At 34.2% G+C, this 72,089-nt stretch overlaps 6 protein-coding genes and 1 non-coding gene across 11 annotated transcripts; 2 read left to right on the plus strand and 5 right to left on the minus strand.

The window, feature by feature from the left end:
* Positions 1-949: 949 nt before the first annotated feature.
* On the minus strand, positions 950-2,561 carry LOC142533552 (ras-related protein RABA1f-like). The gene is made up of 2 exons (XM_075640368.1): positions 2,206-2,561; positions 950-1,532 (listed from the first exon to the last, which is right to left on the minus strand). The coding sequence occupies exons 1-2, from the start codon at positions 2,424-2,426 to the stop codon at positions 1,100-1,102; spliced, it is 654 nt and encodes a 217-aa protein (XP_075496483.1). The 5' UTR covers positions 2,427-2,561; the 3' UTR covers positions 950-1,099.
* Positions 2,562-16,753: 14,192 nt separating this feature from the next.
* On the minus strand, positions 16,754-19,649 carry LOC142537977 (WUSCHEL-related homeobox 9-like). Of its 5 annotated transcripts, none has more exons than XM_075643432.1 (5): positions 19,322-19,649; positions 18,825-18,972; positions 17,937-18,707; positions 17,159-17,391; positions 16,754-17,056 (listed from the first exon to the last, which is right to left on the minus strand). In XM_075643432.1, the coding sequence occupies exons 2-5, from the start codon at positions 18,943-18,945 to the stop codon at positions 17,051-17,053; spliced, it is 1,131 nt and encodes a 376-aa protein (XP_075499547.1). In that variant the 5' UTR covers positions 18,946-18,972; positions 19,322-19,649; the 3' UTR covers positions 16,754-17,050. The 5 variants fall into 5 exon arrangements, with proteins under 5 accessions (XP_075499547.1, XP_075499545.1, XP_075499544.1 ...); XM_075643430.1 differs by having other exon boundaries at positions 18,825-19,096; XM_075643429.1 differs by having other exon boundaries at positions 18,825-19,130.
* Positions 19,650-24,432: 4,783 nt separating this feature from the next.
* On the minus strand, positions 24,433-26,965 carry LOC142537979 (uncharacterized). The gene is made up of 5 exons (XM_075643434.1): positions 26,859-26,965; positions 26,623-26,752; positions 26,240-26,533; positions 25,160-25,261; positions 24,433-25,079 (listed from the first exon to the last, which is right to left on the minus strand). Exons 1-5 carry the CDS (start codon positions 26,933-26,935, stop codon positions 24,513-24,515), a joined length of 1,170 nt encoding a protein of 389 aa, XP_075499549.1. The 5' UTR covers positions 26,936-26,965; the 3' UTR covers positions 24,433-24,512.
* A 22,749-nt stretch (positions 26,966-49,714) lies between these two features.
* Positions 49,715-52,897, plus strand: LOC142537980 (GDSL esterase/lipase At5g45960-like). The gene is made up of 5 exons (XM_075643435.1): positions 49,715-50,051; positions 50,435-50,565; positions 50,709-50,942; positions 52,225-52,492; positions 52,586-52,897. Exons 1-5 carry the CDS (start codon positions 49,763-49,765, stop codon positions 52,774-52,776), a joined length of 1,113 nt encoding a protein of 370 aa, XP_075499550.1. The 5' UTR covers positions 49,715-49,762; the 3' UTR covers positions 52,777-52,897.
* Positions 52,898-53,168: 271 nt separating this feature from the next.
* TRNAE-CUC (transfer RNA glutamic acid (anticodon CUC)) lies at positions 53,169-53,241 on the plus strand. Its single transcript has one exon. It is a non-coding gene; the product is annotated as a tRNA-Glu (tRNA).
* Positions 53,242-53,565: 324 nt separating this feature from the next.
* On the minus strand, positions 53,566-54,979 carry LOC142533565 (nudix hydrolase 11-like). Its single transcript, XM_075640391.1, has 4 exons — positions 54,497-54,979; positions 54,277-54,418; positions 54,035-54,154; positions 53,566-53,950 (listed from the first exon to the last, which is right to left on the minus strand). The coding sequence occupies exons 1-4, from the start codon at positions 54,727-54,729 to the stop codon at positions 53,690-53,692; spliced, it is 756 nt and encodes a 251-aa protein (XP_075496506.1). The 5' UTR covers positions 54,730-54,979; the 3' UTR covers positions 53,566-53,689.
* Positions 54,980-55,107: 128 nt separating this feature from the next.
* On the minus strand, positions 55,108-57,442 carry LOC142533560 (nudix hydrolase 15, mitochondrial-like). Its single transcript, XM_075640378.1, has 4 exons — positions 56,786-57,442; positions 56,021-56,163; positions 55,592-55,711; positions 55,108-55,526 (listed from the first exon to the last, which is right to left on the minus strand). The coding sequence occupies exons 1-4, from the start codon at positions 57,237-57,239 to the stop codon at positions 55,302-55,304; spliced, it is 942 nt and encodes a 313-aa protein (XP_075496493.1). The 5' UTR covers positions 57,240-57,442; the 3' UTR covers positions 55,108-55,301.
* Positions 57,443-72,089: the final 14,647 nt, after the last annotated feature.

The raw sequence follows: 72,089 nt of genomic DNA on the forward strand, positions 1-72,089 counted from the left end.
CAAGTAAAATATAAAAGTTTAACACACGAGTTGACACAAGATAAAATAATAAATATATTGGACAAACATTAACATTTTATGCATACAAAATTTTTAAAACTTTAATTAATGAGCCGTGTAGTTTTATTGTTTGGTCTCTACATAATTTGATTAAATCATCAATGAACACAATCATCATATTTAATCATGGTTTCAATGGGTCAATGTCCAATTTTTTTTAAATGTCCAATTCACATACTATTTAGGTGCAGACCTCAACAACATGGGATTTTTTTTTGGGCCCCTGTGATGGTCAGGCCCTGAGGCGATGGCCTCTCTCGCCTCGCAATAGGTACGGCTCTGTCTATATGCATGTAAACAACAAATTTTTGGATCAAACTCATGTTTGAAATTCCATGTGATATACAAAAACGAAAATACACAAAAGTCTCACTTGATTTTTTCATACAATTCATACCTAAAAACTATGGTGTGATGATGTGCGTGCCTTTGCGTATTTAACGCACGATTATTCGTTGACGATTGCGAAGAACGGCGACGATAACCTTGGCTTGATTCTCCTTGAAGTCTTTCGAATTTTCTTCAAAGTGCAGGGTTTGTGTCTAGTGTAAATTGTGGGAAAGTTTTGGGGAGAGAAGAAATCTGAAAGTGGCGTGTAAAGTGTAGGGTTATGGGGTCTAATTTATATTTTAAATTTTTGAAGTAAAATGGTCCAACAATTTTATTTATTTATTTATTAAAATATCAAAATTATTTTTCAAGAATCAAAATCAGCTTTTGACTAGCTTTTGATTAGAATTAAAATGAGCAGATCAAAAACTGGTTTTCTAAAATGAAAAGAAAGTCGTTTTTTTCACACATAAGTTTCGAGTGCTTGGTTTCTGGTCATCACCAAAGGACAGTATATGCATATTGGTTGGTCCTAAAGTTTTGATTTTACGACCGAAAATTTGTGGTTTATTGAATCCAAAGCACTACCAATTTTTAGAAGAATAATTAAAAATATCTTATGAAACGATACAGTGAAACTGCCATTTTGTGCTTTGCTGTAATATTGGTAAAAAGTTGAAGTTACATTCATGCCGTAAAGCTGGCTGCATCAACCAGAGCAGCACCCACTCTTCTTCACAGCTGACACATCATCTTTGGTTCCAAGATTTATAGTTTGGCCCTTGGGCAGAGCAGCGGGATCGTCCCCGATTTCAAGATCCTTCCGGCTTACAACATGATATATCTGTGTCAACACTTCCGTAAAGGCATTTTCTACATTCAAAGCTTCTAGGGCCGAAGTTTCCATAAAAAAGATCCTCTCCCTTTCAGCAAATGACTTAGAATCCTCTAGTGCAACGGCTCGTAGGTGACGCAGGTCTGCTTTGTTTCCAACCAGCATGATCACTATGTTCATATCCGTGTGGCCTCTAAGCTCTTTCAGCCATCTTTCCACATTTTCGAATGTAACATGTCGGGTGACATCGTACACAATTAAAGCCCCGACTGCTCCTCTGTAGTAGGCGCTTGTGATTGCTCGATACCTAAAGTCGAGTTTTATGGAATGTATCAACAAGAAACACAGTTCTATACAAGAGAGCTGTTTTGAGATGAAATGCATAAAAAAACAACTGCGTCCATGACAGGAAATTTCATGATTTTCGTATCGGCCTAAACATTTCCAGTCTTTGGAAACGGTAATTATTATCGTGTTGGGTTGTCAATCAATCACAAGAAAGCCTCATCTTTGATCAGAAAAAAGAGATGTGTTTCAATCTAAACATGGTAATTTCATTTATTTTGGTAACAAGAATGCAGATACATTTAAACATGAGTTTCGCATAATTCAACTCCCCCCTCTTGGTATACAGGGGTGCTGCTAATTTCATGGAAAAAAGATCCAAGAATGGAAGATTTCAATTTTAGAACTTAAGATCAACGAATTCAATCCAATCTATAGTGATGGATCATTTTCTTCTATAGTCAGTGAAATTTGCATTCGCCAAAAGCCAAATACACCAAGGATCACATTCATCATTCTTCTCCAGTAAAAATATAAACATCATTCAAACACCATTCTTTCATGCACATATCATCATACTTGTTTTCTTGCATGAAGCATGAGTGGCATTACAACCAACAACCACGATCGAGAGACTATTTTTTTTGAAGAAAAATGAATCGGAATTCTCCGGGGAAGAAGGATATGTAACGAACCTTTCTTGGCCGGCCGTGTCCCAAATTTGGGCCTTGATGACCTTGTCGTCGACTTGAATGGATCGCGTGGCGAACTCGACGCCGATGGTGGATTTGGAGCTCTGGCTAAATTCGTTCCGGGAGAAGCGAGACAACAGGTTCGTTTTCCCGACGCCGGAATCTCCTATCAACACCACCTTGAACAGGTAATCGTAATCGTCATCCGCTCTGTATGCTCCCATTTCTTGAGGCGTTTCCCTTCCCTATTTTACGATATCGAAAGATTTTCTGGTTATTTCTCGGAGAAAGTACTCCGTGTTGAGGTTATTGTTCTTGGGAATTCATGGCTGTTCGTTTTTCGTTACCTCAGCATTTTCAGGGACAGTGGTTGGTTCACCTCCAGACCCGTATATGAAATCCGGGCCAGGATTTGGTCTGGGCCGATTTAACTGATGATAAAAATGGTCCAGTCCAATTTCTATTTGGCTAGTAACTAACGGCATAGCTTGTGGAAACTAACTTTAAGTTTGCGGATTTTATCTTCGCTTTTTATTATTTTTTCTTGGTCTTCCTTTCTTAGAATGATACCAGTTTCTAACCCCAATGGTCTCACCCCCTAAATTGTTGTAGATGACTTAAGTTCGAGTCTCAATCTCCTGCCATGTACTAAAAAAGATAATCGTAAAGATTTGGAAGTAGATGAGAATGAGCTAAAACAAAAATGGCATTTTTCTAAAATAGATAAATCAGTTCTATGTTTTTTGTTTAATCATTGGATGCCCCCAATTTTATTAAAAATAATAAAAGATGCACATGCATTATATGTGTTATTATTATTTTAATTTGATCAAATAATACTAAATAATTAACATGAAATTATTTTCGATTTAGAAGAGTTATTCGATTTAAAAGAGAAATTTTGTTTAGATTTTTTCTATGTAAAATATGGAGTGACTTGAGAAGATTTTTAGTAAGGCGAGAATGGTAAATATGAAATTAAATATTTTGGTGTCATCTAAGGTAGATACTCTAAGGGTCTCACACTTAATATATACTAGTAAAATATGCACACCCCTATGATTAGCTTTTCCGGAAATTTCCAAACGAACATTCCGAGGCCGAATCCACTTTGTATTTAATCAAAAGAGTAAGCACCCAACTAATCAAAAATACCAAGAACAAAGATATGTTTCTAAAAATAATTTTTATGAAGATAGTTCACCACATCAAAGAATAACTGAAACTATGCACAAAGCTCATTTAAATTTTCATGTTCCTAAAAATATTTTATCCGTCCGGCCCGAGAAAACCTTTGCACACCTCCGTTACCTTTTGGGATTGCATGTGTTATTATTATTTTTAATTTGATCAAATAATATTAAACAATTAATACAAAATTATTTTCAATTTAGAAAAATTGTTCGATTTGAAAGAGAAGTTTTGTTTACATTTTTTTTATTTAAAATATGGAGTGAATTGAGGATGTTTTTAATGTGGTAAGAAGGATAATTATAAAATTAAATATTTTGGTGTCCTCTAAAGTATTTACTTTGAGAGTATCACACTTAATAGTATGGTATAGATGAAATCTTTACAAGCATACAACTTTGTCGTGCAAATTACTTGATTCTTAATATTTATTTCAGTCGGTCACATTTTATCTAATAAATCACGCTCCTTATAAATCTATTAATATTGGGGATTTTTATCATACTTGAAAATTGTTGTGAAAAAGTAAAAATTTATGGTAAAAAGTAAAAATCTCAAACTCTCAAAATTTACCAAACTACACACTTTATAATATTTTTCTCTCTACTCAATTGTGATTTTCTTCACAAATGAGAGATCTATTTATAGGAAATCTTTACAAATAATCCAAAAATAAAATACATCATTACCTACATCATCACACACTAATTTTCAATATTTACAACTCTTATCTTCAACATTCAAATATTCAACATTCAAATATTCAATACACACATTTTAAATATTATTTTCCAATACTCCCCCTTGTGATGATGATCATGCTACGATGATGTCTTCATTACGTGTTTTTGTACTGCCTCGTTAAAAACCTTACTTGGAAAAACCCATTGGGATAAAAACCATAGTAAGGGAAAAAGAGTGCAGTCACGTAAACTCTCCCTGATGTTGACATGAACAATTCTTCACAAATTTCGTAGATTGCGCATCCCAATATTATATATGTGCTTTCTGAATATTGACGTAGGAAGTGCCTTTGTGAAGAGATCTGATGAGTTTTCACTTGATTGAATGTGACGAACATCAATACATCTATTCTTCTCAAGCTCCTTGGTGAATGCGAAGAACTTAGGAGGAATATGTTTAGTTCTGTCGCTTTTTATGTATCCTTCTTTCATTTGAGCAACACATGCATCATTATCTTCATATAGTATCACAGGCTTCTCATCAGATGATAATCCGCATGAAATTTGGATATGTTGGGTCATTGATTTTAACCACACACATTTACGACTTGCTTCATGTAGTGCAATAATCTCGGCATGATTTGATGAAGTTGTTACGAGCGTTTGTTTCTGAGAACGCCAAGATATTGCAGTGCCTCCACGAGTAAATACATATCCAGTTTGGGAACGTGCCTTGTGTGGATCAGATAAGTATCCAGCATCAGCATAACCAATTATACTTGGATTAGCATCTTTTGAATACAAAAGTCCCAAGTCTGTCGTTCCTCGTAGATAACGGAATATATGTTTAATTCCGTTCCAGTGTCTCTTTGTTGGATATGTGCTAAATCTTGCCAACAGATTCACGGCAAAAGATATATCAGGCCTTGTACAATTTGTAAGGTACATAAGGGCACCGATGGCACTTAGATATGGTACTTCTGGACCAAGAATATCTTCATCATCTTCACATGGACGGAATGGATCCTTTTCTATGTTTAATGATCTAACAACCATTGGAGTACTTAAAGGATTTGCTTTATCCATATTAAAACGTTTAAGGATCTTTTCTGTATAATTTGTCTGGTGAACAAACATTCCACATTCTTTTTGTTCAATTTGTAAACCCAGACAATACTTGGTTTTTCCAAGATCCTTCATTTCAAATTCTTCCTTCAAGTATGACACAACTTCTTGAATTTCTTTATTCGTTCCAATGATGTTTAAATCATCAACATATACAGCAATAATTACGCATCCGGATGTTGTTTTCTTAATGAAAACACCAGGGCATATTGAATTATTTACATATCCCTTTTTCATCAAGTGATCACTTAGTCGATTATACCACATTCGACCTGATTGCTTTAACCCATATAATGATCTTTGTAATTTCACAGAATAACATTCCCTGGGTTTTGAACTTTGTGCTTCAGGCATCTTAAATCCTTCACGGATTTTCATATATATATTACTATCAAGTGATCCATATAAGTAAGCTGTAACAACATCCATAAGACGCATTTCTAAATTTTCAGATACCGCCAAGCTAATCAAATACCGAAACGTAATTGCATCCATCACAGGAGAATACGTTTCTTCATAATCAATTCCAGGCCTTTGAGAAAAACCTTGTGCAACAAGTCGAGCTTTATATCTTACTATTTCATTTTTCTCATTTCGCTTTCGAATAAAAACCCGTTTGTATCCAACAGGTTTTACACCTTCAGGTGTAAGGACTATAGGTCCAAAAACATTACGTTTATTTAGCGAATTTAATTCAATCTGGATGGCATCTTTCCATTTTATCCAATCCTGCCGATTTTTACATTCACCAAAAGATTTTGGTTCATGATCTTCGTTATCATTTATGATGTCGATTGCCACATTATAAGAAAATATATCATCAATTTCATCTATATCTTTTCGGTTCCATATTTTTCCAGTATTAATATAATTGATAGAGATTTCATGATTCTCGTCAGTTTGTGGTTCTGACAGAACATTTTCATCATCATGTGTTTCTTCAGGAACACCATTATCTATTTTGTGATCATCATGTGTTTCTTCAGAAACGTCATTCTTTATTTTGTGATCATCGTGTTTCTCTATGAATTTTCTTTTTCGAGGATTTTTATCCTTGGAACCGACTGGCCTTCCACGCTTCAGGCGTTTAATGACATCATGAGTATCTTCCATTTGTTTCTTTGGAATTTCAATTCGAGCAGGGGCATTTGCAGCATGTATATATGATTTAGTTACCCCTTTTGTGTCTGCAAATGCATCTGGTATTTGATTTGCTATTCTTTGCAAGTGTACAATTTGTTGTACATCTTTTTCACATTGTTTTGTTCTTGAATCCAGATGTAACAATGATGATACATACCATGTAATTTCCTTTTCGGTATGTTTCTGTTCTCCCCCTAACATTGGGAAGATTTTCTCATTAAAATGACAATCAGCAAAACGTGCTGTGAACACGTCGCCTGTCTGAGGTTCAAGATATCGAATGATTGATGGACTATCATAACCGATATAAATTCCAACCTTTCTTTGAGGTCCCATTTTCTTTCGTTGCGGTGGTGCAATAGGCACATACACCATACATCCAAAAATTCTCAGATGAGAAATGTCTGGTTCTTTACCAAATGCAAGCTGCAATGGGGAGTATTTATGATATGCACTTGGTCTGATGCGAATTAATGAAGCAGCGTGTAAAATTGCATGTTCCCATATAGAAATAGAGAGCTTTGTTTTCATAATCATTGGTATAGCAATCATTTGCAGACGTTTAATCAATGATTCAGCCAATCCATTCTGTGTATGTACATGAGCAACAGGATGCTCAACAATGATTCCCATAGACATACAATAATCATTGAAAGTTTGGGAAGTAAATTCACCAGCATTATCAAGTCTAATTTTCTTGATTGTATAATCGGGAAATTGATTCCTCAATTTTATTATTTGAGCAAGTAATCTTGCAAATGCAACATTTCGAGTTGATAATAAACATACATGTGACCATCTGCGGGAGGCATCAATCAATACCATAAAGTATCTGAATGGTCCACATGGTGGATAGATTGGTCCACAAATATCACCCTGAATACGTTCAAGAAACATTGGTGATTCAGTTTGGATTTTGACTGGTGATGGTCTTATAATAAGTTTTCCAAGAGAACATGCTTTACATTGAAACTTATTATTCTGAAAGATCTTCTGGTCTTTCAGTGGATGACCATGTGTATTTTCTATAATTCTTCGCATCATTGTTGAACCAGGATGTCCCAATCGATCATGCCAATTGTTTAATATCGAAGAATTATCAACTACCATGTTTGATTCAATGGGACTTATATGTGTATAATGCAATCCAGTAGGGAGCATTGGTAGTTTTTCAATCACATATTTCTTTCCTGATTTATATGTGATAAGACACATATATTTCTCATTTCCTTCATTCATTGTTTGAGTATCATACCTATGGGAATATATATCATTAAAACTCAACAAATTTCTTTTCGATTGTGGTGAATATAAAGCATCATTGATCAAAAATTTTGTACCATTAGGTAACAAAAATTGTGCTTTACCACATCCTTTAATCAAGTCTACAGGACCTGGTATTGTATTCACCGTTGTTTTTGTTGGTTTTAGTTCCAAGAAATATCTTTTATCTCGGAGGATAGTGTGCGTTGTACCACTATCGGGTATGCAAACTTCAGCTTTGCTCATAGCATTTTCCATATTTGAACTTCAAAAAAATATGCAATGAAATAAATTACTTGCAATATATATTTAAATATAACACAAATCATAATTATACAATAAAACATTATTCTATGAATACATGAAAAATAAATTATTGTACATTTATATTCTAACATTATATTGTTCATTTTCAGAGAAATCGTTGAGAAAATCTGCAGCATCAATATTGTTCATTTATATCCCACCAACATATTGATCATTTCCAGAGAAATCATTCATAAAATCACCAGCATCAAAATGAGTTGAATCACTAAAACGGTCACTGCGTTCAGTGAAGTTGGTCTCTTTTTTTTTCCCCTTTAATGATTCTTTATAAAGTTTACAAAGGTGCTCAGGGGCTCGAAAAACTTTGGACCAATGTCCTGGAGTACCACATCTGTAACAAGAACTTTCATATCTTTTTGAGTGCTTCTCATTAACACTTGTATTCTCATGATGCCTTTTCTGTGGATGGTTTGGGACGTTCTTTTGAGATGAGTTATAAAAATAACTATCTCGATTATTTTCAAAACCACGGCCTTGACCACGACCACGGCCAATTCCACGTCCACGTCCACGTCCACGACCTCGACCTCGACCAAAACCTTGTCTTTGAATTTGATTTTGGTTTCCAGGTTTAAATTCATTTTTACTTACAGCATTTACTTCTGGAAATGCTGTTGATCCAGTGGGTCGGGACTGATGATTTCTCATTAATAGCTCGTTGTTTTTTTCCGCCACAAGAAGACAGGCGATGAGTTCAGAATATCTCGCGAATCCACGTACTCTATATTGTTGCTGTAGGAGTAATATTTGATGCATGAAACGTGGAAAATGTTTTTTCAAGCATCTCAGATTCTGTGACCTCATGTCCACAAAATTTTAATTGCGAGATTATTCTATACATCGCCGAATTGTAATCACTGACTTTTTTAAAATCTTGGAATCTCAATGTATTCCATTCATCCCGGGCGGTCGGAAGTATAACTTCTCTTATATGTTCGAATCTTTCTTTTAATCCCTTCCACAAAGCCATGTGATTTTTTTCAGTCAGATATTCACATTTCAATCCATCGTCGAGATGTCGACGCAAAAATATCATCGCTCTTGCCTTTTCTTGTGACGTGCATATGCCATTTTCTTTAATGGTATCGCTTAGACCCAATGAATCAAGATGCATTTCTACATCTAGAGTCCATGTCATATAATTCTTTCCCGTTATGTCGAGCGCAACAAATTCGAGCTTTGTTAAATTTGACATGGTGGTACTAAAAAAATTTACGATGCATTTTATTAGTTAATAATTATTGCAATACAAAGTAACGGATAAACAACAAGTACAAGTATTTGTAAAAATAAAGAAAACGCACGAGGAAGATATTCTCCGATAAATACAAGACTCGTGAGTATGACAACCAAAATAATTAAAAATATCCTTGAGAAAGCCATCTTCTTTTTTCTTCGAAAAATTTGATGATGAATAATTTTTAGAGAAGAAGAAAAAGTTGGAGTGATGGAATGTGTTTGTGAGATCATATTTATAGGGCAAAAACTAGTCGTTTTTTACCATTTATGACCGTTGGGGTACAAAAAAAATAAAGGTATGTATTTGTATAATTTTATGGTAATAATATGATATATATAATATTAGACATGTTTAAATAATTATGTATATCATATCATAATATTATAATGAGTGTCATAATTTATTTTGTTTAAAAACCTTATAGGCTTTTATACTTGTCGTATCCCTTACCGGGAGTGTGGGATGTCGTCTTAACATCCTCCCAGGATTTATAACAAGTTTATGAAAAATTTATTTTTATTATTTCTAATAATAACATTATATTGTATATTAAATAAATACACAATAAATAAATAACAGTAAAATAAATATAATTATTTTTTGTTACCTTTTTCTTCTGTTTGGAGCTTGGAAAAGTATGTAGGACTTTTAGAGCTTCGTGCTGATAACGTGTTGTGAAAAAGTAAAAATTTATGGTAAAAAGTAAAAATCATAAAGTCTCAAAATTTACCAAACTACACACTTTATAATATTTTTCTCTCTACTCAATTGTGATTTTCTTCACAAATGAGAGATCTATTTATAGGAAATCTTTAAAAATAATCCAAAAATAAAATATATCATTACCTACATCATCACAGACTAATTTTCAATATTTACAACTCTTATTTTTCAACATTCAAATATTCAACATTCAAATATTCAATACACACATTTTAAATATTATTTTCCAATAAAAATATCATTATTTTAAAAACAAAAATTATAGTAATTTCAAATGCTGACAAAATAAATATATCTTCCCGTGCCTAATTATTTGATGATGACGTACGTACAAACAAACAAGCACAAGATAACACGAAAACACAAGTCATATCCCAGAATTTTTCTTTGCTTTGGGAAGTTGTCTCATTCAATCATTCATCGGGAAAACCAAAGCCCTCATTTCTCTCACCTTGAAAATATTCGAACGACATTCATGCAAACCCAATCTCTCTCACACTGCACGTACTGTCATTTCGTAGCAGTTATAAAATATATTTGTTTAATGTCATTTGGGATGATTGCTATCAATGTGATGTTTCATGCACAATCCTGTAAACACTATATATATATATATATATATATATATATATATATATAAAAGATAAGATAATTCAAAAAGTGACCACCTTTAGGTACAATATAACTGTATTAATTGGATCAAAACGAAGTTGCCGATAAATGGACAAATATAACCCAATCTTTAAGTAGGTTACGTTGCTTGGAATTTTAGGAAATATATATTTCTATGAAAATATAACTTTGGAAGCTGGACGATTATAATGGGATTAAATCTAAATTGTTATATCTTTCCGAAAACATTTACATGTTGAGATATAAGAGAAATACACGCGGTCACATCGCAGCGGAATGTCATAAGTAATATCAACAATGAATAAGACTGACACTAATATTTATAGTGAATCACCCCAAAATTGGGCTACATCCACTCTAAATCTTTCAAGGAGACCACTTCTTTATTAATAACTAAGAAGACAAAAGAATCGAGAATACAAAATATTTAACTCACAATACTGTAATTTTAAAACTAGTTCTCTCTGCCAATCTTATTCTTTCCAAAGATAAACACTTCTTTAGAAATCTAAGTCTAAATCATTTATCTGACTTCTACATTATGATTGTAGATGAGATGATTTTGTGTTTTTATCTGGATGTTGAAATAAAAAATGAATGAATATTTATAGATAAAATTTAGAGGAAAAAACAAAAAAAAACATTATTACTTACATAATTAAACAAACTATTTTTAACTAACACAACACATGTTAATTATCTGTCATTATTTAGAATTATAAAATGAATATTCCTTTTGAAATTGAAATGGAAAATAGTAAAATGGCTAGATGAGACAAATAATAGGATTTTTGGCAGCTGGACCACTATTCGAATCACCAGTTTGCACGTAATCGTTCTGCACCACTCAACCCTGCCCAGATTTTGACCCGTCAACTTAAGCGCACGCTTTTCTTTTAACTATTCAAAAAGTATAATCATATTTATGCTTCTCAAACAATTATATATGTATTTTAAATATTCCGATTTTTTAAAAAAAACCAAAAGTAGGAATAAAAAAATCTGGATATTAATGATGAATTAAATAAATAAAGCACCAAAATTAAACCACACCAAACTGAATTTTTAATCATTTTGACGTCATGTTAAATTAGCAAGTTATCCTACATGGCAGAATAGGGCTATATTGATATAGTAAAATATAATTAAATTTTTTAATCATCGTGCTGTTTTCCTATCTTTGACCCAATAGAAATACAAAGATTTGTGGTTGTCTGGCTCCAGCATTTTTGAAATTAGCTTGGAACATAATCAAATATTATTGTAAGCCATGCATGTATATTTCACACAGTATATATACAAATATATAATTTTGATATGTTGCTCGACCAATGAGCTTATCAATGAATTATCAATCATATATTGAATGTACAATTTAAAAATATTTAATCACATTGGTGAGCACATAAATTAACACAGTAAGTTGACAACATAAATAAATATTTGTATTTATTTATCGATATATATATATATATATATATCGATAACTTATAATTTAGCTACTTATCATCTATATAAATTTTAGAATTAATGTATTGTTAACGTGCCGGGTTATTTATGACTTGTTAAAGGTAAATAAACATTTATTGTTGCCATTTCTTTTTTATTTCTATGTGGTTTGTTTCCAAATGAAATTATTGTTTCCATATATTGTAGGATTTTATTTTTATTAATAAACTCTAAGGCAAATGAAAATTATAAATAATCAAAGATAGATGTTGGGATTGATGGATAAATCACTAGTAGAAAAATCGCTTTTTACTTCGCGTATTCAATGAAGTAATAAGGTAGTTAATTGCCGAAGTATATGGACGTGAAGTAATAGATGTACCTTTTACTTCGCATAATAACAGAAGTTGTATGATTGAAAATACTGAAGTCTTTGGCCGGTTTTCGAAGGAAAACCGGTCCAGAATTATATATTTACTTCGCTAAATAATAATTAAGACGAAGTTATATATAATATATTACTTCATTATTTACAATAATCGACGAAGTAATTCATCTGAAAGACCTCGTAGTTATGTATTTTGATGAGGTAATAGACACAAACAACTTCACAATTTATCCTATTTGTGGAAGTAAATATAATCTATAACTTCAGCATTTATCCTATTTGTTGAAGTATTTTATATTATGTTACTTCACAATTTACATTTAGTGACGAAGTAAGTGGTTCGAAAGACTTCAGTAATTTGTATTTTGATGAAGTAATTGCGCAAAACAACTTCGCTTTAACAGAACAATGTTGAAGTAAATTAATTCTATCACTTCGTCTGATTTCTTATTGACGAAGTATTTAATATTATGTAACTTCACAATTTGCAAATAACAACGAAGTAATTTACCTATTACACTTCATTTTTTTTTTATTTTGATGAAGTAATTGTTAAAAAAAGACTTCACAATATATGACTTAATACACTAATATAATTAAACTCATAAATTATCCATCTAAAAATTATTGATATCCACGAATCCACAATTACATATTCATCAATCCACAAGTAACCCAAAAAATGTATCCACAAAACCAAAAGTATATCCAAAAATCCACAATGACAAACAAAATATTTGTCCCAACATACACCATCCATCTAAGCACCTACATAGAAGTAAACAAATTCACTCCATTCACTTCTAACCTCGTCATATTGACATTGGGTGTAATATTGGTTCTTGATGCATCCTGCAAACTGAAATTTGAAACATAAAAAACGTAAGGCTGGATGATTAAAACATAAAAAACGTAAGGCTGGATGAGCCGCCAAGCTAGCTAGGAAAATTAAAACTTAATCTTGGAACACAAATATAATTAACCCATGCTTAAAAACAATTATAAGAATTTCCCATGTACAACATATTTTTTTTTCGAAGAACAAGCTGTCACAAAAAAGTAAAACCATATTAATTTGAGGATTAACGTAAAAGAATTAATATATGAGACAATTTTGATATGATTAACATGATGCATTTATCAATAAACGCAGACAACAAGAGTCTCGAGGTCAATCCGATATGAGGGAACCAATAAGGACAGATATAGACCAAAAAAATAGGAAAAGACAAAACCAGATCACTTAAACTCCAACAAAATCTGAAGCCACCCAAATTCTTGTTTCAAGAAGCGAAATCAACTTAAAAGTAAGAATAGATTGAATTTGTGCCACTTGGAAATGATACAAGAATCTTGAAAAAAAAGACAACATTTACAGTCCAGAATCATACTCCCGTATATGATTTCTGGGCTTCAAATTTCTTGATAAAACCAACAACCCACCAAATAAAACAAATGAAAAGAAAGTATTTTAACCAAAACATATATCAGCAATAAACAGAATAAACACAAAAGCTTAAGATTACAACACAGAAGATATTAAAATCAGGAACAAAATTTCCTTTTTTATCAATAAGATAAAATATATCACAATGACAACAATTCATCTCAAGCAATTATCTCAACAATAAAATATATCCCAATGACAACACATTATCTCAACAATAAAATATATCCCAATGGCAACACATTATCTCAACAACAACACATTATCTCAACAATAAAATATATCCCAATTGCAACACATTATCTCAATAATAAAATATATCTTAATGACAACAATTCATCTCAATCAATCAACAAATTTATCCCAAGAAGAAACTCACCATCTTCTCCAACTGTGGATCATCGCAATCGACTATCTTTTTCATGTACCTCATCACACAATATCCACACTCAACCGAACCACTTTGTTTCAGATTACCCTATAATGGAATTGAAAAGTTAATGCAACAATCACAATCTAATTAATAACCACTACCAATTCATGTATTCATAAATAAGTACGATACATACCATCAATATTTTAAAACCTGGCCCTTTAGAAATACCCTTGGAGGCATTGTACATCTTCACCCCACTACATTTTAAAAAATAAGAAGTTATTTTTTTGCATATTTATAAGTTAATGTATTCAAAATCAACATAAGCTACTACTTACTTTGTCACAATAGTTTTCCATGTATCATCTCGGTTCATGTTAGACGTTGAATCCAATAAATATCATATTCTTATCTTCGTTGACGATTGTCAAGATCCAATGGTACCTGAAAAAATGAAATTACAGCATTGACTACCATGAAGTAAAAATCTATAAATAACTAAATTCTTACCCAATGTTGTATGGGATGAGGCAGATGCTATCTCTACACACTGCTTCCAACTGATCAGCAATATGTTGTGATAAGCCACGGCCATCTGTGCCAATCGGGCATGTAGGTATATTACCGGGATCCACAAACGAAAAATAATCAGCCTTGTCTTTTTTCTTCAAATCATTTTCAATTTAATTTGTTGAGCGCAAAAAAAAACGAAAGAAGACTACCTATTGACTAACAAACGAAAGAAGACTACACAGATGTATATAAGCTAGAAAAACAAAAAAATTCGACGGAGACAATGACTAACAAACACCGTCATGTCCAGCCCTCAACACACAGTGCATATAAGTTAGAAAAACCGAAAATTAGACAATGCCTAACAAGAAGGGGACAACAAATATTTTAGACAATGCCGAACATTAAGAACCCAGAGACGGACAACCAAGGCCTTAGAAAACAACACGCACCTCCAAAGAAATGGTGTGTATCTCAACCACCAACCTCATCAGAAACTATTGAGTCATACAGAAAGGGACTTCTCAACTAGTAGCTCTTGATAATACAAGACAATAGACTACTGAGTCTTTGAACACAACAATATATCAATTACAGTATCGAAAGACCTACCAATCGCTTGCATTAATTCTGTCAACACGTGAGCCGCATAGAATACACTTGACTTATAAACTCTTAACACCATGTATTTCAAACTTCTGATAAGGTTGGTGGTGGCCATTTTCAATAAATAACTCAACAGAGGTACGACAACAAAAAATTAACCAATTATCATTCCAATCAATACCATACCTCGGGAAACTGGTGCCGGACTAACTCAGTGCTTTGAACGGTGGTGGTGGTGGTGTTTTGCTTCCATCTCGGTGAGTGGAATGGCGGTGGTGTTGGTGGTTCGAAGCCCACGACGATGAGTGGAACGGCGTGGTGTTAGGGTTAATTTTGAAAGAAAATGTGGATGGATATAATGAGCTTGTCTGTGAAGGAAATATGATATAATCGATATTATTCAGCGACGGTTTCTAAAAATCCGTCGCTACTAGCGACGGTTTTAGACAAGTCCGTCGCTAATAGCGACGGTTTTTTATAACACCGTCGCTGACTAAATCGGCGACGGTTTAAAACCACCCGTGACTGGAAATGTGATTACATGCGAAAATTGAAGTGTGAGGGCAGTGTCTCTTGCGCATATGCGCGACACCGATGTGCGCATATGCGCGAGGTAGGCAGAGGGCGAGCGCGCTCTGTCGCGCGCATATGCGCGGTTCATCTTATTACTTCAGCATGAACTTATTTTTCTTATTTTTTTACTTCGTCAACATTGATATGCCGAAGTAAAATATAATAAAAAAATATAGTGAAGCCCGTGTTTTTAAATATCCGAAGTAAAATATATTATTTTACTTCGCTTGTGTTATTACTGAAGTTATTGGTAATGTATTACTTCGTAATTTATTATTGCCGAAGTAAAGCCTGTCGAAGTAAAATCCGATTTTTCTACTAGTGAATATTAAATGCCGCAGGAGAGCAAGCACAATAATTGGTGATTTTAATTCGAAGATATCAAATGATCAAGCCAATGCTATTGTTGTTTTGCCATGAAGTGTTGAAGACGTGCAGACACAACACCTCATCTCGGTGCTGATTAGTGTGTTGTTCATCAAACATAATTTTGGTTTCACAAACTTTGCATATGTAGTTTTGCTTATTTGGTTTGATATGTACTTTGAATGTACTTTGCTCTCCCACTTCCTTAAGAAAGTTAAATTTTTTTATTAACTAGTATTGATTTTGTAAACTGACAAACTTTTTTAGTGCATCTTTTGTTTGAGATAACGCACATGTGTGTATGCTTGTGCAAGATTCATTATGTCTTATTTTATTCATCAAAGTTTAATGGTATGATAAATTACATTATTTCGTTGCACATTAACATATTACAGCACCGGACACAACACCTGTATCTGTTTCACATAATCTTCATCTATTTAGTACTTTTATGTCAAACAACTCTTCGAGATGATAAATGAGAAAATGAATAAAACAAGGTACTTATAAAGAAGGCTAGCTCCTGCACAGCACTACAAATATAATTTGAAACGAAATGTAAGTACAAATAGATAAGTCGACTACACATATTGATCATCGATCATAAGATCATCCCATGTGACAGATAATGACACAGTCATGCTAATCAAACATACCGATAATATTAAGGTAGATATTATGGAGATGTAAAATCTTTGATTAACACCAAAACAAACAACTGAAGGTCACAAAAAATTAGATATAGAGCAATGCAGATAATGCTTCTTCTTCTGATCTTCTCCAGCTTCAGCAATTCTCCAAATTAAATCTGTATAATAATGAGCAAGAAACCAATCACAGCACATCCCTATAAAAATATAAGTAATAAAATAAAATAAAATAGAAGGATTGACATTATTATTATTGATACCAAATGAATGTTCCTGTTTTCATCAGGCGTGAACGCGCGAAGCAGATGGTAAAAATCTCCATGGTGGAGGGGCTGCACAGTAACTCCCCACTCGTTAGTGATCACTGGCTGCCCCGATAACTGTACAAGCACTGCATCGTTGCCAAATGCCTCTCTCACGTTGAACGGCCCCGATCCCACTTCCAAGCACACATCGTTGACGAAAACGGTCGATTTTGTTTGGACCATTTCTTCTGCACCATAGATCAGATGAAGTCAACACCATCGAGTCGACTGTATGTTCTAAACTCGTTAAAACTTTTACATATTTTAGAAACGAAATTTTTTTATTTAAATCGTTGTATGCTCTGATATTTAGCGATGTACTTAAGTGAGTTATATAGAGAGTAGGACGAGAGATTGGTTAAGTCAAACCATGCAGGCACATGAGGGACAGTGAGCAAGAATTAGGCGCCAAAGACAAATGTATCCTTGTCTCTTACCAATATATGACTTAAATGTCCATCAAGACAAAACGTATGAAATCCCAAAAAGAGAGACGATACAGTGAACAATATCATCACTCACTAATTACACAGGTGACTTTACTCAGACATGCGGAAATATAGATCAGAATATCGGTAGGCCGCCCTGTTCATTCTCATTCAAGAAAATTTGGAAGAGATTCGACTGTACGGGTAGTCAAGTAACAAACCCTACGGTTGATTAATAATTCTTCATCATAAAACTGAATAAAATTTAAAATCCATGAGAAAAAACAAGTGATGCAGATATATACCTTGAAGAATGCGATCGGCGGGGGATGTAATACTGAATGATGGAGTACAAATGGCGGGAACAGTACTATCTGGTGCCGTAACTATGGTGGGATTAATCTCCTGTTGCAGTCTAATCTTGTCATCCTCAGCCTTCTTTAAGACGGAGTTATTCATCAGCATGAGTTCACTAAGCTGGAAACTTGGGCAACTTCCAATACCCTGATCTATCACGGTGGATAAATCTGGGAAGCAAAACCCTTGTGTTAAACCAGGAGCAGCAGTCGATCCTCCATTGTTTTGATGCACAGGAAAGAAGAAGTGGTCGCCCAAGAGCTCTCTAGGAGCTTGTAGAAAAGACTGGTTCACTAAAGCAGTTGAAGAACTAAGCAAATCGATCACAGGAGTAGAGCCGACAGAAAGAGCCTTTTCTGCTGATCTGTCCGGAGAAGTTTTATCTGAAGAAGATGATGAAGAAGCTGGAACCGTGACAGCGGTGGTGATAACGTCGGAGATGGGAGGCGAAGGGATGGTGGTTTGAGGCTGTGATTTGGTGATGTTACTGAGTTGGCGTTGCTTGTGTTTGCTTCTTGATTTCCTGTTCTGGAACCAGTAAAAAACATTGGCATCTCCAACTTGGCCATATTCTTGCAACTGTGCCCTAATCTTCCTTATCTCATCCCTTGGAGGATTCACCATCCCTGAATTGAATATCGCTTCAAGTATGCGAATCTGTTCTGGTCTAGGGTTCCATCGTGGTTTTGGCTCAACAGTTCTTTCTTCACATTCGGGAACTAATAGATAAAAAACCCATTATCATTAATGTCAAAAACATTAACGCCATGCTAGATATCACTGAGAAAACCATTTAACTAGTGAAAATAAATACCCATAACATGAAATACATGTACCTGCTGTATATGGGGTTCTGTGGTAACCAGCAGTCAAGTGATGCTGCTGCCATTGGAGATGAGTTGTGTTGCAGGGTTTTGACTTAAACATGCTAGGCCAATGTCTGTTTGATGATGCCATTATTGGGGTTTCGATGCTACCTTAAAGCTCTAAATAAAGTTGAAGAAATTTTGAAGCAGCCAACCCGAAGAGAAAAACAAATCACCTAGTTCTTGCTGGTCTTTCACTGACTGAATCTTCTCTTTATAGCCCTTTTTCACATTACCTACTCCTGTTTTTAGTTCATCAGCAATAAATAGTCAGTCCTATATATAAAAATAAAATAATTAAACCGTAACAGTAGTTAATTTATGGTGAATTAAGGTTCATTATCAAGAGAAAGTGATGGGATGGAATAAAAAAAGGTAAAACCAAGGACAAGAATCGCCTGCAAAATCGAAAACCAAAACAGAAAGCGAATTGAATATAAAGCGAGGAAGATAGTACAAGCCCATACCCTTCCTCACAAATATTAGAATACTTGTTTGTTAAGCATAGTACAAGAAAATTCCCACGGACTTGAAGCAAAGAGAACATCGATAGAAACATATGCCGGGGCTTATATTAGAATCTTCATCAGAGTCGACAGATGGAGCCCTTAATGCACGAGGGTGGTGGGATGGTGCCACAGAACTGATCTGCACACACTCACACACTCTCTCAAAGAAGATTATTTTTTTTTTAAAATAAATATTGATATTGATTTATTGTTTATTAAGAGCTTGTGAGGAGGGTTTTTGTTCACCAGAACAGGAGTATTAATGGTGGAGGAGAAGAAATCAGAATCGGAAATGGATGGAGGACAATACGGGATTACGTATATATATTATCTATCATATAAATATAAATAAATAATATAAATAAAAAAGTAGATTATTGTAATTTGAAGAGGTTGTTGCAGGAATTAAATAAAAGAGTATTTGAAAGTCAAGAAAGGTGACATAGGGGTTTGGGAAGTAAGTGCTGTATGGATTTGCTGTCGTCAACACTTTCTGAGGTTTTCTTTTATTTATTTATCATTCTTTTATTTATTGAACCATATATTTTCACCCACACAACGAATCCAAACATTTAAAATTATCAATAATATAATGCATATTTTTTCAATATTATATTATATGTAAAGAAATATCAAATTTTCGATACACTTGTACCGAAAAATATCAAATTTTCTGAAAAATTCGATACGATGTGATAATGATACTGGAATTTTTAATATGATAACAATATAAATTTTGAAAATTTTGGTATGTATCAAAATATCGAACAATAAATATAGAAACTAAAAATTATTTAATATTTTTAATTAATAAAGTAATGAATTTAAAAAATATAAAGTTTTTTCGATATAAAATGACATATACCGATATGATATCGAAATCTCGATATATCGTAAAATTTCGATGTAATCGATTCAGTTATACGTACTAATTCGATATACCAAAAATTTCATTCTGATATAAATATATATTTTATATACATTAATTTTTTTATATAATATGTGGTATATGATTTTCAGTATAGTATATAATACCACCCTAATTACGTGTCTTAGATATCTCTTCTTAAATCGTCCTATCTTGACTGTACGTATATGTAAAACCTGTATCTATCTGTTAGTGAGCAGACAATGATGTAATGATATAATACGTTGCATCCATTTAGTGCATAGAATAGATACATGTATAATTTGACATTTTTTAATGTACTTAATTCTTTCTATAGCTGAATGATAAATGGTCGATTTAATTTTCGAAAAATATAGAAAAAAATAATTTTTTTTGGTCAGAATAGAAAAGACATGTATCGATACCACTTTTGATGGTCATCAATTTATGACTTTTGACAAGTGATTTTTAGTGAAGAAAACAGTTTAGCCAATTTATGACTTTTGACAAGTGATTATGTAAAGTTACATTTAGACTAGGTCTATTATGAGACGGTCTTACGAAACTTTATCTGTGAGACGGGTCAATCCTATCGATATTCATAATAAAATTAATACTCTTAGCATAAAAAGTAATACTTTATCATGGATGACCCAAATAAGAGATCTGTCTCACAAAATACGACTCGTGAGACCGTCTCATACAAGTTTTTGTCGTTACGTTTATGCTACACTAGATGGATATGGATACTTGAATTATTTAATAATTAATAATACTAATAATAATCTCAAATAAACATTATGTGGGATTAATGTATCTTTTGGATATAATCAACCATATATCTGAACATGTATTTTCTTCGAAACACAGAACGTATGAGCATGATCTTGCAATTAATTAGCTTTTAATTAAGTTAATTTCCTCACGTTCATTTTCGATATTAATCGTTGGTTTTCTTTTCCAGACGATGAATATATTAATGGCACCGTTTGACTCCATGGAAAGTGCATTGTTTGGCGTCAGGCGAAGTTTGAAGGTCGTAAATATTCCTCGGCAAGAAAGAGGTGCCCCGATTGGTTTGATTTCCCCAATCTTTTTTTATTTTTTCTTCCTCTCTATTATCATCTCAATGCGTGCTAAACGCGACTCCCAATACATTTTAAAAACGATCGAGGAGAGTAATTGCTTGGTCTATGTTTTGTCCGTCCGATCCCGACAACAAGATTTGCTTCATGTTACGAAATTTCAAGACTTGGTAAAAATTAATTGTTTTTTTTTGTGTGTGTGATTTATTGGAGTAAATTTGGAGTCAAAAAGGTTAATATTCTGCAGTGGTGATGGACAATGAAGTATCATGGAAGAGGGACAAAACGCACAATCCCATCAAACGTCTCTCAGTTCTGAGTAGACCCATGATCAAATGCTGGACATGGTAGTAGTTAAACTCCCACTCCTATTTCATATATCATCCATTCAAAGAATTATTAATTTTAATCCCGGTTGAGACTGATCCGTCCTGATTGAACTGGAGTTCATCAATGGTGGCGGGATTTTCAAGAAAGGAGAAAAAAGGATTCTTTTTACTTTTGGGGATATTTATTGAATAATTTCTACTATTATGTCACGTTGGCCTTCTTTCATGGCGTTTGCTTCTTCCTTTCCTTCCCCATTCTTGTCTGCAACATAAATGGTAGTCTTGGGTTTGGATCAATTTCATTTATCCTTACGCACCCATTCCCTCCCACTTTTTTACACCTAGCTATTTCTTGGTTGATTAACGTAGACTAGTGTAGACATTTGGCAAGCTGCGTGTAGGCCTATTTAAACATTTGTATTGCGCCAGGAATATAAAGAAAGACCAGCTCCAATTAATTATTTACATGATATATATATATATATATACACACACACACACATATTTTACTTTTACGTTTTATTACATCAACTTTAATAAAATATTCAAAGTTATAAAATGTATACTATACATACAATATAAGAGATGAACACTAAATTTATGACAATTGCCTGGTGATATGATCAACCATTTTTATATTTCCTAACGTACTTACTGTTATATAATCCGCGTTTTTGAGAGGGTATCTAAGTTGGTAGAGTATGTGAGCGCTTGACTAATGATTAGGAGTTTGATTCTTCTTATCATCACTTTCTTGAGCGAGCTTGTCACCCAGGATAATCTCAATATAATGTAGGTTACATGGCTAACGTGATTTGCAGACTACTGTTTGAGTCCGGAGGTTTACTCACTGCACAACCAAAAATAACGGTAGCGGAAAAAAATGAAATATTTATATATGCAGCGTCTAAAATAACATATATATATTCTCATCGAACTCCTGATTATTGTTCAAGAGCTCTATATATATATATATATATATATATATATATATATATATATATAGCGTGAGATTTATGAATTTTCCAAGGCACGTTCGAATCGACAACTTATTAATTTCTTTATTAGATAGTAGATTCATACGAAATATTTCCTTCAGCGCATTTTATAGTGTATCCCGATTCCCTCGGATTTGGATGAATATACACATTGTTTATGATTTGCAATTCAAAAATTTTGGTTGCATTTACTTTTTAAGCATCATTTGACTCGTGTGATAGAATAAATAAATGATATATAACAAGAGTGACTATAAAATAAAATTAAAGAATAAGTAACACTACCCTATCTCGGAACTTTTCGAATTAGTAATATAGGAAGCATAATCTAATTATTGCTAACTAACTTCAAACACTAACTTGAACTTTTAACATTTTCAATGGATTCTAAAATGACTTAATGATCTATTAACTAATATCTGATCACTTGCCTCGAAATTAAGTTATAGAAAATATCAGTGTTTTTAAAATAGAACCACATCGACTGTTCGACCAGAACCAGTCACATGTCCGGTCTAGACCAAGTTCAATAATCGTTTTTATGTTCAAAATAGCCAGAACCATTGAAAACCGATTAAAGACTCATCGGACTGGTTCAAAATCGGTCTGATCGGTTCACTCTTTTTTAATAAAGACCGAGGTGTAATTAGAAACTCCGAATCATTTTTTTTTGAAACAACTCAGAATCAGTTTTGAGCCAAATTAAACCGGATATATTTGTCTAATATACATTTTCTTTTATAAAAATGATCGCGTGCGTGGCTGAAAAAATAAAGAGAACATTTATAGTAATATCTAAATAAATCACCAAGCCTAAACATATATATAATTTATTAAAGTTAAAATAAAAACTATTTCATTTCTAATTTTTCAACTGAACATACACATAACATGTAACACGATCTTCTACGGGGCATTATATTGAATAATTTTTGTAGTCAAAATATAATATTTGTCTCATAAAATTGACCAGTTACATGAGTTTTTATGTTCTTGATGATTATATATTTGTATTTTTGCTTTATCTTCTAAATTATCTAAATCTCTATTTAAATCACTCAATCAATTAATATATAAAAAATAAGAAAAAATGAAAATGTGTCATAATCCGCAAAACACGGTTACATCCTTTATTAAGATCCCGATGGTATTTTGTTTGGGGAATTGAGGACTTTGCATTATATATTATAATTAAAACAATTATTTTTTATCTCCTGCAAACAGCTCACACTACAAAAAAAACAGAGGCTAGCGACGGTTTAAACCGTCGCTAAAACCGTCGCCTAAACGGTCAGACGACGGTTATAGCGACGTTTAGTGGTCCGTAACCGGAGGTCGCGTCGCCTTCTATTAACGACGGTTTCTCAATAACCGTAACAACATAGCAACGGTTTTATTGATAAACACCGTCGCTACGTTAGCGACGGTTACATGATTGTCGTCGCTAGGTTAAGCGACAGTGTTTAACAAAAGAACCGTCGCTATATTAAGCAACGGTTGATCTTAACCGTCGCTGAATAAAAGCGACGGGTTTAAAAATAACCGTCGCTATATTAAGCGACGAGTTTTAGCAGAACCGTCGCTATATTAAGCGACGGTTGATAATAAGACTGTCGTTATATTAAGTGACGGTTTCTTAAACCGTCGCTATTTACCGACGGTTTCTGAAATAACCGTTGCTATGTTAGATTTTTTTAAAAAATTTCTTTAGATATTTAAAAATAGTGTCCCGTAAAATTGAAAAGAAATTAACAAAATGATTTGAGAAATGTAATTATTTTATTAATCTACAAATAATAATACAAGTGTTTGGTACAAATGTTATAAAAAAAATCAGAAAAAATGTGGCTACGGTGACTGGGTCTCGTCATCGTCGTCGTCCTCGTACCCTTGCGTCGGAGGAACATAACTCTGTGATAATCTGTGGATACGAGATGAAGAAGCAACTGCTGCGCCACGGGATCGACCCATGTGAGAAGTGCCTGATCCAAGCAGCGTGCGACCAGATGTATGCCCAGTAGCTCCCTGTGACATGCCTGCAACAAGGACTCGGACCTGATCCTCTAGTGATGCCATGCGATCTCTCAGCATGGCGTTCTCTGCCTCTGTAGCATGCATCCTCTCGCAAAGCTCATCGTTACGTCGTAACGATGAGTCTAGAGTCTGTTGCATGTCTGCCATCTGCTGGGACTGAGACGACTGACTTACACCCGATGACCCACCACGTCGACCCGGAGCCATCTCATCTGGATATAAGGTGCTGGCCATCGACCCACAACCGTACATCCTCCCCTTATTCTTCCCCCCAACAACAGTCTTGAACATGCTGTTCACCGACTGTGGGCTGGGGACAGCAGGCTCTGATCCATCATCTGTGGGAGTCATCGACTCAGCCATGTATCGCTCCATCTCCTCCTATGATTTTGATAAAAATTAATCAAATCGATTTTTCTTAATGTAACGTTAATATGAATAACGAAATTTCATAAACTTACGTGGATCAGGCAGGATCGCGTGTCAACGAACGATCCATCGTCATGTCGATGTGTGTGAACGTATAGCTCCCATGACGTCGGATCTCTGCCATGTCGTGCTCGCTAAAATAAATTCATTGATTGTAAAACATTAACATTTATAATTAATGAGAGACGTATATATATGTTAACGTACAACTGATATGTGAGGCCCGGGGCCGAAGAGGGCGGGGGGTGATCGCCGGTGCCATCAGTAGTTGCACGGACAATGAGCGGCTCCTGGCAGGCTTCTAGGTGAAGGGAACATGAATGAACCGACCCACACGGGAATGAGAGGGATTCCGAGACTGTTCAATGTAATGGACTGTACAGTTGAAGAGGGCTTAAAAGATTTGATTTGTACTACTCATATCACGAAGGTGCATCTTCTTTTCGGTAGCTCATCACATAAGAACTCCAAAGTTAAGCGTGCTTGACTTGGGGCAATTTTGGGATGGGTGACCTCCTGGGAAGTTTCCCAGGGTGCGTGTGAGTGAGGACATAAGCACGCTGGAAAGACTCGTCTTGATACAGTGAGGACAGTCGTCGAATCTGGGGCGTTACAAGTGGTATCAGAGCCGACCTCTCTTAGTACGGTGTGGTTCGGGGACGAACCAAGCGGAAGCTGGTGGGCATGTGAGGCCCGGGGCCGAAGAGGGCGGGGGGTGATCGCCGGTGCCATCAGTAGTTGCACGGACAATGAGCGGCTCCTGGCAGGCTTCTAGGTGAAGGGAACATGAATGAACCGACCCACACGGGAATGAGAGGGATTCCGAGACTGTTCAATGTAATGGACTGTACAGTTGAAGAGGGCTTAAAAGATTTGATTTGTACTACTCATATCACGAAGGTGCATCTTCTTTTCGGTAGCTCATCACATAAGAACTCCAAAATTAAGCGTGCTTGACTTGGGGCAATTTTGGGATGGGTGACCTCCTGGGAAGTTTCCCAGGGTGCGTGTGAGTGAGGACATAAGCACGCTGGAAAGACTCGTCTTGATACAGTGAGGACAGTCGTCGAATCTGGGGCGTTACATGATAAGTATTAAATTGGCTTAAATACCAGATCCTGTCCGTGAGCGCTGTACGTCTTCTTACCTGCAATGTGCTTCGTCGTCCTTGTACCTTTACCTGCAGGCTCGCTGCTCCTGTTGGCCTTGTTCTTCGCGGCTCTGTCCAGCCAATCCTGCTGCTGCCAGGCAGCAGTCCAAGAAGCCCATCTCTCAGGCGTGACCGTCTGTGGATGATGGTCACTGGTTCTCCAACCGTGAATGGTCTGGCGGTATAGGGTGGCAGTGGTACGGAACCACAAGTCCCGTACCTGAGCATCAATAGCAGCAGCCCATGTATACCTCGTCTGCAATATTATTTATTTAAGTAAGTTAATCGTTTCATAAAAATTTAAACATTTTATTGTAAAAATTAATTGTTTTAATAAAGACTTACACAGAACTGCTCCCAGTACCACTGCCGCTGCTCAGGTGTCACATACCTCCACGACCAGCCGGGATCACATGTCTGCAGTGAGAACTGAGCCGATATGTATCTCAAGAAACGGTTATTATGTGGGAAAAATCTATAACCAGGAAAACATGTCGTTGTAATCTTTTTTCTAAAAGTATTCAATAATTATAACGAAATATTTTCAAACATCGCGATGTTTTAAAAAACAAATTACTTACATCCCATCCCTGATCGTGAGCTCAATCCTGTCATCAGGCGGTGGAGGAGGCGGGGAATCATCGCGATGTCCAGACATAGTGTGTAAACTGAAAACCCAAAAATTTAGTTAATATAAAGACTTAAGATAATGAATAAAAGTTTTGAACATGCAATACACAGTATTAAACATTTGGTTCAATTAAAATTTATATTAATTGTTGTGAAACAAACCTAGTCACTAAGATGACATTGCCATTCGTCATCGTCGGTTGGAACATATTCATCTCTTTCGCTATCAGTGGAGTGTACATCCATTTCAATATCATACACAACATCGACATCGACAAGATTTTGCAGTTGTTAAAAGAAATTGAGTTTCAACAGCATGTGTTTCACTGTCATTGTTCTGAAAAGCATTCGTGATATCCTCCGGTGAGGTAACAGGTGCGGTGACATCAGGTGCATAAGCTCTTTGACGCAAACTGCTCACATACATCCATTCTGAAACAACTCTTCTTGTCGAAGGATATCTCAAATAGACCACTTTTGATGCTTGTGTCGCAAAGACAAATGGCTCCCATGAACCTAAACTTATGTTACAATTAACATCAACAATCTTGTACTTATTGTGTACGCGCGTGCCTGAACGCGGATTGATATCAAACCAAGAGCATTTGAATAGTATTGCTTGCTTCAGTGGGAGACCAGAATACTCAACTTCAATTACTTCTTGGACTTGTCCATAATACTCTGTACACTCTCCACGTTTGTACTGACCGCTAACTTGAATGCCAGAGTTGTTTGTTGTTTTATAAGTTGTATCATTAACTGTGTGGAAGTTGAAACCATTGACATTATATCCTCGATACGTATTGACCTTTTGATAGTGTTAGTACAAGGTAAAAAAACCGAAACTGCGAAAATAATGATAGAGTTTCGCTACTACTAGAGAAGGAAGGCCGGAAATCGCTGAAAAAATTTTTCGCGAACATCGGTATATATAGAAACATAGCGACGGTTAGCGACGGTTTTATGTGAGCGACGGTTTTTCCCAAAATGTCGCCGATGCGGATCGGCGACGGTTTCTATACAGTTGTCGCTATGGGCGACGGTAGTTAAAACCGTCGTTCGTAGCGACGGTTGTACATAAACCGTCGCCGATATTGCGACGGCCTTCTATTTTACTGTCGCACATGGCGACAGGTAAAAAACCCGTCGCCTAATATGGCGACGTGCTTCAATATAAACGTAGCCAAAGGCGACAGTCAAAAAACCCGTCGCACAAGCAGGCGACGGTTATTCTTCAACCGTCGCAATTTGAGCGACGGTTATATGATAAACTGTCGCTATATTAGCGATGGTTTTTATAAACCGTCGCTTACTTTATTCAGCGACGGTAATACAAATCGTCGCTATTACAGCGACGGTTTAACAAAAACCGTCGCTATAATAACGATGATTTTTCCTATTGCCGTCGCTAACACAACTATTTTTTTGTAGTGTCATTTATGTTAATTCATATGTACTAAATTAAACTTATTAAAATAAAATAAGACCACCATGCTGTTATATATTAATATATTTACATATAATAATATAAGAAGTAAATGAAAATAATAAATAAGAAATTTTAAAAAATAAATTAATAATGAAACAGTTTAAAATTTAAAATTAGGTTGAGAGTAGGTCTCTTGTGAGACGGTCTCACGGATCTTTATCTGTGAGATGGGTCAATCCTACCGATATTCACAATAAAAAGTAATACTCTTAACATAAAAAGTAATACTTTGTCACGGATGACTCAAATAAGAGATCCGTCTCACAAAATACGACCCATGAGACCGTCTCACATAAGTTTTTGTTTTAAGTTGAAGAGATGCATTCTTTCGAGAGGGTGTATCTTACTCAATTGAAGTTGTGTTTTGGCTGTTTATGAATTAAAGACAACATTTCGTAACTAATATGTTAAATTATCTTCATTACATATATATAAGTAGCGTTCTTCATATATGTGTTTTTAATTTTTTGTTATTCTACTTTGATAAAAGCTTGTAATTTTTGCTCTGAAAATTCGAAGGAGTGTAAACTTCGAATTTCGGTGGTTACAGGTTTTGTATCATGAAAGGTTAATTTTTGTGAACCATTCGCACCTTTTGTAGGAGGAATTAATACCTTTAAAGAAATCATCAAATTTGATGTGCCTAACCTATATACAAAATTTCATTGAATTCGCTTGATTTTCCATAAATTTTATACAGCACCCGCACCTTACGATCGATATTTTTTCGACGAATTTCCGGCGTGCACCGTGTAATATTACTGTAATCAGTAATGTTCGTGTCATGTCCCATGGGTACGTACAAATTATTTCAAGAGATGCAAGCAGTCACAATTGAAAGAAAGTACTGTTGCATCTCTTGAGTTGTAGAGAATGACTTCACGCTTATTATTTCGATTTCTTCAAATAAATTCATGTATAGGAAATAACTAAAACAAATTGAAAATTTGATCCCTTTTGGTTATAATGTCAAATTACAATACGTTTTTTAAGTCAATTAAAATTGCTAATGAAATCATTCGGAACAAAAAAATGTATATATATATATTTCAAATATATATTGTACGTGAGTATTATGTACATATTGTATATATATACCCGATTAATTAGTGAAATATGTACGAGAACAACTCGGGTTTTATTGGGATTGAACTGAATGAACAATTAATATGGGAGACATAAATAATTATGACCATGAATAAGATCAGTTTATTCATATTTCCATCTCAGATTGGATATAAAATATCTATCCATCTATATATATCTAATGATATCAACAATTTAAAGTAAAAAATAATCTTCCAAGTATGATATATATATTGAAAATTATAAAAATATAATAATACTTTTGTTATTTGAGTAACACATAAATAGTTATCTATTTGAGGGTTAAAATTATTTTTGATTAGAGAGACATAAATTGATTGAGGTTTCAACTATTGAGAGGAATGATAAAAAAAAAAAAAAAAAAAAACAGTCTGATGTGTGTTTTTTTATGTATGTTATTTTCAAATTATATAAAAATAATAGACATAGATTGAAATAACTAAAAGTGATAAATTGAAACTGAATGATTTATAAATAAAAAGTGATAAATTTATAAAATTGATAAATTGAAACTGAATCATTTAATAAAAAGTGATAAAATTTGCATTACGTACAAAATATTTAATATGACATGGATTATAATTAGGTAAAACCAAAACATTCGTACATAATATCCAAGAATAAGCTAAAACGTACGTTTGAAAACACTAAGTTTTAAATTAGATGAATATAAATTAGAAAATAATAAAAGACAACTGATTAGTACAAGTCATCTTGGCACACGCAATGCATGTTTGGGTTCGGTCGACCCTGGCAGCAAGGGCACTGCACTGAACCAGTCAATGAATGACATATCACAAGTATTTTCTGTTAATTAGGTTTGTCAAAACTTAAAAAAAAAAATTGACACATTTCAAAATGTGAATGGGATCAGGACAATGCCCATAAAGCTAGTATGGAACAAACCGTTTGAATAAACAGTTTGCCACAATCGGAATAAAATGTGTTGTAATCCTCAACAAATTTGAAACTTAACCGTATTTATTAACAATAAAACACCATTCTAAAAAAATTGCAGTATATCTCAAGTCCAAAATAACAGAATTTGATGTTTAAATAATGGATAAATTTGAATTTTAGACTTATAACTTGGTCTGTATTTATTTATTTTTTGTGGGTCGATCCACGAACCGTCCAGTCTGACCCGCAACTCACTTTGGATTGGGTTGGAAGCGCCCCTTCTTTCAAACAAAGAGAGGTTTTTGGTGGGTCAGCTCGTTCTACCATGAGTTGATCTATTTAACAACTGGCTGTATCGATATGTAAATTTCATCTCGAGTTTATTTTTAGTGTCCTGAGTATGAATGTCCTGTTGTGATTCTGGAAAATATTAATTTGCAAGTTAATAAGTATCATTCACACGTGTGGATGCTTGCCAATTGAATAAAATCAAGAAAATTTCTTCGTTGGTTTATGGAGTTATAACCAAACTCAAAATTTGCGAAAAGTGGTTTGGATTGATGGCATGGTCTCTCACAATTTTAGAGAGGTGTTGGGTTTAAATCCTAACTCCGATGTTTCCAAAAGAAGAAAAATATATTCTTATCGGATGACCTCGAATTTCAATTAACAAATTAAGACTGTGATTTTGTTAAATTAGTCTCATAAACTAGTTTTAAATTTTTATATTATTGATTAATTTTATAAAAATCACACGAACTTTAAAAACTTAATAGGAAAAAAAACTAGAGCTTTATTTTTTCTCGAGTTTTTGGAACTCCCCTAAAAAATAATCATATTCTTTTTTTGTGTCATGTTACAAAAGTTGAAACACGATGTAATCATAAAAATATCATATTCTTTCATCCTCATCATATGATTAAAAATTGATATTTTTGTATTTTTGATTGAATATGAATGTATAACAATATAAAAATATAAATGCCACAAGCCAAAATTTTCATTTTTTCATATGCACAAGCAAGATATTTTTGAAAAAATTTCTTTAAAAATATGTTTATAATTTTTTTGTGTCGTAATATTTGGGATCACATTTTTAATTTGTCATTCTATATATATATATATATATATATATATATATATATATTGTTCATATAAAACCAATGTTCGGAAAAATGCAAAAGACATCTATTTGATTAAAAAGAAGCTATATTAAAAATTATACTAAATATTAAAAAAAATTAATGTTCCAGAGAAAAAGAAAAGGAATAAAATTTTAAAAACTCTTTGATGTTCGTTCGAAAAAAATTCTCAAAAAATGGGTTTTCAGCCCCTGAATATAAAGAAAAGGGAAGTTAACCTCTTTTCAAACTTTTTTCCGCTCCTTTCAAAACTGATCTTATGATGGATAAAAAAACAATCCCCTCAAGTAGGAAGAAATGCTCTGATCTCCTGATTGGTGAATCTGAAAACTCTGGTAGTGAAATCAAAATTCTACAGAATGTTGAGAACCCCGGTGAAAATGTGTAGAATTTTGGAGGCCCCATCTCCTATGGTCAAGATTCTGGGGCCAGAATTCTTGAGTTCAAAACCTTCAAAATTCTGAGAATTCTTGAGGCCCTATCTCCTATGGTCAAGATTTTGGACCCCAGAATTCACCGGAACTCCAGATTGGCAATCTTGAGAATTCTAGCCCTATTTTTCAAGATTCTGGACTCCAGATGGGTAATCATGACAATTCCGATCTTATAAATTCTGTAGTCCAGAATCTTCCAATTGGAGGCCAGAATATCCCTATCTCCAGTGGTGGTCTTGGAGATGATGATAATCTTGAGAATGAAGATTCTGGTCTCCCAATGAAGTTTGAGTCTAAAACTTAAAGTATTATACCACATGTTAAAAAAAAATTATACCACATGTTAAAAAAATATTAACGTTGCCGAAGAAAAAAAGGAATAAAATTTAAAATACTCTTTGATGTTTGCTCAAAAAAAGATTCACAAAGAATGGGTTTTCAACCCCTGCATATAAAGGAAAGCGGAGTTACTAACCTCTTTTCAAACTTTTTTCCACTCCTGATGTTATGAGATAAAGAATTGAACCCCTCAAGCAGCAAGAAATGCTCTGATCTCGAGACTGCTGAATCTGTAAACTCTTGTAGTGAAATCAAAATTCTACAGAATGTTGAGAACCCCGGTGGAAATGTGGAGAATTCTGGAGGCCAAGATTCTAGAGGCCAGAATTCTGGCCCGGTTCTTCAAGATTCTGGACTTCAGATGGATAATCATGACAATTTTGGTCCCGTGGATTCTGTAGTCCATAATATTCGGATTAGTAATATTGAAAATGAATATTCTGGTCTCCAGATTGGTAATCATGTGAATTCTTGCCCCGTAAATTCGGTAGTCCAGAATCTTCAGATTGGAGGCGAGAATATCCCTGTCTCCAGTGGTGGTGGTGTTGGAGAAGCAGCGTTAAAGATATTGAATGGAATCTCTGCAATAGTTCACTGCATTGCGGTTGTTTACGTAGCGTTGAAGATCGGCCCTGGGGTCGACTGGGTGGAAAAAACCTGGTTGCCCAATAAAATTCAAACCGAAAATAGATTTTCGGATCGAGGCAAGGTAAATAGATAAATCCGATAAAAAAATCTATGGGATTTTTTTGTAGTTTTTGGTTTCTAGTTACTTGTTCGCCGAAAAGATTTCGAAATTGTAACTTTTTCGATTGGAGGCGAGGTAAATAGATATCTCTGATAAAAAAATCTAGGGGATTTTTTGTAGTTTTTGGTTTCTAGTTATTTGTTCGGTAAAAAGATTTCAAAATTGGCTATTCGAGAAATATTTGTGAGAACCAAAATTTTTAGACATGTAATTAATTAAATATAGACACGAATAAGAATTTATTTCCGGGTTATAATAAATTCGAAAATATTAAATAATACATGGTATTGGAAATTTCAAGCCAATAAATACATGAAATTCAAAATTTAGTACAAATCATGTATTAATTTCGAACTAAGACTGGATATCAATCAAATTTGGAAGGAAACAATACATACAAGACAGCTTTTCTCAACAAGAAAACATATCAATAGTTAAGGAAGAGCATCTCGAAATTTTGGAAAGAATATCAATCGAATTATGGTAATATTTTCACATCACCCCTATAAATAGGACGACCCTCCCATTCAAATTCACACCATTCCTAACACTCAAAATTTCGAAAATCGCTTTCCAAGTGCTGGAGAAATTTCGAAATTATTTTTATCCAAAATTATGCGGCAGTTATCAAAATTATGTCTGTGTTTGGAAAATTATTCCTCTTTCTCGGGTCCTCGGAATCAGATCTCCACCGTTCAGAATATGAATTCATATGTTTCGAATAACATATCAAAATTTCAGCAATATCCAACAGTTATTTTTTTGTTTATAGCCTTCGCAAGAAAATTGCTCAGATTATAGGCGAAAATAGCATACCTATGAATTTTTGTCCATACGTATGTCCAAATACCATCCAAACCCGATCTCCACCGTTCATAATTTACTTGACTTACTTGTGAACGTAATGTCCAAGTTCCAGCACGATCCAACGGTTCAATAAGACGTAAGAAATTTTTCAATACGGCTGATTTTTCGGTAGATGTGTTGCTGCGTTTTCGAAGTGCCAGTTGCATGATTCTTCTATGATTTTCGAATTCTTCATGTTTTCTTCCATGTCTAAGGTAAATGGGCTTGTTTTAAATATTAAATTTCGTTATGCATGTTTTTTCGTTTTTTCGAAAGTACGATAGAGTACACCTTCTTCATCTACTCCGTTCTTGTGTTGGTTGTCATACAGTTTTGGACACTATGAGGATTCGACTGTATAATGGTGGGAATCACGACCATGATATGACCCTTACGCGGTGGGGATGTAACCGCTATATGGCCTCACCCCCTTAGAGGAGTAAAAATTATGGACTTATATCAGTAAACCATAGAAAATATAGGAATCTCAGTACCTGGTAAATGTTATGCATGTGATATGATTGATGTTATGTAAGTCATGTGATTTTCGAAATTATGCATGTTATATTGTGCTCGAACGGCCCTACTTGCTGAGTATTTCTCAAAATACTCACCCCCTTACTCTACTCTCCCAGATAAATCAGAAGAAGAAATAGAGAAAGAAGAATCAGACACCAGTTTTGGGGCTATTAATGGACGCATGAAGAATTTTAATTAATAATATGTTCTTTTGAGTTTTTAATTCAAGTTATAAACACTTCCGCAGATTTTTATCAGAGTTAATATTGTAAAGACGTTTCCATTTTTATGCTTTTGTGAATAATAGATTGGTTTTGGTTTATACTATACTACGAGGCTTGTTGTTTGATGATTATGTTATTGTTGAACAACGTCGGTGTCGACTAACCCCAGTCTCGGGGCGTGACATTTAAGTGGTATCAGAACCTTCAGGTTCATAATCCAGTTGGAAGAGAAATTTGTCAGATTAGGGCAATAGGCTGATGCGTGGTCCGAAAACGAGAAATTCCTTCATTTAGACCTCCAAAATCACGTTTTTACTATTTTAGAAAAATTTCGTAGAATTCATAACTTTTCGGTGGAAATTCATAATTTAATTCTGTCGACTGTTCTGGAATCCTCTCGACGTATTCTTTATATCCATGAGTCAATATTCAAAATTTCTAATTTTGGAAAATTTCTGGAATAATACCGTTCAACGTGTTTCTTGAATTACTTGTCAAAATTTTATGGAATTGTATTATGAGGACCATTAGTATTTGTGTATATTTTTGGAAATATAACTATCAGAGATAAATTGACTTAAGTTTCTGATTTAAGATAATAAAAAATATTGACTCGATGATGATAAGTTATTTATGAAAACTAACATGAGAAAAGTTGATTATCATAAGTTTTGGGTATTCTACTATAGAAGTTGATTTTGTGTCAATAGTTAACTGTATGGGCATTAAGTTTGGGTTATTAAGAATTCTAAGCGCTAAATTTAAATATATAAAATTTTGGAATATCTTGTATAAAATGAATGCGAGAAATAATATCTTTAGTTTAAAAAATTTATATTATTTTGGGATAACCAGTAGGCTATGATCTTACATAAATAAAATAAGTTATGAGATATTGGTGGATATCAAGGAAAGTATAATACAATAAGTTTTGACTTTTTAGGGTACTAAGAATGATTCAAAGATAATGACATTCAATGAACTCCTTTGTTTTTAAGTGTGATAGGCTAACGGTCTTGATGAAAGTAAAATTTAAAAAAAGAATAATTATTTGAGGTAACTACTAGGTTATAATTTTCGGGATTTAAGTCAATAGATCGATATTGAGTTAAGTTTCAATATATATGAGTTTTAGTTTTTGAGATAGTAATCGAAATAATATTAAGATAGAATAAATCAGAATCAATTCGCATATATTCAATGCCGACTTGATTCGACTCACTTCGGTAGATTTCGACGCCATCCTAGGGATGAATTGGATATCTAAGAGCCGTGCCGTAGTAGATTGCCAAAGTAAGAATGTCAAACACTGAATCCCGAACCAAGAAGAAATGATGAACTGTGACAATGCCAAGAAATAGAATACATTTTTTTCGTTTCCCAGACTTGGAAAGCCAGAAAATCAGGCGAATAAGTTTACCTAGCAATAGTAAACGAAGTGTAAGAAAGAGTTGAGCTGAAGTTGGAAGATATTCCAATAATACGAGAATTTTCAAAAATTTTTCATAAGGGCTTCCTGGAATAGTCCTTGAACTGTGAAGTAGAGTTCGAGATAAATTTGGTACTTGATGATGCACCAATCTCCAATATACACCGTACCGAATGACTCCAGCTGAACTCAAAGAGCTAAAAGAACAACTTCAAGAGTTGTGAGACAAAAAGCAGATTAGGCCAAGTGCATTCCCCTGGGGAGCTACAGTCCTATTTGTAAAGAAGAAAAAAGAAAGTATGAGATTGTGTATAGATTATAGAGAACTCAATAAGATCACAATCAAGAATAAATATATTCTTCCAATAATATATGGTCTTTTCGATCAACTTAAAAGAGCTACAGTCTTCTCCAAGCTTGACCTGAGGACATGCTATCATCAGCTAAAGGTCAGAGCAGAAGACACCCCAATGTCAGCTTTCAGAATAATGTCATATAAGATCGAAATCAGGAATATCAGTGGATTTAAGAAAGTAGAGGCAATTCTAGATTAGCCGAAACATAAGAATGCAACCGAAATTAGAAGCTTTTTTGGATTACCAAGTTATTAGCTGAAATTCGTCGATGGCTTCTCTTCAGTAGTCGTATCACTGACGAGACATGCACAAAAGAACTATGAATTCAGCTGAAGAGAAAGATGTGAAAAAGCTTTCAAACATTACAGGAGAAGCTATCATCTACACCAATGTTGGTATTATCTACTGAGGACAAAGATTTTACCATCTACAGCGAAACATCAAAGGAAGATCTCAGAGGCGTACTCATGGAAAACATGCTAGTCAACTAAAGTCGCATGAGCAAAACTACCATACTCACGATCTCGAGGTTGGCAGCAATGATCTTTGCTTTGAAAATTTGGAGTCACTATCTCTACGATGCTAAGTGTGAAATCTGCACAGACCACTAAAGCCTCAAGTATTAGTTCATTCAAAAAGAATTAAAAATGAGGCAAAGACGGTGGATGGAGTTACTTAAGGACTATGAACTTGACAATAAACAACTACCCCGTCAAGGCAAATAAGGTTATCGATGCTTTAAGTCGGAAAACCATAGGTAAGATAACCCTAGCATCACTCTCCGTGAAACCATGCCTTCAGAAAGCAGTCAAGCTGAATCAGAATAGAGACACGACAATAGAGAAGTTCAAAGAACAAGCCAAGGAAATAAAGTCGTCAGATTTTCAAGTGAATCCAGACGGAATCCTAGGGATGAGAGGACGATTGTGTGTGCCATACATCGACAATCTTCAATAAGAAGTGATGTAAGAGGCGCATAAGTCAACATTTCAGATCTATACCGTTAATACAAATATGTATAGGGATTTGAAGGAAAGTTTCTGGCGAAGCAGAATGAAAATAGATGTACGCCGAGTTTATATTTAAGTGACAAGTATGCCAACAAGTGAAAGTCGAACATCAACGACTGGAAGGACTACTGCAACCGTTAGAATCCTAGAATTGAAATGAGAACATATTTCCATGGATTTCGTTGTAGAATTGCCAAAGTCAATACAGAGTCACGACAGGGTATGGATAATTGTAGATAGACTCACAAAATCTACGTACTTTCTACTCGTTCGAAGGAATTATAATATTAATAAGTTGGCTACTCTATACATGGATAACATTATGCGACTACATGAAGTGCCAGCAATCATAATGTCGGATACATATCCGAGATTTGTGTCATGTTTGTGGTAGAGCTTTCAAGAAGCCATGCGAATAAAGTTAGTCTTAGTACGGCTTATCACCCTTAAAATGATGGTCAAACAGAGAGAATGATTCAAACCCTAGAGGGTTTGATAAGGGCACGTGCCAGAGACTTCGGTATTAATTGAAGTGAACATCTACCACTGATAGAGTTCGTCTACAATAACAGTTATCACAACAATATTGGAATGACTCCATTTGAAGCATTTTACAGACGAAAGTATCGATCACCACTGTACTAGGACAAAATAGAGGAGACAGCCATAACTGGGCTAGAATTAATCCAAAAGACAATGGAAAAATGGACATTATCAGAGACAGACTCAAGGATGCATAAGACCAACAAAAGAGTTAGTCTGATCTTAAAATGAGTCCAATGGAATTCACATTGGGTGAAAAAGCTTATATAAGGGTCTCACTAATGAAAGAATCATTAGATTCAGCAAAGCTGAAAAATGAAACCTCGGTACGTAGGACCATTCTAAAATCTGGAGAGATTGACACATTTGCTTACAGAATAGCATTGCCACCAGATATGTCTAGAATACACAATGTATCCCAAGCCTTGTTATTGAAATTGAACTGCTCATAATCAAAGGTAACTTGAGAGAAGAGCTGAAATATGAAAATGTCTCTGCCCATATTGTGGACACCAATGACCACGTCAATGTGCAATGGTCAAAACACACAGAACGAGAAAACTACTTGGGAGTTTGAAGAGAAATGCACAAGCAATATCCCTACATTTTCGAACGTCAATCCGACTCAAGTTTCGAAGACGAAACTTTTAATAAGGAGGGAGGGATGTGAGAACCCAAATTTTTGGGTATGTAATTGATTAAATATAGACATGTATAAGAATTTATTTTCGAGTTATAATAAATTCGAAAATATTAAATAATACATGATATTGGAAATTTCAAGCCAATAAATACATGAAATTCAAAATTTAGTACAAATCATGTATTAATTTCGAAATAAAGCTGAATATCAATCAAATTTGGAAGGAAATATTACATAATGGAAGATTTTCTCAACAAAGAAGCATATAAATAGTTATGGAATAAGCATCTAGAAATTTTAGAAAGAATATCAATCGAATTATGGTAAGATTTTCACATCACCCCTATAAATATGAAGACTCTCCTATTCGAATTCACACCATTCCAAAACTCAAAATTTCGAAAATTTCTCTCCGAGTGCTGTAGAAATTTCAAAATTTTTGTTCTCCAAAATTCTGTGGCAGTTATCAAAATTCAGTCTACGTTTGGAAAATTGTTCCTCTTTCTCGAGTGCTCAAAATCAGATCTCCACCGTTCAGAATATGCATTCATATGTTTCGAATAACATATCAAAATTTCAGAAAAATCCAACGGTTAGTTTTTTTGTTTATAGCTTTTGCAAAAAAACTGCTCAAATTCTAGGCGAAAATAGCATACATATGATTTTTTATCCATAAGCAGTTCCAAAAGACTTCCAAACCCGATCTCCACTGTTCTTAATTTATTTGACTTACTTGTGAACGTAATGTCCAAGTTTCAGCACGATCCAACGGTTCAATAAGGCGCAAGGAATTTTTCAAAACGACTGATTTTCCGGTAGATGTGTTGCTGCGTTTTCGAAGTGCCCGTTGCATGATTCTTCTATGATTTTCGAATTCTTCATGTTTTCTTCCGGGTCTAAAGTAAGTGGCTTGTTTTAAAGATTAAATTTCGTTATGCATGTTTTTTTCGTTTTTTTTGAAAATATGGTCGAGTACGACTTCTTCATCTACTCCGTTCTTGTGTTAGTTGTCATACGGTTTTGGGCACTGTGAGGATTCGAATGTATATGGGTGGGAATCACGATCATGATATGACCCTTACGCGGTGCGGATGTAACCGTTATGTGGCATCGCTCCTTTAGAGGAGTAAAAATGAGGAACTGATATCAGTAAACCATATAAAGTAGAGGAATCTCATTGACTGGAAATACTCACCCCCTTAGTCTACCCTCCCAGATAAATCAGAAGAAGAAATAGAGGAAGAAGAATCAGACACCAGTTTTGGGGCTACTGATGGACACATTAAGAATTTTAATTAATAATATGTTCTTGTGATTTTTTAATTCAAGTTATAAACTTTTCCTCGGATTTTTATCAGAGTTACTATTGTAAAGACGATTCCATTTTTATCGTTTTGTGAATAATAGACTGGTTTAGGTTTATACTATGCTACGAGGCTTGTTGTTTGATGATTATGTTATTGTTGAACAACGCCGGTGTCGACTAACCCCGATCTCGGGGCGTGACAATATTTGTTCCTAGCAAGTTTTTTAGGGAAAATGAAGATGTAGATGAGAAAGGTCGAGTTCTTACTGAAGTCAATGGAGAAAATACAAAGAACATTGCCAAGCTTCAAGCTCCAGTACCTTTATTTCTCTGCTACGAGATTCTGGATTATGTCTATGAAGAATGAAAGAGACTCGAGTCACACTTTTTTTTTTTGCTTTATTTAATATGTAAAAACTTGTGGTAGCAATTGGGAACACCTCTTTTTTTTAATACATATTAAAATAAATCTAAAATATAAATCCAATATTTAGCTCTATTTCTTAATATCAACAAGACAAAAAATAAGATTTTCATGTCGTATATTATTGACTAATTAATATTTTTTTATCATTAATATGCGATTAAATTTTTAACAAAATACAATTAATTTTTTTAATGATTGTTGAGAAAATATGTAATAGAATTTTTATAACAAAATTATATTAATGAGCTACTGAGCCGGGTTTAGTTTCAAGAGAATTTCATGCACAAAATTATATTATTGTAAATTATATTTTTACAATAAGGTAGAATTAATAATTAAGATTTATTTTAATATGTATAAAATGAGTTTATTCTCGTAACATGAGTTACGTAAAACGACATTGACGTCAGATAAACAATATTCGAATGAATTATATGCTTTTGGCAAAAAAAGACAAAACAAAAAAAATAATTCAAGTTAGTGGATTGAACAAAACATTACAATTTACAATTTATAAAACTAAAACACAAAATATGTCAAATTACAGAATTAAAATAATAACTTTCCCAAATAATAGTTGTACGAAAGAGTCGAAGTTATAAATTTTTATAAGGTTCTCCCACTTTAAAATATAGCAGTGAAAAAGTAATGTATACACCAAGCCAAACCTCCAACAACTCCAAAGATAGAGTTTTGACTTGAGTCATTTTCGAACATGATGTATGAGAGATATTATGTACTTGTAATTCACATGATCCAATTAATAGCAATCGGGTGGGGCTTTAAATTCCACCTTCTAAGTATATGTGACATACAATATGATAAACAATAATTGTAGTTTTCGAAAGAGAAATAAAGTATTTTAAATTTTTAAAAGATAAAAAAATTTGAACAGAAATCAATGACTGAGAAAATACATGAGACAAATCTAAAACGGTAAAGCAAACCGAGCCATGTAAGAAATACAATATCATTAAAAAAGATTTCTCCCTTCCTGTATGTGTTTCATGGATCAAATTGGATAACTGTTTTCCAAAATACAACAAAACAATCAACAGTAACCTAGCACAAAGGTATTACGACGACGAACTGAACAAGTACCTGAATTTTTTCACGAGTTGGAGCAGAGGAAAAGGAGGCAGATACAAGAAGAGAGTTGAAAGTGATATGAGTGTGAGATATGATTGAAGGACACGAGGCCTGCTCTATATATAAGCACTTGGTTTCCATAAGAACAGTTACATACTAGCCATCCGAAAGGCCAAAGGTTGCTCAAACATATCCATTTTTTCAAGTTCGTTATCAGCCAGAGCACCAACAGTCAGCCATATGGAGCACCAACAGTCACGCAGGTGGAAGGTCACATCCAGAAAGATCTGGAGTGAATTTTTCGAAAATAAAAATTCAGGAGAATAGCAAAAACCAGGTTAACCTTGGTAGAAAATTTTGCCTTGATTGGTCCAACATTCGACTTACTCGTTTCACCCTCGGAATCGACTAAGCAATTCAGTACATAATTTTTGCATAGGAAATCAGAATGATTTTATGTCTCTAGAGCACTAAATAATTTAACATCTCTCTCACCCTCTTTGATTTTAGAAACATCCTCAGATAGGAATCTGGCCAGGTTCAACGTCATCAAGCAAAATAACATTTTCTACTGCCACCTTTTGAAGTCCACAACAGTAAACTTCTCTAGTTTTTCTGTATGACATGCATACACAACAATTACAGCAGCACATGGGGCAACACGAGGAACGACTTGAAGCGTAATAGGAACAGTGACATGAGGGACAACATGACCAGCTTCCCTTTGCACATTTTTTCAGAAGCCATATCTGAAAGAAATCACGTAATGAGTATATTGGATCTGTTTTAAGCTTGTTAAAGAATAATCTTAGTTCTCGAAAGAGACATAAAGTAGTGTAAACTTTTAAAAAAGTTACAGAAATCCGAATAGAAACCAACGAACAATGTCGTGAGAAAATACAGTAGACAAAATTAAAACAGTAAAGCAAACCGAGACATGTATGGAATACAGTGTCCTTAAAACATATTCGTCCCCTCCTGTGTGAACTTTGAGGATCAAGTTGGACGATTGTTTCTCAGGATACAACGGAACATACAACAGTAACCTATCACAAAAGTACTTCGATGATGAACTGAACAAGTACCTGAACTTTATCATGAGTTGGAGCAGAGCAACAGGAAGCAGAGACAAGAAAAAGTGTTGAAAGTGGCATGAGTGTGAATTATTCTTGAAGGACTCGAGGTTGCTTCTATACATAGGCACTTGAACATCCGAAAGGCCAAAGATTGCTCAGCTGGAGCACAACAGTCCGTCATATAGAGCACCAACAATCAGGCTGGTGGAAGGTCACATCCAGAAAGATCTGGAGTGAATTTTTCGAAAATAAAAATTTCAGGAAAATAGCAAAAGCTAGGTGAACTTTTGTTGGAAATTTTGCCTTGATCGGCCCGACATTTAACGTACTCATATCATGCTCATATGCTTGCATACAAGTCAAGCATTTTGCAATGCAAATTGGGCCCTTGATTTGCACCCTCGTGCGCAGACGCGCCTCATGCGTAGACACGCATGAGAAAGGGTCTCTTAACCATTCATTCATACGCATTCACAAAGTGTAACTCAATATAAGCTCACCAATATTAAAATTATTTTTCAATATGGGACATTCTTCATTCCAGACTTAGCATCCACTTAAAAAACTTATAAGATAGTTATCCAATTTTCATTCAGAATGAAAAAAACTGAATACACTAAAGTACAAAGTCCAACAAAGTATATACGTGGATCTAGGGAAAGCGGAAACCCAAAACGGGGCGGTTTCGGGGGAGAGTTGTCGGTTTCGGTTTTGGGGATTTTTAAAATCCCCGCAATGATTCGAGAGCGGGTATGGGAATGATCCCCGAATCCGCCCCGATAATAACAATAATAATATAAAAATTAAAAAAATATCTAACCTAGCCCCTCAATTCCCATTCTCCTATTAACGCCTCCAGTATTCCAATTCCACTCTCGCCTCTCAAGGTCCAACCAACACTCCAAGTCTCCAACTCTTCACGATATCTCGTTCCGATTTTCGACGATTTCTCACTTTTAAAGAATATTGGAGCTCAACACAACGTAAACCAGGTTTGATTGTTGACTTGTTGTCATTTGCATATCGATTTGATTAATTATTATTTAAACCATGGGTTTGAAATAAAATTGATATTTATGGGATTTCGTTTTCTCAATTTTTTCTATCATTATATTCAAAAGGAATCTATATACACAGATAATGATTTCGTTTGATTATTAGGACATGGGTTTGTTAAAATTCAAATAAAAAATGAAGTAAATGACAAGAGGTTAAGAAATAAAGCATTGTACAATTGTTCATTAATACGGCAGCTTGAGACTTGAGTGTTGCAAAATTATAATGCTTTTTATGATAACCAATTTGACATATGATTATGATCTCACCATGCAATGAATGTTAATCACTTAATCGTGTTGTCATAGTCCAGTAAACAAATAAGTTGCAAAGAGAATTGTATCCCGCAATAATTTTAAATAAAACATCGAAAAAGACACCAATTTGCAGGAATATTCAATATTTTGCAATTTATTTTATAATTTTCCAAGGGATCATTTTTTTTAAAAAAAATAACGAACGGTCCCTTTAAATTAATGTCTTTTGCATCATGTGCCGGTTCACTTGGTACTAGGAAAACTAAGTGTGTATTGTTGTTAGCTTTTGGTTCTATTTGTTCGATGAATTTTGGATTTAGTGAAAACTTGTTTTTTTTAACACAATGAGTGGTTTGTTTTAATTATCCATAATTATCCATCTCTTATGCAAATTATTTAATATCATTTCAGATGGAATATATTGATAAAGAGGTTGAGACTGCTCCAACTGTAGGAAGTCAAGCACTTGCATCGAAAAATAAGAGTGTTTTGATCGAAGAAAATGAAATATCTCAAAATGAGAATTTAGATGCTGAAATTATGGGAGCAGATAGTAGAAATAAAAGAAAATTTAGATATCTTGCATGTGATCATTTTGAGAGGAAGCTAATTGGAGGAAAATGGAAAGCGATGTGCAATGATGGTAAGAAGTCTTTAGGTGGTGAAAGTAAGAATGATACCAGACTTTTACTTGACCACATGAAAACATGTTTGCACAAAAAAGAGAAAACTTTAAAAAAATCTCTATTGCAACCAACAAACTATAATGACGAGACAACGATGTTTGGGACATACCATTTCAACCAAGATCACGAGAGGGAAGAGCTTGCGAATATGATTATATTGCATGAGTATCCGCTATCTATGGTTGATCATGTGGACTTTAGAAGATACTCTTATACCTTACAACCGTTATTTAAAGTTGTTTCCCGAAACACAGTTAAGAACGATATCAGGAAGATATTTGAGCATGAAAGAGATAAAACAATGAAAAATTGGATTCAAATGCTAGTTGGATTGCATTGACTAATGATATGTGTGTGAGAATCCAAATTTTTGGGTATGTAATTATTTAATTAAATATAGACATGTATAAGAATTGATTTTCGATATATAATAAATTCAAAAATATTAAATAATACTATGGTATTTGAAATTCCAAGCCAATAAATATATGTAATTTGAAATCCAGTGCAAAATACAAAGTAAATTTGAAATTAAGACCGGATATCCACCTAATTGGAAGGAAATATTACATACAAGGTAAATGTTTTCAACAAGGAAGCATATCAATAATTACGGAAGGAGTATCTCGAAAATTATGGAAGGAGCATCTCCAAATTTTGGAAAGAATATCAATCGAATTATGGTTGGATTTTCACCTCACCCCGATAAATACTACCCTATACCATTCAATATTTACACCATTCCAAACACTCCAAATTTCGAAAATTGCTCTCCAAGTGTTGCTGAAATTTCGAAATTCATCTTCAAAAAAAATAAATTCTGCACGAATCATCAAAATTCTGTCTAAGATTATAAATTCGTTTCTCTCGCTCGGGTGCTCAGAATCCGATCTCCACCGTTCAGAATATGCCTTAATATGTTTCAAATAAGATATCCAAATTTCAGCAGATCCAACGGCTAGTTTTTGTTTATAGCATTCGCAAGAAAACTATTCAGATTTTAAGTTGGAACAGCATACCTACGGTTTAGTGTTCATAAGGAGATCAAAAAGACTTTCAAACCCGATCTTTACCGTTCATAAGTTTTCTGACTTATGTTTGAACATACTATGAAAATTGGATCCCGATCCAACGGTTCAATAATGCACAATGATTTTTTCAATACTACTGATTTTTAGACCGATGGTGCTCCTGCTTTTTCGAAGTATCAGTTGCATGATTCTCCTATGGTTTTCGAATTCTTCATGCTTTCTTCCAGGTCTAAGGTAAGTGGGCTTGTTTTAAAGTTAAACTTTCGTTATACATATTTATTTCGTTTTTTTTTAAATGCGGTCGAATACACGTTCTTCTTCTACTCCGTTCTTGAGTTGGTTGTCATATGATTTTTGGGCACTGTGAGGATTCAACTCAATATGAGAGAGAATCCCAACCATGATATGACCCTTACGCGGTGGGGATGTAACCGCTATATGGCGTCGCCCCCTTAGAGTAGTAAAAATTAGGGACTAATATCAGTAAACCATAGAAGGTAGAGGAATCTCAGTGCCTCGTAAATGTTATGAATGTGATATGAATGATGTTATGCAAGTCATGTGAGTTTCGAAATTATGCATGTTGTTATATTGTGCTTGAACGGCCCCCACTTACTGAGCGACGACCATATCACTCACTCCTTACTCTACCCTTCCAGATAAATCAGAAGAAGAAATAGAGAAAGAAGAATCATATACCATTTTTGGGCTGATAGTGGACGCATGAATAATTTTAATTAGAATATGTTCTCGTGAGTTTTTAATTCAAGTTATGAACGCTTCCGAAGATTTTTATCGTTTTCAAAGTTACTATTGTAAAGAAGATTTCATTTTTATGGTATTTATGATATAAACTTTATACTGTACTACGAGGCTTGTTGTTTAGTAATTATGTGATTATTGAATAACACCGGTGTTGACTAACTTCAGTCTCGGGACGTGACAATATGGACGTCAAATAATCAAAAAATAGGATTCATGGACAATCACTTCACACTTCATCGATGCTTCATGGAAACTACAAAATTGGCTTCTGAGGTAAATTTTTTCTTCTCTCTTAAAATTTGTACTTATATTTACCATTAATAATATTACTATCGTTGTTACAATTTATTATGTTTTCTTTTTTACTAGGTTTATATATGTGCCGTGTCCACATACTGCTGAAGTCCTTGTAAATTCCTAGGGATGGCAATGGGCCGGGGCCGGGGCGGGTTTGCCATCTCCATCTCCATCCCCGAATTCCATCTCCGCCCCCATACCCGCCCCAATCCCTGCTTTTTCGGGTTCAGGGGAATCCCCAAACCCGAAACTTCGGAGATCAACTTCCCATCCCAGTTTCAAAAATAATAATATGGCAAGACGATGACGAATTCGAAGATTTTCTCAAACCAAAACTTATTATTATCTATTATTATTAGAGATAATATTAATATTAATATCAATATCAATATTAATAATAATAAGATTATTAATATTTTAAAAAATATTAATATTATTATATTATTGATATTAATAATATTATTATTTTATTATTGATATTATTTTCGGGGCGGGTTCGGGGATTTCGGGGATGGGGATAATAATCCCATACCCGCCCCGTATTATATCGGGGATTTTTTTTAATCCCCGAACCCGAACCCAAACCCGAAAAAATCGGAGATCCCCATCCCCGTTTCAGGCTTTCTCCGCGGGGCCCCAAACCCGTGGGAAAAGTTGTCATCCCTATAAATTCTCTTATTGATTGTCTCTTGGATTGGAATTTGAATCGTAAGTTATCTACTTTAACTATTGATAATTGCACAAGTAATGATGCTATGATTGAGCTTATTCTAGATAAGCTTCCTCCGAGTTCACTTATTTTAGAAGGTAAATTATTTCACATGCGGTGTTGTGCCCATATTTTGAATTTGGTTGTGAGGGATTGACTACAATTAATCAATGGTAGTACTGAAACAATTCGATATAGTGTCGGATTTTGGACAGCAACACCGAAAAAAGATGAAAAAGTTATTGAAACAGCTCGACAGTTGAAAGTTCCAAACACTAAAAAATTGAAACTTGATTGCAAAACACGTTAAAACTCTACATATTTAATGTTTAACACTGCATTGGAATATAAAGATGTGTTTGCTCGTTTGAAACACCGTGAGAGTTTGTATAAAAGAGTTCCCACAGAAGATGATTGATCAAAAGAGAGAGATTTCTTCTAAATTGGAGAATTTTTATGATGCCACAAAGTTGCTTTCGGGGACCAAGTATCCCACTATAAATATTTTCTTCTCAACTATTTGTGATATTAAGTTGGTAATTGATGATTGGCTTCTTTTGGATGATAATGTGGTGAATACAATGGCAAAAAATATGAAATTAAAGTTTGAAAAGTATTGAGAGATGATGAATTGTTTATTGGCAATTGGGAGCATTTTAGACCCGAGGTACAAGATGAAGATATTCAATTTTATTATCCTCTTGTTTATGGTGATATGTCTTCATTTGAGATCGAAAAAACAAAAAAAAAATTTGTATGAAATCGTTGAAGAGTACAATAAGAAATCCAAACAATCTCAGGAAGTGAAAGATTCACAATCTTCATATTTAAGGCCTTCACTTCCAGTTATGCTTATAAATTTGAGATGTTCATGGATTCCAATACTAATACAGAACTTGAGAAGGAGTTGGATTATTATTAGAAGAGTATTTGTTGCCAAGAAATACAAGTGACTTTGATATCTTATGTTGGTGGAAGACGAACGGGATCAAATATCCCATTTTGCATGATATTGTAAAAAATGTGTTTGCCATTCCTGTGACGGCTGTTGCTTCTGAATCAACATTCAGTGCTAGTGAGAGAGTTTTAGGTGCTCACCGTAATCGAATTCATCCTAAAACTGTGGAGGCTTCGATGTGTGCTCGAGATCGGTTATGGAGTGAAATTCAAGGTATTAAATAGTTTCAAAACAAATTGTTTATGATACTTTATTTATATTTTTAATTTATAATATTTTTTATTTGTTTTATTAGATTCTATAGCTTTGAAGGATCAAAAGTTTGAAAACGATTCTGATATAGAGGTAAGTAGTAAGTTGATTTTTTTACTGTATTAAAGTGTTTTAAATTTAAATATTTTTTCTCTCTGTCTTATTATTTCTTAAGAGGTGCACTAACAGTAATACTGATTACATGGAGTGATGTGATTTGATATAATGGAGAAAAAAGTAATCTGATGATGCTAACGAGTTTGATCTTTTATATTTATTGGAACTATGGATTTTTTTTAGAATATTGAACTATGGATTATTAATGTTATGTAAGTTTTATGTATGTCGTTGAATTTTTGTATCAATACTTTTTAAGTCAAATTAAAAAAAATTTGTGTAAATTCAATAAATATTTAGAGTATCCCCATCCCCGACCCTCCGATTTGGTAGAATCAGGGATGGGGCCCGGAATGAAGGCAGGGATATAAATCGGGGACGGGGATGGGGATGGCAAACCCACCCCGCCCCGGCCCATTGCCATCCTACGTGGATCGGTCTGTTCTCTATTAATATCTGTTTGCCTTTTCAAATGGTTTCAATTCTGGCCCCAGATTCGAAATCTTGAGTGGTTGTGAATCGATGTGTATTAGTTACCTAGCTTAAATATGAATAGTAGGTCGAGTTCATGGTGTTAATTTTTGAATCTGTATGTTCATTCAGGTAATTTGACAATATATATATATATATATATATATATATATATATATATATATATATTGCCATTGAATATTTAATATTCGTGTATTCAATGGCAATTACTTATTTTAAAATATTTAGGCTACCACAGCTACGTGTTTGTGCATGTCGAAAGTTCTGATAGTATATATCTTCTACTCCCGCGAACTTCGTATGCTGCCGAATGTTTTTAATCACCAATTATTTCACACAATTTTATGATTTCTTTATCTTTTTTTTAAAAAAAAATTTAATATGTTGATCTATATATCATCGCTACCTGGTTTGCATTAATAATGAAAAATAAAATGATGTATTATTTTCAATGTATGGTAATTACTGCGTCAGTCAGTCCATGCTTAAATAATGGGCTCGCTCCTCTCTGTCAATATTTTAATCTATATATATATATATATATATATATATATATCGGCACAAAGACAATATTTTCTTTAACTCGGTGTTGCGGGTCATTTCCGATCATGATGTCTCTCTGCTGTTCATCTCACTGGGTTGCCATAATTTTCCTTGTTCATTATCTGCTTATATTATACACTGCTGAGACTCGAAGCTTAAAAGAGCAAGTCTCTCCACTGAAGAATGTTTCAGTTTCCGCCATTTTTGTGTTCGGCGACTCCACTGTTGATTCCGGCAACAATAATTTCTTGAAAACCACTTTCAAAAGCAACTTCCCGCCTTACGGTCGGAGATTTCCCAACCATATCGCCACCGGAAGGTTTACCAATGGCCTTCTTGCTACAGATTTCGTGGGTACGTACATGAATATCTTGTTCCATGTATACATTTCACACACACACATAATATATATATATATATATATATATATATATATATATATTATGTTTATAATTGAATGTTACGGTAATAAAACATTCAAAGATATGAGTTGGTTAGATCACATGCTCTTTTTCATGGGGAAGGATATGCTTACATCCAAGGAATTTTTATAGTTCAAACATGAATCCTCGATTAATTTAGATTTTTTTATTCCTTTTGTAAAATTTTCAAATAATTAACATGTTATAGCTCGCCCAATCATATGAAAAATGAATTAAAAACGAATTCATTCTTGTTGATATCATATTTACAATTCTAGAATTATTAATATCACATATTTACTATGTATACGACAGCTCGCTACTTGGGGATCAAAGACTATATACCACCGTATTTGGACTCAACGCTTAGCCTCGACGAACTCAAGACCGGAGTTTCCTTTGCTTCTGCTGGCTCCGGCTTCGATCCGCTTACAGCTAAATTAGACGTCTCTTTCCCACTCCTTATCTTTCATCTCCTATAAAATTGAACTTAATTTGCCTCTCTCCCTCCGTCTGAAATAGATATGTTATATTTCTTTTTTCAGTTCAAAGATATAGTTCTGTAGTATCCTAATATTGATATTGACAGGGTGTGCTTACAATGCAAATGCAAGTGGACAATTTTAAAGAGTACATAAGGCGAATGGAGTATTCCATTGGGAAAGAGGCAGCCAGAAAGCTGATAAATAAAGCTATATTTCTTTGTAGTGCGGGAACAAATGATTTCATGGTCAATTACTATGGCCTGCCGTTCCGAAGACTAACCTACCCTATCTCCGGCTACCAGAAGTTCATTTTACATAACGTACAGCTATTCATACAGGTACGTACTATAATAAGATTTTTCAAATTTTGGAAACTTCCGTATCATTGATTATTTTGGGTTAGGATCAACAACAAATATAAAGAATGTTTGATATAAACAAATCATTTAAAAATAAAAAAGACAAAAAATTGTGTGAGACGGTCTCATAGGTCGTATTTTGTGAGACAGATCTCTTATTTGGGTCATCCATGAAAAAATATTAATTTTCATGTTAAGAGTATTACTTTTTATTTTGAATATCGGTAGAGTTGACCCGTCTCATAGATAAAGATTCGTGAGAGCTTCTCAACCTACTCAAATAAAAAAGAACACTAGAGAAATCAAATTAAAATGGTTATTTTACATGATACTCCATTTATAATAAAGTAAGGATACTCTATATAAACATCGAAATAAATAAATGCATGAAATTTTTATGAGTTACCCTTGATTTGAATTAATGATATAATTTCGAAAAGCACATTAATTTTGATGATTTGAAATTCTTCAAATTATGTACGAAGGATCCAAGGTTTAGTCTCATAATGTGAAAACTCTAATGATATGTCATCATCAATGAGACTTTTGGAGGCAATATCATCTTTACATTTTTAGATCATATAAACGGTGATAAGTGTGTTGTGGTACACAAAATATATGGTCCCTACTTCCTACATAGAAATTAGTCACATTTATGAGTTAGCTTCGGGGTATATTGCTAGTGGTATGCTGCCGAATCTGGGCAACAATAATAAAAATAGCAAAAAAAAATTTAATGATATTCTTTGACAATAGTTATGTGAGTTCTCTCTATTGGTCAAAGATTTGTTTCTAAGTATTGATAGTAAATTTTATGAAGTTTTAAATGTCACCACCTAATAGTATCATGTTAGGAGAGTCATCGAATTGTGAAGCTTGTGCTGTACGATTTAAAATTAAAGTTGCACTCTTACCATAACTATAATTTTTGATAAAACAAGAAAATGTTCGAACCTACAAACAATATAAATATTATTAATTTGACGCAAGAAAATGCGTTTAGACCAGACACTTTGGAATGAATATTTTTATTCGATACATCGTGATAGCGAACTAATATGAGACAGCATTCAGGGCAGGGCATACCTGTTCCAAGTCCATCATATATATATATATATATATATATATATATATATGCAATAAGAGTAACTTCAAAGCTTAATAATTGTTGGGACAAATAGCTGAGAGACAGTTGTACTAATGATCTATTTTCTCTTTAATTTTTTAATGAATAACGCGGTTACAATTATCATACATGTAGGGTTTACTGGAGTTGGGGGCGAGGAACATTGTGATAGCGGGGCTGCCGCCAATAGGATGCGTGCCAGCGGTCATAACGCTGAATTCCTACAACGCTTTAACGAATCGTGGGTGTATCGAGTCACTGTGCACCGTAGCACAGGATTACAACCGCATGCTCCAGACCACGCTCGCAGATATGCGGCAGATGAGTCATGCAGGTGCCCGGGTGGCCTATATTGACATCTACAAGCCCTTGGATGACATTGTCAAGAACCCTCATCAATTCGGTAAGGATATATTATTTGGAATTAATTTTGAAAAAAATAATCATTTTTTAATAATTATATTTATTGTATATACGTATGTATTATGTATTTCAGGGTTTGAGAAAGTAAACGTGGGATGCTGTGGAACTGGACTGTTGGAGGCATCATTCGCTTGCAATCCGGGGTCGGTCGTCTGCATGGATGACTCAAAATATGTGTTTTGGGACGCCATACACCCAACTGAAGCAGCATACTACTCTATTTTCCTGTGCGCGCGCCATGTAATAGATTCTTTTTTGAATTAAGGATTTACAGTATCATCTTCATTAATTATCATGTAGACCAAGATATGTATTAATTAGGTTCAAATTTAATAAACTTTATTATATGGAATCAAGGCACAAACCCCTTCTTTGCATAATTGAGGGCCAGGAGGTTGCTTTTTTTCTTTTTCTTTCTTTTTTGTGTGTGTGTGTTACGTGCTGAAGCAATCAATTGCATTCATGATATGCATCAGTGGGTTGGCCAACTAACTCCATACAGCAATATAGCGATGACATTGATTATTAGTGCAGTGACTATTAATTTTTTTGTGCGTGTACAAGTTGAAATAATTTAATGCTCTATGCATAATTCTCATTCGTCAGGAAAGATACGATATAAATAAATACGTAAATACGAAGTACGTATCACAAGCTCCGTTGTAGTCTAGTTGGTTAGGATACTCGGCTCTCACCCGAGAGACCCGGGTTCAAGTCCCGGCAACGGAATTTTATTATTTTTTGACTCCGTTCAAAACTTTTTCCCGAGTGATTAAAAAATTGATCTCCGCTGCGTCCTCTTCCAAGGGATTAAAACTTCGTCTGAACATTTTTTTTACTCCTTCAGAACTCTTTCCACGTGATTAAAGGATCCTCTTCCGACGGATGAAAACTTTCTTTTACAATCAAATAATACATCATCCACACATATAAGAAAATAGAAAGTTAATAGGTTAGATAAACGTTGAGAGTTCTATTTAACCTTCTTGGTTTTAGGTCAATTGACATTATTAGTTATGTAAACTTAGTAGTGTAAACAAACTTGGACCAAAACCATTTATTAAAAGGGCTTGACTCAAGTTCTATTAAATAAATATATAGATAACAATTGCTGAAAATCCACTTTCAGTCGCAAGTATCAAATTTCAAAATCAATACAAAGTAATGAAAGAACCAATTAAGTCCATGGTTGTAATAAGAATGCTGGACTTTGACATGCAAGAACATCATCTTCATTGGTTCTCCCTCCTTTCCAGAACGTAGGCCTACGTTCTTCGAAAGCAGGTGGTTTCTGGTACACAATTGATGCAGCCTTGATTAAGATTCCAGCAGTCAGTGCCCATATCACGTAAGATTCCTTCTCCCACGGGTGATTAAAGAAATGCAGCAAATATTTATAACCCATCCACTCCCTCTCCTCTTCTCTTCGATTTTCATCCTGATCATCCCATCAAATAATTATCATTATTATTCTAAACTTGCGAGATTGAGACTCGAAATGAATTAATTCCAAGAAACCCACCTTTAAAAACATTTCTAGAGGAGCATCAAATATAGATTCCACTTCATCGGCATTTGGGACTGGTTTGAAGGCGTTCTTGTCCCACAATATTCCAATTACTGGAAACACAGTAATTTTTTTCTGCAACCATTAAGACTGGGGGAATTCAAATCGTCGGCAGAAAGATCGACAAGTTAAACAAAAAATAGGGGATTAAGTATAACATTCCCGCAAATAGTTTCACCAGACCAAGAACCTTGTACCTTTGTGTGGAAAGGTTCAAGAATAGTAACAACTTCTACAATGGAGGGGTCCAGTCCAATTTCCTCCTTAGCTTCTCTCAAAGCAGTATCAGCATTATTCAAATCACACGCATCCCTCTTCCCTCCCGGCAACGCGACCTTCACCTGAACATGAATTAAAATTAGCCCACAATATTTACGATCCCTATACATATTTTGTTACAACAACAGGATGCCACTACCGGAATGAGAGGACATCGTTGAAGATCTTCTGGTAAGAATCACTCGAAGATCACCCTTGTCACCTTCAAACAAACAGATCAAAACCGCAGCTGTATTGGGGTTGACTTCTTGAGGAACCAATTCATTATCAGAATTCTGAGTATTCGAATCCTGTGCATTGGGATTGAGAAGGCGGAGTCTTTGGGCTAATAGGACGAGGGCTTCTGATTTCCGGAAACTTTTGGAATCCATGGCGATTGATGGTTGCTTGCAAAGCACCTAACAGATCTGGTTTTCAATGACCTCAATATAGGTAGAGTTTGTACTTGGTTGGTTGGAGAACCAATGAACTTATTATTAATTTGTTTTTTTTTAAATGTGCTTTTCTTAGTTACTGAATTGTCTAACTTCTGAATTCGAGCTCGATCGTTGCTGAAGCAAAAATAACCTCCGGAGAAGGTGCCTCAACATTCAATAACCAAAATATAGTTTCGTTCGAGCCCAAAAAACTCGAACTCGGAAATCAATATCCGCTATTAAAACAAGTTTGAACTCGAGTTCAAAGGTAAAATTTTAGGAATTGATCTCCATTCGACTGCATCCAAATATAGCTCCAATTGTTCACTCGGATATAACATGGATCCCACGCGTATAGATAAAACCGGTCTCCTCATCGACCGACTTGAATTTTATGGTACAAATATTTTACCCTTTCGGTGACTAGATATATATTTCCATAAACACAAAACAATTACAGTTTGCAAACGAACTGAGACATGGATCACAGCACAACCAAAAGAAAGAGGGAGATAAAATGGTCTATCTCAAGTCATAGTAGTATCCTTGAGCACAACTCCAGGAATTTTGTACTTGGGGCTTTGTTCTAGAAAAGCAGGTGGCTTCTGATACACAACTGATGCAGCCCTAATCAAGATTCCGGCAGTCAAACCCCATATCAAGTACTTCTTTCCATTCATTTCGTAGTTGAAAAAATGCAGCAAATACTCGACGCCCATCCACTCCCTTTTTTCCCATTTTCTGTTCTCATTCTGAATATGACATTTCATGGTGAGAACGGCGTGAGCAAAGGAAAAGTAGATAATTGTGAAAATACCTTGAGAAACATTTCCAACGGAGCGTCAAATATGGCTTCCACTTCAGCAGCATTGGGAGAGGGAGTGAAGTCTTTCTTGTTGGAAAGAATGCCGATAACAGGGATCACTCTGAGGAGGTGCTGCATAGATACTACTAAAGTTATTTTAATGTGCGAAGCAGAATAAGCTCAAAGATTTGTGCAAATAGAGAGTTTAACCAAACATAATGGCTTACTATAGTATTATTTACGGTTAATTTTTTTTCCTACTAGTATACTTATTCCAAGAGTAGAGAGCACAACTCCCCAATGAAGCAAGTGTTCACAACCTAAGAACACATTTGAATAGTAACTTTGGTAAACAAATTCTTACAAAGGAACATCCTTAATGAATCAAAATTTTTTTGAAAAGATAAAAGCCGAGAAGATCGATGAACTAGGTTGACATACCTTGGATAAGAATGGTTCAAGGCAAGTGACAACATTTACTAGTGAAGGATCCAACCCTATCTCCTCCTTTGCTTCCCTTGTTGCTGTCTCAGCATCATTGGCGTCTGTCTCCTCAGCCTTACCTCCAGGCAATGAAACTTCACCTATAATTTGCATAATTTACAAGTTAAAATACTGAAAATAACTCACAAAAACATTGTAAGAGTCAACCACCAAGTGACCAACATGCACAAAGCAACCTCAGTCACCTGCAGTCAGCATCAACCAAACTCTAACGGAGTCACAGACTACCGGCATTTCTTTAGAAATACAATTTATTTATCAAGATTTCTGAAGCGGGGAAACTTTGAATTTAAACACCAAGATTTGGATTCCTATTCTTGAATCATCAGAGCAAAATAACATATTTTGGAAAGCCAATTAGTAAATTAGCCAAACGGTGACTGAACATCCTCACAAGAATCAAATGGTTGTCCATCACCTAAAAAAACAGCAAGCCCATCCCCTCCTCAAAATGTCCCTAATTTAATCTGACATACCAGCAAGGAATCGAGTTTCACCTTCATCAGTTAATAGAAAAGGTTCGATCAATCATCAACAGAATCCAAATCTATCTCCATCAACACTCGCATTAGGAAATAACAAAAACAGTTTTGAGTCTTGATCCAAAAAATCAACAAGTCAAAAATTAAATAATGAACCAGAAATAGAAAAGTAATTACATGAAACTGCAAAACCATTTCAAGAAAATGCAATCAAATTTACCAGAGTGAGTGGACAGCTTCGAGGACCTTTTTGTAAGAATTACTCTAAATTCCCCATCATCCCCTTCAAAAAGACAGACGAGCACAGCCGCTCTTTTAGGCGTGAACCTCTCTGCAGGCTGTTGTGCCATCGAAGTAACCGATTCCGCAAAACCCACTTGGGAAACCACTTTCCCTGCACTGTCCTCAATCCTCTGCTCCTCCTCCTCCTCCTCCTCATCCTCCGGAGGCGGTTTGTACAAGCGCAACTGCTGGGCCAAGGACAAAAGCCTTTGAGAAGGCCCGAAATTGCGAGAATTCATGACAGCGATCCTGGTCAAAGAATATGATAGGGATGATGATAACAAATGGGCTTGGCAAGATTTCACAGAGGATATTGCTGAAATAGAGGTTCTTCTGAGAAGCGGGATCATGCGAACCGAATTATAATTAATAGCCTCCATCAGCAGTATCATTCATGATCACTCTTTCGGGATCGTAGACCTCCATTTTCTTGAATTATTAGAGCAATTTAGCGCTGGGATCTTGGGAATTTAAGGTTATTTTTTAGTTAACGAACCGTTGGTAGATTCTCTCGTTTGCGGTCAGAATCGGCCCATATCTTCGAATTCATCGTGTGACAAAATGGGAAATTGAAAAGTTGGACATTTTCGCAGCAATAAAGCTATATCGAAATACATATATTTCAATTTAATATACCAGTGTGTTAAAGTGTCGTATTTCTAGTCTGTCCCAATCATATTATGTACATTTAAAAACCATATTTTTCATGATTTCACCAGCAGTCATGTGTTATAAGAAGTGCGGATTAAGGGTGAACTGTGAATATATAAAAACTTCTGATTTGGGCAAGAATGTAGAAGAAGGCCAATCTAAAGATTGATCACATTAAAGTTGAAAAAAAGTGAAAATTCGTGATTAAGCATGTGATTTTTAAGATAAAAATTTTGGTTTTTTTTATATAATAAATTTTAACTTTTTGACAAAGAATAACATTTGTGGGTACTAAAAAAAGCGGATTCTGAGCAAAAAATTATTAATATTTAATTAGATTCTAGCTTAAATTAAGAAATTATTAAAAAAATCAAAACTGTTAGGATCAAGTTAGAGTTTAAAGGAGAGTGAATAAATTATTTAAAATATTTTGTGATTAAAAGAGCTACAATAGCTCGTTCTTGAAATGTTCAAAAATGAATCGATCATCGAGAAATTAAATCGAGTTTGGTTCTAAAATCAAACGAAAGAAACACAAAATAATCCCTCTAAAAATCAATCAAACATTTTTTTAATATTTTTAAAAAAATATGCAAGTTGAAATTACAAAATGATTTGGTTTGAAGAATTTTATCAAATACCTTGTATGCAATATTTTTGTATTTGAAAAACAGATAAAATGTTTCAACTATGCCGACCAGAAACAGTAGAAAAAGTAAGTCAATGCGATAAATAAATGTTCATGAATTTGTTTATGGACTTTTTTTTGGAGATTATACAATTATTTGTACAAACTCGTTTTGATTTATACAACTATTTGTACAAACTCGTTTTGACTAAGGACTTATATCTTGTCTAATCGAAACTCCTAGTACACTATCGATTGTAGGACGTAACCTCACAATTCACATAATTTTTAACGTCTTTTATGTCAAGACTACAAACACAATTTTTAATGTATTTGTATGAAAACTATCGCTCACCTAAAATTTGAAAGCTCATCTCTTTTGTATATATATGAGTGATTGTGTGTGTGAAAAACTTAATATATTATAGTGTATATACTCTTAAAAAGTATCCTCACACACAATAGAAAAAGCTTTCATTAAGCTAATATATCTATTCAGACTTATTTCTTGGGCTTGTTGTCGTTTTAGCTAATTTATTTATGTAATATGCTTATGCTTTGAAATCACTTCAAAAACTTGTGTTTGATCTTCATGATGATGTATATATAGCTTCCAAGAGTAATATATACGTTAGACACAAGAATATGACCGTTAGAAAATGTTATGTATTGTTTTTGACATTGCAACATTCATATTTGACTTTTTAGCATGTCGCTGGTGCAGTTCGATTGTAGGAGAAAAATGGTTGAATGAACGAACCGATCGGATGAGCAAAACAGTTGAGTGGATGAGCAAAACGGTTGAGTGAAACATTGTCTAATCCGGTGAATATTGCTCTTGATTTGTTAATTTCTTGAAAAATAGTAAACATGAAAGTTGTAGTCCTTTTTCTTAGATTTCCATGTACTCAAGAATAACTCTATTTCGAGTTTATAAGAGAGAGATATGCTCAAAATACTGGACTATCTATGTACACGGTTGAACTCTTTCTACAACGTGTGCAGAACCAGCAAATTCATCGGGAATTATAAGCTTTTAAGCTTCGATTTATACTTCTACTTTCAAAGATGATTTGTAGATAATTGTCTTACTGTTCCAACACATGTTGAATCATTTCATTACGATAACCGATCTGAGTGATATCACTAAAATACCAAAGTTTGTATATTGAGCCGTTCGGCTCAAGTATGTTTGGTCGGTCGGATCTTGCGACCATCATTTTGCCTCAATAACATCTGAATTCACTCTACAAGACTGAAATATCATTTATAGACAATTTAGTTGAATGTCAACCATTTTGCCCGCTAATAATTTCTAGATGTGGGATTGAATGCCCTTAGGCGAAATCTCACATCGCTAAACCACGGGAGATGCTGAGCATTTAAATGAGAGTATAACAATCTCTTGTGACGCGTTTTAAATCCGTGAGGCCTCGGGCCAAAGCAGACAATATCACAAGTGGACTGAACCGTGACATTTGGCATTAGAGCGACTCCGCGTGAGTTTGGGATGGTGGGAAAAATCTCGGCGAGTACGCTGAGTCCCGAAAAATGGGTAAGGCCATTAGGCGAAATCCCACATCACTAAACCACAGAAGAGATGCTGGACATTTAAATGAGCGTGTAGCAACTCCTTGTGACGCGTTTTAAATCCGGGAGGTCTCGGACCAAAGCGGACAATATCACAAGTAGGCTGGACCGTGACAAATATTTACCAAAATAACTTATTCCTTTTAGCAAAAAATAGAATTGAACCAACGTAAATGGTTCAGATATTATATTATACTAGTAAAAGATGCATATACGTTGCACGTGTTATTATTTTTAATTTGATTGAATAATACTAAACAATTGACACGTAATCATTTTCAATTTAGAAGAGTTATTCGATTGAAAAGAGAAATTTTGTTTAGATTTTTTTTCTATGTAAAATATGAAGTGACTTGAGAAGGTTTTTAGTAGGGTAAGAAGGGTAATTATGAAATTAAATATTTTGATGTCCTCAAAAATAGTTACTGTAAGAGTCTTAAACTTAATAATATAGTATATATATTCTTAAAATTGATAAGAGGAATAAGTTATGAAAAATTTAACCGAACCGAATAATGAAAAGACTTGCTTTTAAATTCAATTATTGTTTTAAATTTAACTATATATACATTTTATTTTCAAAGTTATTTTATTGATTAAAATCGTAAAATTAAATTTATATTTATTTAAAAATTATATTATAACAGTATCTTATATTTTCATAAAAAATGTTTGAATGATTAATTAATACAAATATGTATCAATTGATAAATTATATTATTATTATTTTGTTATTGAGATCCATGTCATTATAATTTATAGCAGTCTAAGTGCACATGTTCTGTATTTTTTTTAAGAAAAACAGCGCCATGGAAAATAAGACTGATGAAACGGCGGATACTGATTTTATTTTTAAGGGCACCTGCATTCGTTATTGTTATAACACCTACTACCTCATCAAAAATTGTAGGGTCCACATGCCACATACACATTACATTAACACATCTATTATCCCACATTCATTTTAACATTCACACTCATTATTTGTAGGTCTCGCTGTCCACTCATTCATCTTATTATTACTTTAAATTAAATAAATTCAATTTCAAATTTTTTAAGAAATTAAAATTATTATTATTTTATATTAATAATAATATGTTTTTATATATTTAGTATGTAAAATAATTTAATTTTATGAGTGTCATTTATTTAAAATTAAACATTTATTATAAACCTAAAATAAAATGGTACAACATATAATAAATGAAAATTACAATAAATGAAAATTATAACAAATGAAAATTACAATAATCGAAAATTACAATAACTGGAAATTAAATATTCTATCTCCCCCTAATCTCTTGACATAGATGTTCGTGGATGATAAGTTGCTCATATGTCATTTGCGAAGTATCATTCGAAAGGATTGCATATTCCTTTAGTTGAACTTTGGCCATAGCAGCTTTTGCTTTCATCTCCTCTACTTCGAGTTGTTTTTGTTTCATTTCAACTTCAACTTTTTTCATGCTTGTGTATTCAGTAAACTTTGCAAACATATTATCCAAGTTTGTTGTCATACACTCCATGTCCGATCTCGTTTTACCTTTTCCCTTTCTTTTTGCTGCCTTCTGACCCATTGGACGATTTTCTTCTTCGTTTAGGTCTACATGTAGACTCGCATCTTGGTTGGATGAGGTGTTGCTTGCTCCCGACTCCGAGGTCCTTGCCTTCTTCGTGCTAATAAGGTGATCAACGGACTGTGGAAACATTGGACGGTCTTTTACGATCCTCCACACATGCTCAAGATTAAATGCGATGCCGTTATTTTCCTCACGATATTTTTCATACGCAAGCCGTAGTATATCCTCATCACTGTGGCCGCTACGATATGCACTATAAATACTATTGTAATTTGCATTGAAGCGATATACTTTTTTTGTATGGTATTGTGCCAATGCGATCGTATGACACTTGCACTTCTATTGGGTGTACCTGTGGGACGATTGTCATTGTAGTAGCTTGCAACACGTCCCCAGAAAGCTTCGCCTTTTGATCATTGCCGATGATTGGGTCATCGCTGATAGAGACAAACGATCTCGCTAAGACCTCGTCTTCAACCTTTCTCCAGGTTGACCGTTTTTTTCTACCCTCAGCGCCATAATCCACATTCTCCAAATTTACGACTTCAATTGGGGATTCACGGTCGGACAATTGAGTCTCTGGGACGAAAGTCGGAGTGGCCGGTTCATTTTCCGTCTGAGAAATAAATGGCATACTGGTTGCATGTGGATTAGATGGATTGTTTGGTGGATATGGATTATATGGATAATTTGGTGGATAGGAATTATAAGGATAATTTGGTGGATATGGATTTTGTGGATAATTTGGTGGGTATGGAAAATAAAGATAATTTGGTGGAATTTGCGAATTTTGGGAAAAAGTATTTACTTCCGGCTTTTTTTGAAAATTCACGAAATTTCTAAAAAACCCTCGGTAATTTTCATCCATTTCGGAACAAAGTAGGATTTAAGAAATTTTTTAAAAAAAGAATTTAAGATGATGAAAATAGAAGAGAAAAGATTTTTGGAGTGAAAAATAATATGTTTTGATGTTTGAAATAATTTGTGTAGTGTGTGAATATTTATAGATGAATATATTATTTTTTATTAAACTAGCCGTTAATTAGCCAGTTAAAACAATTTTTTACTTTTATAAATAAAAACAACCGTTAGTTTTTAATTGAACATTATTTTTTATTTATTTTAATATCCGAATTTCTTTTTAAAAAATGAAAATTTGAAATTTAAACCAATACATTAAATAACATTAAATAAGGAAACATCATCATGTGTGTGGGGCCCGCGTTCAGCGACGGTTTATAAAAATCCGTCTTAAATAGCGACGATTTTGAAAAATCGTCGCTAAATGTCCAATTTTTTTTAAAAAAATAAGCAGACAAGAGGACGTTCAAACATATGAACGCCCCCTTTTCTCTCTCTTGTGAGTGGGCGTTAATAACACCCACTCACAATGGAGAAAGGGTGTTAAATGGGCGTTATAACACCCATTTAACACCCATTGTGGTTGCTCTAAAAAATATCTGCTGGACTGGTCCTGCAGAATTATAATACTGTGTGTATCCCCCACCAAGTGTTGTACTTTGTCAAAATTTGCTCAAATTTATTTATTTTTTAATTAAAAAAATTTTATTTTTTTATTTTGAGTTAACTTTTATTATTTTGTGATAAAATAAAATTTTAAATATTAAATAATTGATAGTATAATTTAAAAAAAAAACATAATAAAGACACTGAATATTCTTTAATGGTTATTCTCGATAATAAAAAAATATAGAATTTACACATTTGTGTTGGAATTCTTGGGCCATAAATGTAATTATAAATGTTTATATGTCATCAATTAAATAAGTCATAAACTTATGTGGTCTAATTTAGAATAAGAATTGACTTGAGGACTTAAACATCATGATATTATTGTGTGGATACCATATATAATATTTCTAGTTTGTTGAGGGGCCAGATTATAAATAATAAAACTTGTTTAATTATAAACAATGGTTATGTTCTCAATCTGCATATAACGTTTCAAGTTTTGTATCCCATCAACAAAACTCTCTGGCTTAAAGGAAATCTGCAGATTGAAGATCATCACCGAAAATTGACTGCAAAATCATGGATTCGGGTACGCTTCCGCAATTATGATTATTTTGTTTGTGATTTCTTAAGAATTGGATAGAATTCATGGATTTTTTTGTGTGTTGAGATATGGAATCCAATTGATTTCTTCAATTGGTATCAGAGCCATCTATTCCAAATTCTTAAGAAACTATTTTGCCTTCATTAAGTGTTTCGATTTCACTCCAATCGGCGTATGATTATAATCTGAAATATCCGATCATGGACTCTCGGATAGATGACAAATTTTTTCCCTTTCTTTTCCAAATTATGTTGATTGGTCAATCTATTGGGTGGAGTAAAAATCGATGGATATGTGTCGTTCTCTTAGTTACATGAATTTCATATATCTATTATCTATTAATAACTAATATTTCACATTAAATTAAATTATAATTATATGTCGCCAATGTGACCGCTGTTATTTAAATTTTTTTATTTGAGATATTATGATATTATTAACGTTTTAATTAAAGTGCAAAATGAGTATATTTATGTGAGTGTTGATCGACCCAAAGGAAGATTTATACTTGACAAAGTGATTCATTTGCTTGTGATAATAAACATATAACAATTATAAGGTTTTATTAGTTATCTTTTCCATGATCTATCCAAAGATAGGTTTCTTGTTTGTCATACATTATTGTTAATGTTTGATTATTGCGAAAAGGGTACCATTTGCATATAATATTATTGTCCAAAGATTTAATATTGATATTGCACTAGATATCTTGAGATGAGATTTGCCATTTATTTTAATTTGTTTGAGATGAGCATGTTATTTATGTTATTATTTTTATGTTCTCTTTTCAGCGAAAAGTTACTACTATATCTGCTAATCTAAGTTCAGTGCCGATCCTTAATGGGACAAATTTTAAGGATTGGAAGGAGAACTTTCTTATTGTTCTTGGCTGCATGGATCTAGATCTTGCAATCAGGACAGAACAACCTATCGCTCTTACGGATTCTAGTTCCTCTGAACAGAGGGCTATATGTGAGAGGTGGGATCACTCTAACCGCATGAGTCTTATGATCATCAAACGCGGCATACCTGAGGCTTTTAGAGATGTGGTGTCCGACAAAGTCACCAAAGCTAAAGAATATCTCGATGAAATTGAAAAGAGCTTTGCCAAAAGCGATAAGGCGTAAACAAGCACGATTCTGAAGAGCTTGATTTCCATGAAGTATAAAGGCAAGGGAAATATCCGAGAATATATTATGGAAATGTCTCACCTTGCATCACAGTTGAAGGCACTTAATCTTGAATTGTCGGAAGACATGCTTGTTCATTTAGTGATGATTTCTCTTCCAAATCAATTTAGTCAGTTCAAGATCAGTTATAACTGTCAAAAGGAGAAATGGTCTCTTAATGAGCTCATTTCTTATTATGTTCAAGAGGAAGAGAGATTGAAGCAAGACAAGACTAAAAGTGCCCATTATGTAAGCACCTCTAAAGATAAGGGCAAGAAAAGAATGAATGAGCCTGCTAAAGGTCCATATGCAAAGAAGAACAAGCAAGATAAGGACAAGAAAGGTTGTTTCTTCTGTGATAAAGATGATCATGTCGAGAAAGATTGTCCTAAGTACCATGCATGACATGCAAAGAAAGGTACAATTTCAAGTTTGGTATGTTCTGAAGTAAATTTAGCTTCAGTACCAAGAAACACTTGGTGGTTAGATTTCGATGCTACTACTAATATAAGTGTTTCAATGCAGGGTTGTCTGAGCTGCCGAAAGCCAAATGATGCTGAAAGATGCATTTATGTAGGTGATGGCAAGTCAGTCGAAGTGGAAGCAATAGGGCATTTTAGATTGTTGTTAAGTACTGGTTATTATTTCGACTTAATAGATACTTTTGTTGTACCGTCGTTTAGACGAAATTTAATTTTTGTTTCTAGTTTGGACAAATTAGGATATTGTTGTTCATTTGGAAACAATATGTTTAGGTTGTCTATTAATTCTAACGTTGTTGGAACTGATTCACTTATAATTTATGATGGTCTATATATGCTTGATGCAAACGCTTCTTATATTGAAACCCTAAATGTGGAATCACGTGGTACTAAGCGTAAGTTTAATAATGAAAATTCTGTGCATTATGGCACATTTGATTAGGACACATATCTAGAAATAGAGTTGAACGACTTGTATCAGATGAAATTTTGAACTCCATTGATTTTATAGATTTAAACAATTGTGTTGAATGTATCAAAGGAAAACATATCAAAGAAAGAAAGATGGTGCATATAGAGCCACCGAAATATTGGAATTGATACATACTGATATTTGTGGACCATTTCCAACACCTTCTTGGAATGGTCAACAATATTTTGTATCATTCATTGATGATTACTCTAGATATGCATACCTGATACTTTTTCATGAAAAATCACAGACATTGGACGTTTTCAAGTCATTCAAGACTGAAGTCGAGAATCAACTTGACAAAAGCATTAAGAAAGTCAGATCTGATCGTGGTGGTGAATACTACGGTAGAAATGACGGTTCAGGGGAACAACGTCCTGGACCTTTTGCTCAATACCTAGAGGAATATGGAATCGTCCCGCAGTACACCATGCCAGGCTCACCAAGCATGAATGGTGTAGCTGAATGACGAAATAGGACTCTTAAGGATATGGTAAGGAGTATGATCAGTCATTCAACCTTACCAGAGTCACTCTGGGAAGAAGCATTAAAAACAGCAGCTTACATTCTAAATAGAGTACCAACTAAAGCAGCTATTAAAACACCTTATGAGCTCTGGACAGGGCGAAAGCCAAGTCTAAAACATTTTCATATTTGGGGATGTCCAGCTGAGGCTAGACCATATCGACCGTATGAAAAGAAACTGGACTCCAGAACAGTCAGTAGCTACTTTATTGGGTATTCTGAGCGATCAAGGGGATATAAATTTTATGATCCCAAAGTAAAGAAAATATTTGAGAGGGAAACTGCAGTATTTTTTGAGGATGTTGAGTTTGGGGGGAAGAATAAAGTAACAGAATTTGTTTTCGAGGAGGAATATGTTCCAACTAGTCTTCAAGTGGAAATAGTTCATATTCCTATTATTGATACTTCATGATCGTATTCTTGTCATTGATTATGATATGATACAAGATCAACAAGACATTGTCAATCAAGTCCCAATCGAACAAACTCAACAACCTCAAGAACCAGTGTCCAAAAAACAAGTGTCTTTACGGAGGTCCACTAGAGAAAGGAAGAGCGCTATTCTAGATAATTACATAGTGCTACTCCAAGAACATGAGGAAAATGATGGTATGGTGGAGGATGATCCAATCAACGTTCGTCAAGCCATGCAAGATTCAAATTCTCAAAAGTGGGCCGAGGCAATGAGTGAAGATTATAAGTCAATGCAAGATAATAAAGTTTGGGAAATTGTCCCATTACCAGAATGTGTGAAACCCATAGGTTGTAAGTGGATTTTCAAAACCAAACGGGATTCAAAAGGTAATGTGGAGAGGTACAAAGCACGTCTTGTAGCTAAATGCTATACTCAAAAGTATGAGATTGACTTTAAAGAGACCTTCTCTCCAGTTTCATCGAAAGACTCTTTTAGGACAATCATGACACTTGTTGCACACTTTGATATGGAACTTCATCAGATGGATGTCAAGATTGCTTTTCTCAATGGAGACATTGAGGAAACAATCTATATGGTGCAGCCAGAACACTTTGTATTGGGAAATCCAAATAATATGATTTTCAAACTTAAAAAATCCATCTATGGGTTAAATCAAGATTCTCGTCAATGGTACCACAAGTTTCATCAAATAATTATCTCATTCAGTTTTGAGGTAAATGTAGTAGATGATTGTGTGTATCATAAGTTCAGTGAGAGTAAGCATATATTCCTGGTTTTATATGTGGATGACATTTTGCTTGCCACAAACGATATAGGTATGTTGAACGATACCAAGAAATTTCTATTTAGACATTTTGAAATGAAAGATCTTGGTAACGCCCCCTTTGTACTAGGAATCCAAATACACCGAGATCGTTCTCGATGTATTCTTGGATTATCGCAAAAGAGCTATATCGATAAAGTCTTTAAAAGATTTAACATGCAAGGTTGTAAACCAGGTAACACCCCGGTCGCTAGAGGAGACAAGTTTAGTCTTAAACAGTGCCCTAAAGGAAGCCTCGAGACTCAAGAAATGCAAAAGATTCCCTATGTGTAATGAGATATCTAAAGAGAACTTGTGATTACATGCTCACATATAACAGGTCGAATAATCTTGAGATCATGGGATATTCGGACTCCAATTTTGCGGGATGCCAAGATAGCATGAGATCCACTTCAGGCTATGTATTTCTATTGGCTGGCGGAGCTATCTCTTGGAGAAGTGCCAAACAAGCACTAACAGCTTCTTTCACCATGGCGGCTGAATTTATAGCATGTTACGAGGCATCTAATCATGCAATATGGCTGAAGAATTTTGTCACTGGGCTGCGTATTCTACAAGAGGTAGACCACTGAAATTGTTTTGTGACAATAGATCAGCTGTATTGTATTCCAACAATAATAGGAGCTCGACAAAATCGAAGCACATCGACATCAAGTTCCTTGTTGTGAAAGAAAGAGTACAAAGTGGACAAATTTCGATAGAACACATAGGCACAAACTCCATGATAGCAGATCCTTTTACGAAAGGTTTGCCACCCAATATTTTCCATGATCATACTACTCATATGGGTGTTATTCAGTTTGATGAAGTCTAGATCTAGTGGGAGTTTGTACTATACATTTTATGTTTGGTTATGTTGTTCAAACTTATGTATTTGGATATTTTCTAATCATAAATAAATTTCATTGTTTACTTTACACTTTCTCTAACTGAAGTTAAGGTTTTGATCTCACTTTGATAAAGAATGAACGGTTGAAAACTGACATGAATATATTACTTTGCATGTAAGTTTCATGCCACACATTAATGATTGATCTATGTCATTTGATTGTATTGATATATGTGACCATTGATGGTTCAGTTGTGATAGATACAACAAAGACTGCATTGATCCTATGTCGATATAATTAATGGACGAGATTGTTTAAGAAGTCTTATGGTTGTGATGACAAAAATTTTGAGCTCGTTAAGTTTAACACATTTATAAGTTTACACATATGGTTCAGTGGGAGATTGTTGGAATTTTTGGGGCCATAAATGTAATTATAAATGTTTATATGTCATCAATTAAATAAGTCATAAACTTATGTGGTCTAATTTAGAATAAGAATTGACTTGAGGACTTAAATATCATGATATTATTATATGGATACTATATATAATATTTCTGGTTTGTTGAGGGACCAAATTAGAAATAATAAAACTTGTTTAATTATAAATAATGGTTATATTCCCAATCTGCATATAACGTTTCAAGTTTTGTATCACATCAACAAAACTCTCTGGCTTAAAGGAAATCTGCAGCTTGAAGATCATCACCGAAAATTGACTGCAAAATCATGGATTCGGGTACGCTTCCGCAATTATGATTATTTTGTTTGTGATTTCTTAATAATTGGATAGAATTCATGGATTTTTGTGTGTGTTGAGATATGGAATCCAACTGATTTCTTCGATTTATTCTCAAATTTTATGTGTTCTTTAATCTATCCATAGATTTGATATAATTAGAAATATAGTAAAAACTAAAATTATTTTTCATGATTAATAACGTACAAAACCCATTTAAACTTGTAAAATTTAAAACATCATGCTTCACACTTTTTAGATGCTTTGACAATTATAAAAATTATGATAGGAAACAACAAAAGTTACAACTGGAAAACTAAATATTCATTTATTTAAGATTACGGCGAGTGAAGAGCAATAAAAAATAATAGCTTTAAAATTTTTTGGTTTTCCGGTGATTTCGGTTATTTTCCTTAAAAAAATAAAAAAGAACAAAAGATCGAATTCTTGTTGAGTCAAAATAAATAAGAATAAGTCTCTTGTGAGACGGTCTCACGAATTTTTATTTGTGAGACGGATCAACCCTACCGATATTCACAATAAAAAGTAATACACTTAGCATAAAAAATAATATTTTTTCATGGATAATCCAAATAAGAGATCCGTCTCATAAAATACGACCCGTGAAACCGTCTCATACAAGTTTTTACCAATAAATAAATAAATAATAGTTGAATTCAAACGAAAGAACCAAAATTTTTGTCCAACCGTTTTGAATAGGTCTTTTGTGAGATGCTATAACGAATTTTTATATGTGAGACGGTCAATCATACCGATATTCACAATTAATATTCTTAGCATTAAAAGTAATATTTTTTCATGGATGACTCAAATAAGAATCCGTCTCACAAATACGACCCGGAGACCGTCTCACACAAGTTTTTACAAACGTTTTTTCGGTCAACCTCCGATTCAAAATTGAAGGATGGGATGTTGTAGTATGGTGATCTCGTGGATCCTCAATTCAGTCAGTGATGAAATTGTCGATAGCCTGATATATTTCTCTTATGCACAAGAAATTTGGATGGACTTGCGGGATCGCTTTCATTAAAGCAACGCTCCTCACATTTTCCAAATCAAAAAGCTGCTGAGTTGTTTATAGCAGGGTTCTATGGATATTAACTCCTATTATACAAGAATGAGAACATTGTAGGATAAAATGAAAGATTTTCAACTGGTTTTCAGTCTGTAAATGTGGTGCAATGAAGGATTGAATTGGATGACTTATCAAGGTCAGGAGTGTGGTATGCAGTTTCTCATGGGATTAAATGAATCATATACTCAAATTTTGGCCCAAGTTCTGATGATGGAACCTATGCCTCTTATCTCGAAGATTTTCTCAGTAGTGATGCAAAGAGGAGAGGCAAAGCTCCATTCATAATTATGCTTCTGGTTCATCTATGGATCGATCCCCTATCCCATACCAGTCCTTTCATGTTGCAGCTGTGAAAGGGTTTACCAATGACAAAGGTAATAAGACTGATAAACCAACATGTTATCGTTGTCCTTATACAGGTCACACTATGGCAACACCTTAGGTTCACAACAACATGAAGCTTCTGTGTTTTGTTTTAGTGGTAATCATCCTTCATATTTTAGTTTTAATCCAAAAATCCTACTAATTGGGTGCTAGATACGGGTGCTACCTATCATATTTATTTTTCCCTTTCTTTCTTTCATTCCTATGCACCTATTTCATCTATCATCACCCTCCCAGATGGCTCAATTGCACCAGCAACTCATGTTGGATCCATTCATCTGTCTCATGATCAGTTCATACTTCAAAATGTGTTGTGTGTTCCTACGTTTCATTTCAATTTGATTTCCATGAGTGCGTTAACTCATTACATGCCTTGTTGTGTGACCTTTTCCTTTGACTCTTGTTATATACAGGCTGTCACAAAGGACAAGATGATTGGGATAGGTAAAAGACTTGGAAACTTATACATCCTAGACATTTCTAGTTTGTCCTCCACATGCTGTAATGTCTCTCTTTTTACACAAAGAAAGTTATGGAACAATATAATTGAGTCACCCTTCTTATACTAGACTGTGTGTAATAAGAAATGATTTACATGTGAATTCAATAAAACACGATGAGTTGTTTGATTGTTCGATTTTTCATATGTCCAAACAAAATAGATAAAATTTTATGTCAAAACACATCATATGTAATGCCTTTTTTGAATTGATCCAGCATTGATGTTTGAGGGTCTTTCAGTCCTTTTAAGTGTCAAGGATTATAAGTACTTTCTCACCATTGTGGATGACCATTCCCATTCACTTAGGTCTATTTAATGAAAAACAAGTCCGATGTGTAATCCATTTTTCCTAATTTATGAAAAATGGTTTCAACCCAATTCGGGACAAAGATAAAATATGTCCGGTATGATAATTCCCGTGAATTAGGCTTCTCGGATTTTTCTTCAAATCAAAAGGCATCATCTCTGACAAGTCATGTGTTGAACAAACATAACAAAATTCTTTTGTGGAGTGAAAACATCAATACATTTTTAATGTGGCTCGAGCTTTGTTGTTTCAATGACATCTCCCTTTGGTTTAATGGAGTGACTGTATCATTTGTGCATTTTACCTCATGAATCGAACTTCATCCCCTCGTTATACCAGACAACTCAATTTGAATTGTTGTATCATAAATTCCTTCATATACTCGTTGCATAACCTTTGATTGTTTGTGCTATGGCTCCACTCTCCCAAGCCAAGGATCAAAGTTTTCATCCTCAGGTTGTTAAGTCAGTTTTTCTTGGTTATCCTTTCGAATCAAGGCCTACAAATTACTCAATTTGGAGACAAACGCCATTTACATTTCCTTGATGTTGTGTTTCATGAGAATGTATTTCCATTTGAAGATTTTCCTCAGCAATATGATGATTTAGAAGTCTTTTGTGAGAGTGTGTTACTCACCTAAATTTACCCTGTTTCGTCCACTTCTAAATCTGTTGAACCATCTCCTTTTGACCTTGATTATAGAACTCGCTCTCACAGGAGTCTCTGCCAAACATCCTCATGTTTGAGACTATCATTGCTTCACTTCCTTCATCCACAGCTCACCCATTTGTTGGATCCCGGTTTTCTACGCACCCAACGCAGCGGAAGTTTAAAATTTTTTTTTTTATTTATTTAGACAATCAAAATATATTTTGATTTGGGCGCTCGTATGATTTTAACAAAAACATTCATAGGATGTCAGAAAAATTATACCTTTGTGAATGAATCACG

This window comes from Primulina tabacum, chromosome 2 (assembly GCF_025594145.1).
Source record: "Primulina tabacum isolate GXHZ01 chromosome 2, ASM2559414v2, whole genome shotgun sequence".
Classification (NCBI taxonomy): Eukaryota; Viridiplantae; Streptophyta; class Magnoliopsida; order Lamiales; family Gesneriaceae; genus Primulina; species Primulina tabacum.

What these genes read in the sequence shown, in the direction of transcription:
- LOC142533552 (XM_075640368.1), bottom strand. Translation starts at nt 2,426, where the DNA reads ATGGGAGCATACAGAGCGGATGACGATTACGATTACCTGTTCAAGGTG. An exon ending in GACACGGCCGGCCAAGAAAG is followed by an intron (nt 1,533 to 2,205) that starts GTTCGTTACATA and finishes ACTCGACTTTAG; the next exon opens with GTATCGAGCAATCACAAGCG.
- LOC142537977 (XM_075643432.1), bottom strand. Translation starts at nt 18,945, where the DNA reads ATGGCATCATCAAACAGACATTGGCCTAGCATGTTTAAGTCAAAACCC. An exon ending in CAGAACCCCATATACAGCAG is followed by an intron (nt 18,708 to 18,824) that starts GTACATGTATTT and finishes TTTATCTATTAG; the next exon opens with TTCCCGAATGTGAAGAAAGA. An exon ending in CGCCGATCGCATTCTTCAAG is followed by an intron (nt 17,392 to 17,936) that starts GTATATATCTGC and finishes TCTATGGTGCAG; the next exon opens with AAGAAATGGTCCAAACAAAA.
- LOC142537979 (XM_075643434.1), bottom strand. Translation starts at nt 26,935, where the DNA reads ATGTCTGGACATCGCGATGATTCCCCGCCTCCTCCACCGCCTGATGAC. An exon ending in GCGCTCACGGACAGGATCTG is followed by an intron (nt 25,262 to 26,239) that starts GTATTTAAGCCA and finishes AATTTATTTTAG; the next exon opens with CGAGCACGACATGGCAGAGA. An exon ending in CGCGATCCTGCCTGATCCAC is followed by an intron (nt 25,080 to 25,159) that starts GTAAGTTTATGA and finishes TCAAAATCATAG; the next exon opens with GAGGAGATGGAGCGATACAT.
- LOC142537980 (XM_075643435.1), top strand. Translation starts at nt 49,763, where the DNA reads ATGATGTCTCTCTGCTGTTCATCTCACTGGGTTGCCATAATTTTCCTT. An exon ending in TCTTGCTACAGATTTCGTGG is followed by an intron (nt 50,052 to 50,434) that starts GTACGTACATGA and finishes TGTATACGACAG; the next exon opens with CTCGCTACTTGGGGATCAAA. An exon ending in CAAGAACCCTCATCAATTCG is followed by an intron (nt 52,493 to 52,585) that starts GTAAGGATATAT and finishes TATGTATTTCAG; the next exon opens with GGTTTGAGAAAGTAAACGTG.
- LOC142533565 (XM_075640391.1), bottom strand. Translation starts at nt 54,729, where the DNA reads ATGGATTCCAAAAGTTTCCGGAAATCAGAAGCCCTCGTCCTATTAGCC. An exon ending in TTGAACCTTTCCACACAAAG is followed by an intron (nt 54,155 to 54,276) that starts GTACAAGGTTCT and finishes TAATGGTTGCAG; the next exon opens with AAAAAAATTACTGTGTTTCC. An exon ending in CTCTAGAAATGTTTTTAAAG is followed by an intron (nt 53,951 to 54,034) that starts GTGGGTTTCTTG and finishes TGGGATGATCAG; the next exon opens with GATGAAAATCGAAGAGAAGA.
- LOC142533560 (XM_075640378.1), bottom strand. Translation starts at nt 57,239, where the DNA reads ATGATACTGCTGATGGAGGCTATTAATTATAATTCGGTTCGCATGATC. An exon ending in GAAGCTGTCCACTCACTCTG is followed by an intron (nt 56,164 to 56,785) that starts GTAAATTTGATT and finishes TGCAAATTATAG; the next exon opens with GTGAAGTTTCATTGCCTGGA. An exon ending in CGTTGGAAATGTTTCTCAAG is followed by an intron (nt 55,527 to 55,591) that starts GTATTTTCACAA and finishes TGTCATATTCAG; the next exon opens with AATGAGAACAGAAAATGGGA.